The sequence below is a fragment of the Nicotiana attenuata genome, unplaced genomic scaffold, assembly GCF_001879085.1.
Source record: "Nicotiana attenuata strain UT unplaced genomic scaffold, NIATTr2, whole genome shotgun sequence".
Taxonomy (NCBI): Eukaryota; Viridiplantae; Streptophyta; class Magnoliopsida; order Solanales; family Solanaceae; genus Nicotiana; species Nicotiana attenuata.
Genome location: NW_017671405.1, coordinates 209,777 through 271,947, shown reverse-complemented (window position 1 = coordinate 271,947; position 62,171 = coordinate 209,777). Strand labels below are relative to the sequence as shown.

General features: G+C 39.7%; 2 protein-coding genes and 1 pseudogene across 2 annotated transcripts; 2 read left to right on the top strand and 1 right to left on the bottom strand.

Annotated features, from left to right (window-relative positions):
* The first annotated feature begins 4,963 nt into the window (after positions 1-4,963).
* On the top strand, positions 4,964-9,483 carry LOC109208087. The gene is made up of 7 exons (XM_019371109.1): positions 4,964-5,080; positions 5,313-5,442; positions 5,548-5,687; positions 5,739-5,902; positions 6,735-6,783; positions 8,707-8,838; positions 8,908-9,483. Exons 1-7 carry the CDS (start codon positions 4,964-4,966, stop codon positions 9,481-9,483), a joined length of 1,308 nt encoding a protein of 435 aa, XP_019226654.1.
* Positions 9,484-24,864: 15,381 nt separating this feature from the next.
* LOC109208086 (pumilio homolog 5-like) lies at positions 24,865-28,947 on the bottom strand. Its single transcript, XM_019371108.1, has 5 exons — positions 28,830-28,947; positions 28,518-28,573; positions 26,433-26,543; positions 25,300-25,319; positions 24,865-25,240 (listed from the first exon to the last, which is right to left on the bottom strand). The coding sequence occupies exons 1-5, from the start codon at positions 28,945-28,947 to the stop codon at positions 24,865-24,867; spliced, it is 681 nt and encodes a 226-aa protein (XP_019226653.1).
* Positions 28,948-49,360: 20,413 nt separating this feature from the next.
* Positions 49,361-50,755, top strand: LOC109208085 (annotated as a pseudogene).
* Positions 50,756-62,171: the final 11,416 nt, after the last annotated feature.

The window sequence follows — 62,171 nt, the reverse complement described above, 5'->3', positions numbered from 1 at the left end:
GGCGGGGTACGGTTTAGTTCGGGATTTGGAAGAGTTTTGAGTGATATGTGCTCATTTGATTCCTTAGAAATTTCTTAAAAGACTAAGTTTGTCTTTGGTCAATATTTTGAGCAAACGGACCCAGATTCGTGATTTAACGGTCCCGGAGGGTCCGTAGGAAAATATGGAACCTGGGCGTATGCCCGGAATCAAATTCCGAGGTCTCTAGCCCGAGTAATGAATTTTTATAAGAAATTGTTAATTTGAACTTTTAAGGATTTAAAGAAACTAAGTAATCATTGATTTCATGGGTATCGGGCTCGTATGCTGGTTCCGAAGCACGAAATATCATTTAGCACTTGTCCGTAAAATTTGGTGTCAATCCGAGTAGTTTAGAGGCGTTTTGGCCCGTTAGAGGAAAAATTAAGAACATGAAGTTCAAAGGTTTGATTCAATTGGTTTTAGGGGGTGATTCTTAGATTTATCGTTGTTTCGGGCATTCCGAAGGTTCGAGTAAGTCCGTTTCGTGATTTCAGACTTCCCGGTATGTTCGGACGGGTCTCGGGAGCCCCGAGCGTCAATCGAATGAGGCTTGAGTAAAGTGGAAAATTTTGAGAAGGGCTGAAGGTTGCTGCTTCTGTCATAACCAAATCTGCGGTTCTTGGACCGCAGGTGCGAGACCGCAGATGCGGTCCTCCCATCGCAGAAGCGGCCCAACCGCAGATGCGGCTCCCAAGCCGCAGAAGCGGCTCCGTAGATGCGGCCTGGAGACCGCAGATGCCGTCCCACCTCTTTGGCCCATTTTTCGCAGATGCGGCCCTTTCCTCGCAGATGCGGGACCGCAGATGCGGTCCCCTGACCGCAGATGAGGAAATCGCTGGGCAGTGAGGTTCATTTATTACGGGTTCTAAGTCATTTTTATCACATTTCCACTCCTCCTTTGGGCGATTTTGGAGCTTTTGAGAGAAGGACTTCACCTAGCATCTTGAGGTAAGTGTGTGTTACCTATTTCTAGTTCAATATCATTATCTTAGGTAGATTAAACACTAGCATTAAGGTGAAATCATGGGGTTAGAGCAAAAAACGTAGGGTTTTAATAAAACGTAGATTTAACCACAAAATTCATTATGGAATTAATTAGAAATCATATATTATTGATCTTTAGGTTGTAGAGAACAACTTCCTTCAAAAATTTCGGAATCTGGGCGCGTGGGCTTGGGGTCGGATTTTAGGAAACTTGCGTTAATGGTTGAAAAATTTCTTAAATAGCCAGAATTCAATCTTGTGAGTCTATATTGACTAGTTCTTACTTCGTTTAACTAGTTTGGGATCGTTCGGCTCCGAATTGAGGGCTTGGACTTGTTCTTGGTATTGGAAGTGCACTTTGGAGCGAGGTGAGTCTCCTTTCTAACCTTGTAAGAGAGAATTATCCCCATAGGTACAATAATTGAATTAATTGCCATTATATGCGGGGGCTACGTACGTACTAGGTGACGATAGTTCGTGCGTAGCGACTACTATGTTAAGTCCGGGTAGTCTAGGACCCATAAGCATGCTCTACGTGATATTCTCGTAACGTGATGATAAATTCGGATTCGTATGAACTATTTTGATTAAGAAGAATGAGACTAGTGAATGAACTTTATCCTGTTTGGCCTTTTAAAAGAGAATATATGGTATTTCTGCGTATAACTACTCCTCAAATATATATTATCGTTGCTTGTTGATGAGCTTATTTATATGTGACCGCGTCGCACGGGTGATTCACGAGCGGGGTAATAGATGCATCTATGGTTCGAGCAGTTCGACCCTCGGCAGTGCATAATTTACTTTTATGTTGGATCGGGCCGTACGTCCAACGGTGTTACTTGTGCATGTTTTTCTTAGCAAATTTCTCTGAGGACTGAATTTCATATCTGCTTGAACTATATGTGAATATCCATGAAAATACTTGGGAAAGAACCGTTATTCCATGATTATTAAATGTTAATAACATGTGAAATCCATGCTTATTATGAACTCTTATCACATTATTTGACCCTATTAGGTATCAAGTCGACCTCTTGTCTCTACTTCTTCGAGATTAGACGGTATACTTACTGGGTACATATTGTTTATGTACTCATACTACACTTCTGTACTTAATTGTACAGGGTCTGAGGCAGATACATCTGGCTATCGGTCTGGTGTGCATCTCTGAGCAGATTCGAGACTTCTACGGTGAGTTGCTTCCCTTCTGTGCCGTTCAGTAGCTTGAAGAAGTCTTTCTTATGTATTTATACTGTCTATTCTGTTTCAGACAGTAGGATAGTGTGCTTTTGTTGTATATTCTACTAGTTGCCCACTGCTTGTGACACCAGGTCTTGGCACACACATTAGTAGACAGTATTATTTTGGGGTTGTATGATTATCATGATTTTATTCATCGTTTTTGAGTTATTTCCAACTTAAAGAATTATTTCAACTATTTTGGGGTAAAGGTGCTGAAAGTTTAGTTAATATTTTCCGCGTTGGCTTGCCCAGTTATGGCGTTGGGTGCCATCATGACCTGTTATGGAATTGGGTCGTGACAGTCGCTGATTTCGGTTGTTAGAAGAAGAAGGAGCAGCGCTGGAAGGGTGGTCTTCTGAGGTTTTTGGGTCTCGTTTTGGAGTAGGGAGATGGAGTGGCGATAGAGGTGAGGAATCTGATCGCTCGTGTTGTGTGTGTTGTTGGAGGCTGATGGTGGTTGATCTTGGTAGTGTGGCTGGTTGTTGTTTTGAGATAAGGTGGTTGGAGGGTCTGTTCTAGCGGGTTTGGGTGGAAATGTTGCTGCTTGAGGAAGAAGAACGGGTAGGGGGGTGCCAATTATGTATTACGGATTTCTTGGTAGGGATCTAGGTTTTAGGCATTAGCTCCTTAGGCGTTAGGTCTTGTCCCTCTATAGGTCTCTAGGGTTGTCCTTTTTAAGTCTCTTTTTAGGATTTTAGGGGTATTGGGCTTGGGTTATTATTGTCTAGGTCCGAAAATTAGGCTTAAAAATGGGTTGTTTGAGCCCAAATTTTATTCTTTCTCCGTGAACAAGGCTAAAAATACGATCTCATTTACCAATTATTCCTACTTAAGTAAAATAAGTATTAAAATAAGACTAATCGTTAAAACAAACCTTTTTTTTTTGGTATTTTCAAATATCATATTAAAATAAAAATAAGGTACTATTTTTTTGTATTTTTTAGTTTTACGAAAAGTAATAAACTAAAAGCAACTAAAAAGATAAAATATTTTTGTAATTTTTTGATAAAATAAAGTAAAAGAGTCAAAACTAATTGAAAAAGCGATATTAGGCCTAAACTAAACATTTACATGCTAAAATATAAAAAATCTTGGGGAGGGTCAAAAATCACATGTCTACAATCCTGGCGTGGCACTTCAATTCCTTTCACTTTCTGTGGGATGAGGTGGCACTATCATCTATTAACTTTTGCATCCCACACCGGAACAACATCCCAAGGATGAACATTCTTGGATCGTTGTTTGTGCATAGAGCAACCTTTTTGGTTTTTCTTTTGATAGAAGGCGAAGCTACGTCTTCATCTCTTCCAGTCTGGTCTTTTTCTTTTGCTGCTCTTTTTTAACAGATAATGGCCCAAAATCTCAACAGAATGCTCAATCCCCACTGCTGGAAATATAGTTACATTCATCAAGGGCTCTCTGCTCTATATCTCTTCGGGAACGTAGACATTCCCGAGGATCGAAATGGGGCCCCTGGGAAGGAGGCTCCCGAAGATGACGCTCTCGAGGACGTGGCCTTAAAAGTAGATTAGGTTGTTTTTTGCTTCTTTTTTCCCGTGTAAGTACCCTTCGTGGGTGTTATAGTTATATTTTGTAACCATCTCTTGGAAATAAAAAGGATCCCTTTGTTTCCCCTTTGGCTCGTGTAGAATTTTATTCTATCTTCACTTGTAAAACTTAATTGTATAACTTTAATGGCTAGTCCAAATACCGGATAAACCCTTAGGTTTTTAATCGATCAATATAGTAACTCTTAGGTCTCGAATTTGAAATAAAGTTAGCCCTTAGGCCTTTTTGTAGTCCCCGAATGAGAAATTTCTCAAACTCGGGTAGCCCTTTGGCTTAGTAGTCGAGCGAGCATTTGCTCGAACTTATAATAAAGTTAGCCCTTAGTCTTTTTTGTAGTTCCCGAGTGGGAAATTTCTCGGACTCGGGTAGCCCTTGGGCTCAGCAATCGAGTGGATACTCTGCTCGAACTCGATTTATAGGCTGCCCGTTATAATCTTCGATGAATTAGTATTTGACGCCTTGATCCTGATGCCACTATCGTGCCATCAATGGCTGAAGTGACTGAAAGGTTGCCTTTTGTGCGATTCCCAAAGTCATTAATTGGAGGCGGCTAATGGTCGGCCTTTTGGCTTCCCTAGCACACTTAAATGACCTCTATAAATAGATAAACTTCACCACCTTACAAATTTTATTCTCATATTGTTCTCAAAGTCTCATTAGCCGTTTCAATTTATCTGAATTTTCCCTTCTCTTCTATTAGCTCTTACTTCACTATCAACACTCTCCATTTTCTTGAATTTTCGCATCACGATGGCTAAAACCTCTAAACCGGTTCCCCAAAAAGAAAAAGCTTCTTCATCTTCTCGACCGACCAAGAGCAAAACGGTGATACCCCCTCGTATTGAGGAGTGCATCCCTCCGCCATGTGAAATAACATTTGATTTCAAAATTGAGAAACCTGTGTCGACACCAGGCCGATGCAAGCCCATGTCTCGATATGTTTGTTTGATAACCAAGGCCGAACTTTGGGCAAGTAAAGGAGGACTGGAAGTGGGATAATAAAGAAGTAGTGATTCCTTCCTCCGATGAGGACATCACTACATATTAAGCGGGGGTACTTAAGCGTATATACCAACCTATTCACGATGGGCCCTGTAATTCCGGCTCAGGGTCCAATAGATCCAGTTATCCTCGAGTTTTGTCAATGATACCGAGTGACGTTTTGCCAGATTTACCCCTCATATTGGCGAATCGTTTACCTGATCAGGTTCTTTTCGAGCCAGGTCGAGGGGATGTCTTTTACCCTCGACCATATGATCAGGTTGTATAGCCCTCGACTTTATCGCGGCGGCTTTCTAAAATTACAACACCGATCCCTAAAATCTCTCTTCTGTAGCATCGACGAGGACAAAGACCGAGGGTGGATGAGTCGTTTTGTCTGAATCAGGACCTCTTACGTTATTCCTGTTGATTGGATGTCGTTTCCCGAGGAGTAGAACATGAAACGTAAGTACATAGCAGGTTTATATCCTGTTTCCTTTTCTTTTTCTCAGCTTCATCCTTTTTCTTGGTCTGACCCCTTTCCGATGGTGCAACCACTGCTTGGTTTCCTGGTTGAGTCTCGGATCTCGAAGGCTGGGTCCGAAAGCTGGCTTCCGCTTCCTCTTACTCGGAGCGTTGCTGGCGAGATTTGGCCAAGGGTCGATGTGAGGCAAAAACTCATGGTGAGCTCCCTTGTTTGTTTTCTTGTACTTCTCTTTATGGTATATCTACTTCGGTTTTGTATAGGTCTTGGAGACGCTGTTGCCATGCGTCCAGCTCCGGATGATGAAGAAGAAGTTCCGACGTCTCCTAAAGAAAGAAAGAGAAAAAGAGAGTCGCCTGCAAATCTCCCTAAGCCTAAGAAAAACGTGGCTCGAAGGTCCAAGGTCGATACGGCGGTCTAATCTACGGAAAAGGCCCAACGCATTCGGGATCAGGAGGAAGAAGAAGATGACGACTGCCTATTGGTAGCCCGTCAAAGAAACAATGCCGGTGCTTCGAAGTCTGTTGAGCCGGTGAAGGTCGGCGTGGCTCATTCCGGAGTCGAAGAAATCTCCGAGGGGAGTTCAAAAGGCACATCGCCTAGGAGGCCATTTGTAGGGTGAGGCCAAACGGTCCAACCCCGAGCCTTGTCAAAACAAAGAGAACTCCCCAAGTGTATCATTTGGGGTAATCAATGTAGATGATTCACCTCCTGGCCCCTAGTTCTCCGATGGGCAAATCCGAGACGCTCAGAATATGAGGTCATCTAGAGTGGAAGCAAGCCATGAAGGACATGACATCTTTCGAGAATGCCTTATGCTTAATACCTTTAATTTGATCGGTATCTATCTTAATTCGACCCTTTTTTCGAGTAGTTTTTTCTTCGGCAAATTGCCCGAGGCCTATGCTTTTTTGAATCCAATCGTAGATATTATGCAGTCATACCTCTGGTTTTTTTTCTCTTAGCCTTTGTTTGGCAAGCTGCTGTAAGTTTTCGATGAGATCCTTAATAATATCCTAGAAAATTCATGATTTATTCGAGAAAAATTCTAAAATACATAAAATCAGATAAGCTTTACCGTTTGAAACCTCGATTCAATTATTGAAATTCTTGGATAGTCACGAGAAATCCGGCTTAACTTATTTCCTTATTTTTTGACGCTTTCCTTTCCAGTGAAAGACCTTATTAGGCTCCTCACAATACCTAATTGTGTATATAAAAAAGTTTTGGTTAATGACAAACTCTTAGTAGAAAAGTATTTATGAAATTTCTTTTAGAGAAAGAGCTTAATTGCTTGGTGTCAAACCAGGATATGCGGTAGAAAAATGGATGATCTATTCTCTTTTTTTCAAAAAAATTATCTTGAATCCGGACGTAATCCTGGACGTGAAGAATAAAATTCAAAGGGGTTTTCCTTGCTTGATTTTCAAATTTTGAATTGATTTGATAGTTCAGATATTGTTATTCATGATATTGATCCGATTCAAGATCATCGAGAGGTAATATTCATTCATTGAATTTACAGGCCAAAGATTTATCATCTCTATGGGATTAAATCCCGAGTTATTGCGAAGTAAAAAACCGATGAGATTATGGAAGTAAATATTCTTGAATTTATTGCTATTGCACTATTTATTCTAGTTCCTACCACTTTTCTACTTATCATTTACGTAAAAACAGTCAGTCAAAACGATTAATTATTAACTAATTTGAATGAAACTTGACTTCTGAGTTCTTAGCCAAAATTGACGACTTTCGAGAGTCATTTATCCCCTTGACCTCTTCTCTCAAAAAAGACGTTATGCGGGCAAGTCGATCAAAGTCAGAGCGGGGAGGGAATGTTTATTTACAGTTGTTGTGGTACGATTTTCATTTCCTGTTCGGTCTTTCAATAAGTAGTCAGCTGCGGGCGTAGTCAGACTTAACATTGATTGAAGCAGCTGTTGGAGAGAAGGCACCAGTCAGACCTGCAAGCACCGGGTAGTATGCAGCGACAGTTTTCAATCATACAATGTGTACTATTAGTCATTGATAAAAGAGGAAGCTTCTGGGTTGTACCTGTACAACTAGGGATTGGGAGACATTGAATAGTAAACTAAACGAAGATGACGCTGTCCAATTGGCCAAACGGAAGATCGACATGAGAAGCCGATGTTCTTGGTACAGAATCCCATGCAGATTTCTTAACTGTTTTGTTAGGCATTGGCATGAGCAAGAAAGCAGACAAGAGGAGATCAGAAGAACGGGGCGATTCAAAGAAAAAAAGAAGTGAAATAAGCCTTAAAAGGCCAACCCCCGGGCAGAGTTGGGCCAAGACTAACTGCGGTTTAAAGTGGTTTACTATGTATATTTCAAGGGAAAGCAGGTATAGGCATAAGCTTATGGGACTAAGGCGCGCCACCTTAAGCGGAATGGAGCAAGGAATTATCCACTAAATGATAGAAAGGCTGCCTTCTCAAGGAGGAAGACTTCTTTCACGGTACAGGATCAGTCCCTTGTTCTCAGTGCAACGTGTGAAATGACTTAGTCAAGAGATCGATCTTAGGATACCGGCAAAGGAAGAAGGTGGATACTACTTTGATTCCGATTCGGGCGGAGGAAGACTGATTTAGAGGGGTTGGCATTCCCGTCCGCCCTTACACAGGGCCCCCAAGAAAAAGAAATATGGTACAGGTTGTGATCACACGCTGGACACAAATCCGTCATTCTTATGCTTCAGCTTAAACGGGACAAAAATTAATAACCCGAACAAGTCCAATGCAGTCCCTTTACTTGGCGAAGAGACTAATCCAATCATTAGACTCATGCTGAAATAAATAAAGAAAGAGAGTCGAAAAGCTAAATGTCTTCTTATTTTCATGCATAAAAAAATAATGCTGGCCCCCGACAAGAGGACAGCTAGCTTAGCTGGTTCTCTTAAATAGAAATATTTATACATTAATATTCCTACTAATAATTGAATATTTACCAGATATAATTTGATCATTATGAACAAATCCAAAATCTTTATAGATAAATCCAATCATTAATTCCCAACCTGTCTACCTTAATGGAAGAGATATAGGAACGAAGTCCGCGTATATAACATAAAAAATGGGTGAAACATAAACTGCTGAGCTTGATGCTTTCAGTCTCAATTCAAAGTTGTCCGCTACTACGTCAGACTCTGTATATGACAACCTCTCTGACAGACCCTCTTGTTGTCTCGTACTCTCCTTTTCATAAGTTGCCATTAGGACCCAGATGCTTCTTTCATTTTTGATGAGGCCCGTAGACTCTACAAACAAGTGAGTTTTCTGTTTGTGATGCCTACGCCTACGTTTTTGCTGTTTTGAATCCATCTTTCCTCCTTTTTTTATGAAGGCTGTGGTACTACACAAAAAGCATTTTCCAAGTCTCGAACTGATCTTGCTTGATGTGAGGCTGAGCTTAAAAGGATTTCGAAAGAGAGGGACGATCTTAAAACCCTCTATGTTAAGAAAGAGGTGGAGATCAGCGATCTTCGAGTTGAATTGATGCAGGCTTGCCAAGGACGGGCCAAGTATGTTGAGAAGGTAATATAGCCATTGAGGGCCTGTTATGAACTTGCTTGTTTTGACGTCTAATACCTTTAATTTTTGCAGTTTTATCAGAAGGCCGACTTGGTGGCGCAGCTTCAGGAGGAGCTTAAAATGAAAGAGGCCGAGTCCTTGGGGTGGAGGCAAATCATGGACAATCTCGCCTCTGAGAAAGAAACTCTTCGAGAAGAGTTGGCTTCCCTCGAACGTCAGTTTCAAAGTGTGAAGGAGGAGAGCCTAGCTCGAGGCCGTGATATCGAGGAGCTTAAAGCTAAATCTACTGCTGAGTTGGCTAAGGCCAGATCTGATGCTGATGCAATTATGTCTTCGTATCGAGCCGATGCTGAAGCGGCTTATGCTCGGGCAAAGGAGATCTCTTCTGCAGCAGAAGCTAAGTTATCGAATTCACTTGATCATGCTAGGCGTCAATATTGGAGGGTAACCCTTGAGGAGGTACATGCTCGTGGCTTCGATCTCTCAAACAATATCGAAAGGGCGAAGATTTTGGAAGAAGAGGCTGCCGCTCTGCTTTCCGATGATGATGATTTTGCCAGTGGCTCTGAGAGTGGAGAGGATGAAGATGAAGTTCCTGAGGATGAGGCCCTCGAGGACGCGGCTGCCGAAGATGTGTCTCCGAAGTAGTTTTAGATTTCCTAGATTTGTTTTTGTGCAAGTGTCCTTTATTTAAGTATTCCTTGTAATCATCCTTTGGAAATATACGAGGAACTTGTTATCTCATTTTTGACTTGTGCTGGATTTCATGTTGTCTTTATTTACGGAATAATTCTTTTGCATAACCTGAATGATTGGTCCGAGAATTGGCTCGGACTTGGGAATAAATCTTTAGGTCTTTATCGATAGGTACAATAATCCTCGAGCCAAATTTGAATCGATCCGATGTGAATTTTGAGATATCATGATCCTTGCACTCGGGTAGAGTGAGAACGGAGCCTCGTATAATATGTTGAGAAATCTACGCGGTATGCCTACTAGAAACATTAGTTAACTCCATATACTTTTAAAATATTTATTTTACCCTGTATACCTACTTTATAAAAGTTTATTTCATTTTAAAATTTTAATATCATTAAATGCCATTAAACAAATTCCACCTTTCAAGGAACTAGATTATCTCTAACTGATTCTCTATCTTCTATCTTCGGTCAAACAAAATCTTGGCATGCTGAACGTCCTTAGCCCAAAACAAACATTCAGAATTTTAAAAACCAAAACATCATTAATTTTAGTCACATTCTTTAGGATTTTTCATTAAAGGAAAAAAATATATATACAATTAATACACGACATCAGCTTGAGTTCGTTGGTTATTTTTGCTTCTTGACTAGGTAAGACGATTTGACCATGACTCCATGAGTCCAGTAGTCTTTTATTGAAAGTATCGTTGATCAACTAATTGATGAAGGAGTACTTTAGAACTGAGATTTAATTGCACTAATGCAGATTTATTATGGACAAGATAATACTTCTTCGCCATTTGTTCGTCCAATGGATTCCTCCATCCTTTTTATTCTTCTCTTCCATCATGTAATAAAAAGAATAACTAAAATAAAGTGAAAATATTCTAATTTGGAATACAATATTCAAATCAAAATACAATATTAGAATATAATATTCAGACCAACATATTACAATATTTTAATAAAAGTACAATATTCAAATAAAATATATTACAATATTCTAATTTGGAATATAGTATTCAAACAAAACATACCACAATATTTTAATTTGAAATTCAATATTAAAACATGCCTAATTGCAATATTCTAATGAAGAATATAATATTCAAACCAACGTACCATGATATTTCTAATGAAGAACACAATATTCAAACTAAACATACCATAATATTCTAATTTGAAATATATTATTCAAACGAAAGATTCCATAATATTCGAATTTGGAATATCGTATTCAAACTAAACATACATTCATTTTATTGGAATATTATTATATATATTTTATTTTTTATTGGAATACTAACATACTTTAATAGTATACAATGGCTAGTTAATTATTGTATAAATTTGTATTGTATAGAAGAAAATAAAGACTAAGTTTCCATAATAAAAAGTTTTATTTAATAAATAATCTTCTCTTATGTTGTTTAATTTTGGTCCAAGTTTTAAACGAATGGAGTATGATTAGTTGTCGCTATCCCATACTCCACCATGTTGAATCATGATTGGTATATCTTTCATTATAAATGATGAAGTTTTATTGAATTACATAAAACTTGTACACTAGAAAAAAAAAAAAAAGAAATATGGTGGAGAAGAGAAATAGGTTTTGATTAGGAGAGATGTGAATCTTAATAATATTCTTTACATACACGTGCAATAATCATGGCTACATTCAAGGGATATTATCCCCTAAAATATTGATAGTTAGGATTTTGTATATTAATAAATGGGTATACGCTGTAATTATGTAAGGATTTTCTGTGTAATTTTTATATTTAGGCATAGAGAGAAAAGAGTTTCTATAGATGGGTATACAGTGATTTTTACCCTAATATGTTTTTGGCCCTTAAGCCTTTCGAAGTTGGCCTTTAGGCTCTTATGCATCGGCACTTACGATCTTTAAGTTGGTCCTTGGGCTCTTATATATCGGCCCTTAGGCTCCTAGAATAGCTATATAATTTTTTCCTTATTTAGACTAAAAGACTTTGTGAAAATTTAAGGCTAAATACATACGTAGCTCCTTAAAGTTGCACCAAATTTCACTTAGACACCTCAACTAAAACGATTACATATTAGACACTTAAAGTATATAAACAATGTTCCTATTGAATACAAATTTGACATTTTCAGACCAATACAAGTGCGTGCATCTCACTTTCTGGGGACTCTTTCGACATGGCATGTCAAACCAATTAAAAAAATTACAAATCGGCAAAAAATAAGAGACATGTCAGAAATTAAAAAAAAAAAAAAAAAGGCCAACAAAAAAAAGATTTTTCCATAATTCTTCTTAGTCATCCTCTTCCTTAGGATACATACGGCATTCTCGTCAAACTCTTCTCTCCGATCGAAGACATCAAATTTATTTATTTTTGGTGTTAGCATTTTCTTAGAGAAACACTAAAATCCTTTAGAAAATAAAAATTATCGTTTTTCCCTTTTATTATCCCTTCTTCCCTGCATTTTTTGGATTGACTTGAAATTTTCTTCTCCATCTTTTATGGCAATTCAAGCTTCGTGTAGAACTTTGTCAATCTTTAGGTCTACTGTTATAATATTTCTGAACCAGAACCTCCTTCCCCTCCTCATATTCTTAAAGGGAAATTTAATATCTTTCGATCAAATTCCAGCAAAACTCGAAAATCAAATGAATCACAACTACAATAGTACCTCAACTACATTTTAAACAAATTAGTAAGAAATATTTTCCACCAAGAAGATCTGAAGCCAAACCCAAATACGGCTCGTCCTACCATGAATCCAACTGGTGTCTCCTGGCGAAGCTAGGTGGTGGGGACAACGAAAGGATACATTTTGAGTTTTAGATCAATGCCGAAAAAATATTTTAATAGCTTTGTTATTTTCATCCCAAAATAAGGTAGAAGGATTCATGATCATTGGCCATAATAAAAAGAGCTAGAGGAATCAAATTGCTCTTCTCCATTTTCTTGGACACTGTAATGGTTATATTGAAAATCAAGGAAGCACCTTTCTAATCTTTTCTTTCTTCAAGCAAGAGACAACTCTTCTTTCTGTAGGGAAATAACACCGAAAAACTAATAATAATAATAATACTGCAATAATACTATTTGTGAACGGATACAGAACTGGCTTGAGTCGTGCTAGGCACTGTCCTAAGAAACTATTTCAGCAATGTGAAATGTTTCCCCAGGATTAAACAAGCCTACCTCTATTAAGGAGGATACAGGAATCAGCAAAATAGTAAATTACAAACCAAGCTATTTTAAAAGAGGGAACAAAACAAAGTAGACAATATATGTTTTAAGGAGGAAGAAAAGAAACGAAAGAAGCAAAGTGAAGAATGTGCTGCTCCATGATGTCTACTTGTAGGCCTATTTATAGGCTAATTGAGGGGCTTAGGTCATGCCAAGTGTATGACACTTGTTTGTAACTTTGCATGCAATTTGCCACATGGTTAAATACTTGACACTTGTTTATGACTTTCCAGGCAAGTTGCCACATGGTTAAACACTTGTCCATTTTTTGGAAAATATTACAATAGTTCCCCCAAATATTTTCAAAAAATTCATACAAAGAAGAGTAAGATTTGCTGGATTTGTATGGTCCAAATGCAATAGGTTTGGTGTCTTTTGGACTATGAACCAAACTTAGATCAGTAAACTTTAACTCACAGAATTACTGGTGAAATATAATATTTCTACGAACCAATAGTTCTTATTGTAAGTCAGAGATTATATCAATCACATTTCGACCCCGGTAATTTTGCTGTTCAACGCGGTTTTGCGCCCAATAGGCCATGCGCGTGCCTGGTTATTCACGAGAGCTCTAGAGACTAGGCCAAAATCTCATAGGAGCGGCCCACTCCACTCTCATATAGGTGAATTCATCAAGTGTATACTGCTTTTAAGTACACCATCCATAAGGACTATGAATTTCATTAAGAGTTATAACTCAGCCTCTCAATTAGTAGCAGTTAAGCACTCTCTTTTAGTACTTCAGTGCCAATATCGACTTGTTATTATCTATTGAACCTACTTCATGGGATCTCCAATCACATAGGTTGGGTTACCATCTTTATTGACAACATGTCGGCCTTAACCCCATCTTTTTTGAGGTTTGAAGAATTAATTTTCTTCCCACGGGTTTAGTCAGAGGATCGGCCAAATTTATCTCTGACTTCACATAGTCAATGAAAATTATTCCATCTCTCAACAACTGTTTTATGACATCATGTCTCAATTTTATGTGTCTACTTTTACAATTATAAGATTTATTCTTTGCTATAGCTATTGCCGCTTGGCAATCACAGTGTATAGACACAGGAGGCAATACGTCCTTTATTGAAGGGATATTAGCTATGAAGTTTCTTAGCCACTCAGCCTCAGAACCAGCTAACTCCAGAGCTACAACTCTGATTCCATAGTCGATCTAGCAATGGATCGTTGTAGCTATTCCACGATATTCGACACCACCACCAAGGATGAATACATAACCACTAGTGAATTTTATCTCATCTGAATCAGAGATCCAGTTTGCATCACTGTGCCCTTCTAAATTAGAGGAAATTTCACTATAAACGGATACCATAATTCATGGTTCCTCTCAATTATTTCATTAGTCTATCTAATGCAGACCAATGCTCTCTGTTGGGATTATGAGTATATCTACTCAGTATACACACAGCATAGGCTATATCAGGCCTTGTAAAATTCATTAAATGCATCAGACTCCCAATAATTTGAGCATATTTAGACTGAGCAACTGGGTCGCCATTATTCTTTTTCAACTGAGAGTTAGCATCAAAAGGAGTGCTCACAGATGTGACATTAAAAAAAATTCAAACTTCTTAAGGAGTTTCTCAACATAATGTTCTTGAGACAACATTAGTCCATCTTCACTCCTTATAACTTTAACTCCCAATATTGCATTTACTTCACCCAGATCTTTCATATCAAAATTAGAAGACAAAAATAATTTAGTACTTTGCACAATATTTAAACTTGTACCAAATATAAGCATGTCATCAACATATAGACATATTATCACATAATCATTGTCTACCACTTTAGTATAAACACATTTATCCACCTCAACTGAAGAAAACTCGTCTCTCAGTAAGACTTGTTCAAATTTCTCATATCACTGCTTAGGAGTTTGTTTAAGGCCATAAAGAGATTTAATTAATTTACAAACTTTATTTTCTTGTACAGGAATGACACAGCCTTCAGGTTGAACCATATAAATTTCTTCTTCTAAATCACCATTCAAAAAAGCAGTTTTGACATCCATTTGGTGGATAAAAAGCTTACGGATTGAAGCTAAGGCAATTAAAACTCGAATAGAAGAAATTCTAGTCACTGGTCCAAATGTATCAAAATAATCTATATTTTNTTTTTGAGAAAATCCTTTTGCTACTAATCGAGCTTTATATTTATCTAAAGATCCATCTGGATTAAATTTTCTTTTGAAAATCCAGTTACAACCAATAGATTTTGCACCAGGAGGTAAGTCAGTTAAAATCCATGTATTATTTTTCATAATAGAATTAATTTCAACTTTTATTGCCTCTTTCCAATGTTTAGTATTTGAAGAAGATATAGCTTCAAAATAATTTGATGGTTTATTATCGACAAGAAAAGTTTGAAAATCATTTCCATATGAAAAATATTCTTTCCTAGGCCTTTTACTCCTTCTCAATTCCTCATTAGAGGTAATTTCACTATTTATTTTAACAGGTGTATGAGAAATTTTATCAGATAGTGGAAAAATATGTTCAAAGAATTCAGCATTCTTTGTCTCGATTATAGTATTGCAATCAAGCACATCTCTTTTTAAAACAAGAAATCTATATACAGCACTATGTTCTGCATATCCAATTAGCATGCAATTAGCAGTTTTAGAACCTATTTTTCTCTTTGTAGGTTCAAGCAAAAGAACTTTAGCAAGGCACCCCCACACTTTTAAATATTTCAAATTAGGTTTATAACCCTTTCACAATTCATATGGAGTTTTTCCAGTTCTTCTATGTGGTATTCTATTTTGTAAGTGACATGCAGATAAAATAGCTTCACCCCACAAATTATTAGGAGCATTATAACTAACTAACATAGAGTTCATCATCTCTTTCAATATTCTATTTTTTCTTTCAGCTACCCCATTTGGCTCAGGTGAATAAGGCGGAGTTACTTCATGAATAATTCCATTATTTTCACAAAAATCATTTAAAGATAAATATTCTCCACCTCTATCTGATTTAATTCTCTTGATTTTTCTACTAAGTTGATTTTCAACCTCAGTTTTATAAGAAACAAAAGCATTAAATGCATCATCTTTATTTCTAAGCAAATACAACTTAGTATATCTAGAAAAATCATCAATAAAAGTTACATAATATCTTTTACCACCTCTAGTCATAGTCTGCTTCAAGTCGCCTAAATCAGTGTGAATTAAAGATAACAATTCAGTTTCTCTATTTACGGAAAAACAGGTCTTTCTAGTACTTTTAGCTTCAGCACATATTTTACACTTGTTAATATTATTTGAGTCTAAACCAAATATTAATCCTAGCGACTGCATTTTCTTTATATACGCGACATTAACATGTCCTAGTCTAGCATGCCACAAAGAAATTGACTCAACCATATAAGAAGAAGAAGATTCATTTTCATTGCTAATATCAGAAATATTAAGCACAAATAAACCATAGTTACAATATCCATTGCCCACAAAAATATTATTTTTGGTCAATACGACCTCATTATTTTCAAATGAAACCTTCACTCCAGCTTTTTCTAATAACCCCACAGAAACCAAATTGGTTTGCATATTAGGAACATGCAATACATCACTCAATGCTAGAGTTTTACCAGATGTGAGTTTGAGAAGAATTTTTCCTTTCCCAAGAACACGAGTTGTTCTTGAGTCACCAAGATAAATAGTTTCTTCTCCTTCCTCAACTTGGGTGTAAGACAAAAATTCATTTTTGTTTGCACAAATGTGCCTAGTAGCACCAGAGTCTATCACCCAATCTCTCATACTGGTCACATTATTTATTTGGGAGATGACCGCAACAATTATATTATCCGCTTTAGTCTAATTAATGTTGACTTAGCGAGATTGTCATTTATCCCAACTCTACTATTGCATTGAGGTCCATTTTTTTAAGGTTTTAATATTAGCATTGGATATGTAACCATGTCTGTTCACATACCTGTGTTTGGACATTAGTGTAACGACCCGACCCGTCGTTACGGGAGTTACCGCCCCGTTTTCCCCGTTTTATGCTTCTATATGTTTCATTATATGTGTTTGGAGAATTTGAAGTAATTCGGATAGAGTTCGGTTGGAATTGAGACAATAAGTCTCTTTATGAGAAGGTTAGTTTGGAAAAGTCAACCGAATGTTGACTTATGAGTTAGAAGGCTCGGAATGGATTTCCGATGATTCGACTAGTTTCGAGGGATGATTTGTGACTTAGGAGCGCAATCGGAATTGAATTTGGAGGTCCGGTGTAGAATTAGGCTTGAATTGGCTAAGGTTGGATTTTGGCAAATTCCGGATGGTAGGTGAGATTTTGATCTGAGGGTTGGAATGGAATTCCGAAAGTTGCAGTAGCTCCGTTAGGTGATTTTGGATATGCGTGCAAAGTTTCAGATCATTCGGAGGTGTTTAGGTCGGGTTTTAGATCAAATGCAAGTTTCGGAAGTTTTAGTTTAACTTAGGCTTGAATCCGTGGTAATTCGATGATTTTGGTGTTTATGATAGTGTTTTTATGTTACGAGCAAGTTTGAATGAAGTAATAGAACATATCTGTGCATTTGGTTGAGGTCCCGAGGGCCTCGGGGTGAATTCGGGTGGTTAAACGAGAGTTTTGAGGTGTAATTGCAGGTCTGATTTTGCTGTCATCTGGAGTTTCCGCTTCTGCGGAAATGGACCGCAGAAGCGGTACCGCAGAAGCGGGTACTTGGTCGCAGAAGCGGTCGTTGGCCGGCTAGGGAAATTCCGCAGAAGCGGAAGGTGGCTCGCACCAGCGGGTCCGCATAAGCGGACAAGGTGCCGCAGAAGCGGTCTTTGGAGGAACCGCAGAAGCGGACTTCGCGTCGCATAAGCGAAGTCCGGGCTTCTAAGTGAAAATCGCTTAAGCGGAAATGTGGCCATAGAAGCGGTCCCGCATAAGCGAAAGCGGGACCGCAGAAGCGAAAATTGCTGGGCTACAGAAGGGTTTTAAAATAATATTTCATCCGCGACCCTTTCTTATTTTTCCTCCATTGTTGACGTTCTTAAGAGCTTTGAACAAGGAAATTCGAGGGTTTTGACTGAGAATCACTTGGAGGTAAGTTCTTTGGCCTAAATATTCGAATTTATGGTAGAAATTACATGTAAACTGTAGAAAATTCATCAAAAACGGGTCAAGCTAGGGCTTGGAAAGCTGTGATGTAAAAATGGAATTTGGAGGGTCAAACGAGCTCCGATTTTGGTAAACTTTATATGCACGGACTCGTGGAGAGAAGAGGAATCTGTTGGTGTGATTTTCGGAATTTTTGGCTATTCCGGGTATTTCAAGGATCGAGTGGCGTGGCGTGACTGACTATGTACCCGACAGGGTGATTTCCTTCCTAAAAGCCCAACGGATGGTTTGTCGTACTTGGCTTTCGTTAGAGATGATGGAGCTGAGACTCCTAGTCTTGATTCGGTTCCCGTTGTGAGGGATTTCCCTGATGTGTTTCCAGCGGACCTGCCGGGCATGCCGCCGGACAGGGACATTGATTTCGGTATTGATCTGGTGCTGGGCACTCAGCCTATCTCTATCCCTCCCTATCGTATGGCACCAACGGAGTTAAAAGAGTTGAAGGAACAACTTCAGGAACTCCTAGATAAAGGGTTCATTCGCCCGAGTGTGTCACCTTGGGGTGCACCAGTGTTATTTGTAAAGAAGAAGGATGGCACAATGAGAATGTGCATTGATTACAGACAGCTAAACAAGGTGACAGTGAAGAACAAGTACCCACTACCCCGTATTGAGGATTTGTTTGATCAGCTTCAGGGAGCAAGGGTATTCTCTAAGGTTGACCTTCGATCGGGCTATCACCAGCTGAAGATTAGGGATTCAGACATTATGAAAACGGCTTTTAGGACGAGATATGGGCACTACGAATTTCTAGTGATGTCCTTCGGGCTGACTAATGCCCCAGCCGCATTCATGCACTTGATGAATTGTGTATTTCGGCCGTATCTGGATTCTTTTGTGATCGTGTTTACTGACGATATTCTGGTATACTCGCGTAGCCAGGAGGAGCACGCGCAGCACCTGAGGGTGGTATTACAGAGATTGAGAGAGGAGAAGCTTTATGCGAAGTTCTCTAAGTGTGAGTTCTGGCTTAGTACTGTGACTTTTCTAGGACACGTGGTGTCCAGTGATGGTATTCAGGTTGACCCAAAGAAGATCGAGGCGGTGCGGAGTTGGCCCAGACCGTCCTCAGCTACTGAGATCCGGAGTTTCCTCGGTTTGGCGGGTTATTACCGCAGGTTCGTTCAGGGCTTTTCATCTATTGCTTCGCCTTTGACGAAGTTGACACAGAAGAATGCTCCATTTGTGTGGTCGGCTGAATGCGAGGAGAGCTTCCAGAAGCTCAAGTCGGCCTTGACCACAGCTCCGGTACTGGTATTGCCATCAGCTTCAGGTTCTTACACGGTGTATTGTGATGCTTCGAGAGTTGGGATCGGTTGTGTATTGATACAGGAGGGTAGAGTTATTGCGTATGCTTCTCGTCAGTTAAAGCCCCATGAAAAGAACTACCCTGTTCATGACTTAGAGTTGGCTGCTATCGTTCATGCCTTGAAGATTTGGAGGCATTATCTATATGGCGTATCTTGTGAGGTATATACGGACCATCGCAGTCTTCAGCACTTGTTTAAGCAGAAGGATATTAATTTGAGGCAGCGGAGATGGCTTGAGTTACTCAAGGATTATGATATTACCATCCTGTATCATCCCGGGAAGGCCAATGTAGTGGCCGATGCTTTAAGCCGGAAGTCCATTAGTATGGGTAGTTTGGCGTATATTCCAGTTGGGGAGAGGCCCCTTGCACTTGATGTTCAGGCTTTGGCCAATCAGATGGTGAGGTTAGATATTTCCGAGCCCAGTCGGGTGTTGGCTTGTATGGTTTCCCGATCTTCTTTGTACGATCGCATCAGAGAGCGCCAGTATGATGACCCGCATTTGCTTGTCCTGAAGGACAGGGTCCAGCATGATGATGCCAGAGATGTGACCATTGGAGATGATGGTGTGTTGCGGATGCAGGGCCGGATTTGCGTGCCCAATGTGGATGGGCTCCGGGAGTTGATATTAGAGGAGGCCCACAGCTCGCGGTATTCGATTCATCCGGGTGCCGCGAAGATGTACCAGGATTTGAGACAGCATTACTGGTGGAGAAGGATGAAAAAGGATATTGTGAATTATGTGGCTCGATGTCTCAACTGTCAGCAGGTCAAATATGAACACCAGAGACCCGGCGGTGTACTCCAGCGGATGGATATTCCGGAGTGGAAATGGGAGAATATTACTATGGATTTTGTGAGTGGTCTTCCTCGTACCTCGAAGAAGTTTGATTCGATTTGGGTGATTGTGGATAGGCTGACCAAGTCCGCACACTTCATTCCTGTATGCACTACCTATTCTTCGGAGCGGTTAGCAGAGATTTTCATCCGAGAGATTGTGCGGTTGCATGGGGTCCCAGTTTCTATTATATCAGATAGAGGTACCCAGTTTACTTCTCAGTTCTGGAGAACATTTCAGCGAGAGTTGGGTTCACAGGTAGAGTTGAGCACAGCATTTCATCCTCAGACGGACGGACAGTCCGAGCGTACTATCCAGATATTGGAGGACATGTTGCGTGCCTGTGTTATTGATTTTGGAGGTTCTTGGGCTGAATTCTTGCCACTTGCAGAGTTTGCTTATAACAACATCTATCAATCCAGCATTCAGATGGCGCCGTATGAAGCCCTATATGGGAGACGGTGTAGATCTCCGGTTGGTTGGTTTGAGCCCAGCGAGGCTAGATTATTGGGGACAGAGTTAGTGCAGGATGCCTTAGAGAAGGTAAAAGTGATCCAGGAGAGACTTCGTACAGCTCAGTCGCGCCAGAAGAGCTATGCGGACCGGAAGGTTCGAGATGTATCTTATGCAGTAGGCGAGAAGGTCTTGTTGAAGGTTTCGCCTATGAAAGGCGTTATGAGGTTTGGAAAGAAAGGGAAGCTGAGTCCAGGGTTCATTGGACCTTTTGAGATACTTAGGAGGATTGGGGAGGTGGCCTATATGCTTGCTTTGCCACCTAGCTTGTCGGGAGTTCATCCGGTGTTCCATGTTTCTATGCTCCGGAAGTATGTTGGGGACCCATCTCATGTATTAGACTTCAGCACGATCCAGTTGGATGAGGACTTGACCTATGATGTGGAGCCGGTGGCTATTTTGGGTCGTCAGGTTTGAAAGTTGAGATCTAAGGACATAGCTTCGGTGAAGGTGCAGTGGAGAGGTCGGCCTGTGGAGGAATCCACTTGGGAGACCGAGCAGGAGATGCGGAGCAGATATACTCACTTGTTTGAGACTCCAGGTATGTTTCTTGACCCGCTCGAGGACGAGCGTTTGTTTAAGTTGGGGAGGATGTAACGATCCGACCCGTCGTTACGGGAGTTACCGCCCCGTTTTCCCCATTTTATGATTCTATATGTTTCATTATATGTGTTTGGAGAATTTGAAGTAATTCGGATAGAGTTCGGTTGGAAATGAGACAATAAGTCTCTTTATGAGAAGTTAGTTTGGAAAAGTCAACCGAATGTTGACTTATGAGTTAGAAGGCTCGGAATGGATTTCCGATGATTCGACTAGTTTCGGGGGATAATTTGTGACTTAGGAGCGCAATCAGAATTGAATTTGAAGGTCCGGTGTAGAATCAGGCTTGAATTGGCTAAGGTTGGATTTTGGCAAATTCCGGATGGTAGGTGAGATTTTGATCCGAGGGTCGGAATGGAATTCCGAAAGTTGCAGTAGCTCCGTTAGGTGATTTTGGATATACGTGCAAAGTTTCAGATCATTCGGAGGTGTTTAGGTCGGGTTTTAGATCAAATGCAAGTTCGGAAGTTTTAGTTTAACTTAGGCTTGAATCCGTGGTAATTCGATGATTTTGGTGTTTATGATAGTGTTTTTATGTTACGAGCAAGTTTGAATGAAGTAATAGAACATATCTGTGCATTTGGTTGAGGTCCCGAGGGCCTCGGGGTGAATTCGGGTGGTTAAACGAGAGTTTTGAGGTGTAATTGCAGGTCTGATTTTGCTGTCATCTGGAGTTTCCGCTTCTGCGGAAATGGACCGCAGAAGCGGTACCGCAGAAGCGGGTACTTGGTCGCAGAAGCGGTCGTTGTCCGGCTAGGGAAATTCCGCAGAAGCGGAAGGTGGCTCGCACCAGCGGGTCCGCATAAGCGGACAAGGTGCCGCAGAAGCGGTCTTTGGAGGAACCGCAGAAGCGGACTTCGCGTCGCATAAGCAAAGCCCGGGCTTCTAAGTGAAAACCGCTTAAGCGGAAATGTGGCCGCAGAAGCGGTCCCGCATAAGCGAAAGCGGGACCGCAGAAGCGAAAATTGCTGGGCGACAGAAGGGTTTTAAAATAATATTTCATCCGCGACCCTTTCATATTTTTCCTCCATTGTTGACGTTCTTAAGAGCTTTGAACAAGGAAATTCGAGGGTTTTGACTGAGAATCACTTGGAGGTAAGTTCTTTGGCCTAAATATTCGAATTTATGGTAGAAATTACATGTAAACTGTAGAAAATTCATCAAAAACGGGTCAAGCTAGGGCTTGGAAAGCTGTGATGTAAAAATGGAATTTGGAGGGTCAAACGAGCTCCGATTTTGGTAAACTTTATATGCACGGACTCGTGGCGAGACGAGGAATCTGTTGGTGTGATTTTCGAAATTTTTCGAGAAGTGGGCTCGGGGCTCGGGTTTTACCAACTTCGTGAATTTTAGTACTTTTCGAGTATTTTTGATTGGGTGATGTTTCTTTAACCCATATTTATGTATTCGTTGTGATTTTGACTAGATTAGACGCGCGAGGAGGTCGATACGAAAGGAAAAGGCATTGCGGACCATTCTACGGCCGGTTAGAGGTGAGTAGTTGGTGTATACGATGGCCTGAGGGTTTGAAACCCCGGCTTATCACATTGTGACGCTATTGTAGGGCGTGACTCGCACCCCATGGCAGGTGCGGGATTAGTTATGACTGGGGATTGAGACTTAGTCCATCCCGAACAAGAATATTTCTATATTGGCGACTAATACGCACCCTGTATTGAATATATCTTGGCTTATTGCCGTGTTTGGGGCCTTGTGCCGATCTGTAGCATCCTTAGAGGATAATTGTTATTGTGATAGCATGCTTTGCATAATCATTGATCTCAGTCCTGTGTTAATCATTGTTATGAAACGCTAAGTCACTTTTCTTGAAGTTAAATATCTAAAGTATATTCTCCTTAATAAATTGGAAATTGGGAAAATAATTGAATCTGTTACGTGACTCATATGCATATTGTGGACTGAGTATGGATCGGGCTGCACGCCGCAGCGAATGATATGATTATATTGCGCTTGGACTGAAGGAGCCCCTCCGGAGTCTATACACACCCCCAGTGAGCGCCGTCGACGTTAAATGGATCGGGCTACGCGCCGTAGCGGTCATGTGCATTGTATTGCATCTTTACATTATACTTGACTGATATATTTGGAGTTGTTTTGCTGTTAGTTCGTAGTTAGGTGTTGGACTGTTAGTTATAGCTTTACTTTGTGGCATTTCGTGGATTTCTTATCTTCAGACATTTTATATGCTTATTACTCACTGAGTTGGTAGTACTCACCCCTACTCCCTGCACCTTGTGTGCAGATTCAGGTACACCGGAGGCTTAGCTGAGCAGTCCTTGTTTCCCAAAGCTTATCAGAGTTGTTGAGGTAGCTGCTTGACGTTCGCAGGACCTGACTACTCTTCCTATTTCAGTTTTATTTATATATACATTTCCAGATTTGAGCATTTCCGTTCAAATATTGTTATTCAGATTGTTTTAGAGGCTCTAGACTCGTGACCCCAAGTCTTTGGGAGTGTTTTATCAGTTTTCGTGTTTTTCTCAGTATTATTCTATTATAAATATTGGATTATTATTCCAAAACCATTATAATCTCTTTAGATTGTCGGTTTGAGGTTTACGGTTGATTTGAGAACGATTGTGGTCAGGCTTGCCTAGCAATATTATTGGGCGCCATCACGACCGGGTTTTTGGGGTCGTGACAATTAGTGTCTGCCAAAGTTGTGGATGCAATAACGTATTTGCAACACCATGGATATCTGGCAGGACAGCTGGAACAGTAGCAGTAGAGACAACACCAAAATTGGTAGCACCATCAAAAAGTTCCGTAGTAGTATTACTTGCCATAGTTTCTTAGATTGTAGGGAAATGACACCGAAAAGCTAATAATAATAATACTGCAATAATATTATTTGTGAACGGATACACGGACTGGCTTGAGTCGTGCTAGGCACTGTCCTAAGAAACTATTTCAGCAATGTGAAATGTTTCCCCAGGATTAAACAAGCCTACCTCTATTAAGGAGGATACAGGAATCAGCAAAATAGTAAATTACAAACTCAGCTATTTTAAAAGAGGGAACAAAATAAAGTAGACTATAAATGTTTTAAGGAGGAAGAAAAGAAACGAAAGAAGCAAAGTGAAGAATGTGCTACTCCATGATGTCTACTTGTAGGCCGATTTAAAGGCTAATTGAGGGGCTTAGGTCATGCCAAGTGTATGACACTTGTTTGTAACTTTGCATGCAATTTGCCACATGGTTAAACACTTGATACTTGTTTATGACTTTCCATGCAAGTTGCCACATGGTTAAACACTTGTTCATTTTTTGGAAAATATTACAACACTTTCTCTATTATTTCTATTCGTTGTCTATTTCTCTATTAGTTCTCTCTGAAGTAGTAGAGTGGTCATGAAAGGAAGAAGATGATAGCTGGGTTTTGTTGAAGAATAACTAGGAGAAGAGAGAAAAAGATTCAGTGATTCACGCGCCTAGATCAAAGTGAGAATCATTCCTTGTGTCACATATGCATGAGGTGTTCAATAGCAACATTGTTTATATTTTTTTTTTTTTTTTGGGTAGAATGTGCAAACATGTATTCATAGATCAGAACACTAAAATTCTTCAAAACATGTCATAGATAATCAAACACAACAGCTGCATCAAATAATAACAACTTGCAACTGTGCAAATAAAGCAGACACTTAAACTCTACACACCTTCATCAGAGAGCTGTTCAAATCGAGCCACTATGTGTTTTCCGTAGGTGTATTTCTTCAAAGCACGAAGATGAACTCTGATTCGACTGAGCAGAATGTCCCGATGCTTATCGTTGCTAATCTCAAGAATCTTCTGGACCACATAATTCGCAAATTGGTCCTTCATCATCGACAGCAAATTGTCATTTGCTTCTGAATCTGCAAGTATCTCCTCAATCAAAAGCTCCCTCTCAGCAGAATCACCATATTCCAGACATTTTTCAACAACATTTGAGGCATATTTGTGTTGACTTAATTGTACAACATTTACTGTCAACTTTTCAATAATTCGACTTCTTTCATGCGGTTTTCCCCTCTCCAAACACATGCTGCAACGACAAATTGAGTTTCACACAACAATTGCACAAAATTCTTATGATAATACTACATGCTCCCCTCAGTCCATCCCTGTCCCAAAAACAAATTATTTCTAGCACATCGTTTAGAGTCATTTATTTTTCGGTCTTCCCTTTTTTTTAGGTAGGGGGGAAGGAGGGGACAATTGGGTCATGGGTGCATGCACACAACAATAGTAGGCAACAATAGTAGCACAGACACCCAAGAAAACCAAGGGGAAGGATGATTTTATATTTTAGTTCTTATCAAATGACATTGATGTCTAATTGATAGGAACATGTTAGTCAATAAAATCAATGGCCCAAAGCCAAAATTCTAAAAGATATTACAAACATTTAATAGAATTTATGTATATTTTTATTTATAGTTTACTCTTCAAACTTTTTGAGAAATAGAAACGGTTCATTCAAATATATTGAGTTAAATTTGAAAAATGAGATTGCAATAATGAGAAAAAAGAGAATAGATTGAATGCACGCGAAGAAGGAAAAACTAGAACCAACAAGGTAGGCATTAATCGACTTTTCTACCCTACAATTTTAATTACAATTAATTATCAACAAACTTCAGTATTTTTTTGTATTCATTATTTGATCATTTTATTTAATACAAAATTATTTGCCACAAGAAAACTCCATCTTTGTTTAAAGGTCACAATTAAATGCTAACAATTTCATTATTTTCTTGTGTTCATTAATTGACCTTTTCAATTAAACAAAATGACTTCATTATTTCATTGCATTATCATGATATTACGATGTAACAAATATACTTTGCAAGAATTAAGTTATTATTTCAATTTTTCAAGTTTCCAACTATAGAAGTTTGTGTAATATTTTAGAATTTTGAATTAACTATTAAAATCTCCATATTTGTCAATAATGTTTTTGATAACAAGAACTAAGGTAGTGTATTGATACAAATGACTTTAGTGATCTCTCCTTTTAGCCAGCCATAAATAGAAAAGAATTTACAAAACACCTTAAATAAGCCAGTATAAGATGATAATGCCCTTAGTCACAACATGCAAATTAACCTTTCTTTTGGTTTCTGTGCTTTTTGTTAGGGTTGGAAAATAAATAGTTGCATATAAAGAACATGAAGTTACGGAACTTGAGGATGAGAAAAAAAATTATTGCATATCACCTGGAAAAAGATACAAACCTGGGTGACATAGTTCCCATTCTGATCTTGAGCAAGAGCATAAGCAGAATCAAAGATTTCATGCACTATACACTGACTTTGAGGATTTTCTGAATAACGTTCCAATACTCTCTGGATTACACAGCAACCATAGGGATGAGTAGACAATATAGCTACTTGGCTTTGGAATGAGGAGATAATAAGACTAATTTTTTCGGTAGGTATGCACTCAATGCATTTTTGGATTACATGGTTCCATTTTGATCTCGCACACACCTCAGTACATGCCCATTGAGTTCATGGACAAGTTCTATTTTCTTATTAAGATCGATAACTTCTAGGGCCTTTTGAATAACACGACAGCCATACATTTGCAAACTTAAAGGCAACATATGTCCTTTTAATTGACATGCCAACATCTTTCATTGCTCAACTTCCATGCTCAAAGAACTTTTGAAGGACATAATTCCTAAACACATCTGTCATTAGTTTTGAAGCATGTGGAAGAATTTCTTTGAAAACAGATGCCTTCTCTTCAATACTACAATTTTCCAATTTCTGCAGTATAAACCGACTCCCATGCTGATCAACACTGAATTCAATTACACGACCTTTAAGTGTCTAATAGGTAACAATTCTAATTGAAGTGTCTAAGTAAAATTTCCTAACAACTTTAAGGGGCTACGTATGTATTTGGCCAAAATTTAATTATGCCTTAGCATGTGTTTTTTGTACCCGTAGGTTTTTTCGAAGGTTAGATATCAGAACCTTATTGGTAATATATTTGTGTAAACATAATTGAATACCTCTTGAGGTATTTCCGAAGGCCGATGTTATCAAAGCCCTTGGATTTTTTGAGGGCTAAATTTATCGAGGTCCTTAGATTTTTCGGGGGCTGAATTTATCGAAGCCCTTCATATTTTGATTTTACCGAGGATAGCCTGATTTAACCGATTTTTTGATTTTTGAAGGCCTAAAATTTATAGCGGAAGTCGGACATCTCTGAGCTGCATTATTTTGGCCGTAGCCTTTATATGACAGTAGTTTTTAGTATGACCATAGCCTTCGGGTATGTCATTTGGACTTGTTTCCCGATAACTTTCCGAACTTGTTCGAAAAGTTAGCCCCCGGGTACATTGACCTTGGCCTTTATTTCGAGGGGGTGCCTCTTTGAGGTCTCATAAGTCCGAGTTTTCGATGATTCGGATATACTGACTGTCGATGACAGTCCTCGAGTGTTCGAGGGTGCTTTTATGCTTTGGATCTTGAGCCGTTGTCCGTAGGACTATGAGTGTATAGTTCATGTAACAGTGGACTTCTTTGAGGCACAAAGTGTTTATGATATTAACAGAACGCTTCTTCAAATAATTGATACATGCGTATATGCTTTGCTTGTCGGGGCTTGATTGCTATATGGACACGGTTCATCTGACCGTTTGGCCCATTACAAAGTTTTCCTATCGAGGTCCTCTTAGGCGTGAAGTATTTTCCTTGAAAATATAATCTCCGAGTGTGATGCCCCCCAGTATTCGAGGTTGATTAAAAAGAAACTTTGGATACTATTGAGTTCTCCTTAGGTAGCACATAGTTGTTGGTTCGTTAAAAACCTTGCTGGTAAAACCCATTTGGACAAAATCTTAGCCAAGGGAAAAAGAATGCAACAAATGCTTTAAAACCTAAGGTCTTCGTGTAAAAAGGGTGTCTTCGAGATCGCGCGCCTTTGAGAGCTTCAATTGTGCCGAGCTTGTAAGATCCTCTACCAACAACTCAGGGCTCGATACGGTCTTATCTTGTGATCGTGATATCTTTGAAGCCTCGACATGATCGGGGATGATTTTGATACTCCGATTCGACACCATGAGGTAGAGAAACTTACCCGAGCCGACTTCGAAGGCACATTTTTCTGGGTTGAGCTTCGTGTCGCATTGCTTCAAAACGTTGACTGTTTCCTGCAAATGAATAAAAATGGTCCTCTACGCACAGGGACTTAACAAGTCATATCATTAACATCGGTTTTTGTTGTTTTACCTATTTGTTCTTCGAACATCCTGTCAGCTGGACGTTGGTACATAGCTTTTTGGTCTGAAGCCTCCTTTTTTGCATTACTGGTTTAAACCTGGGATCGATGCTCAGCTTGTGTGTGGTGATTTCCGGCGGAATCCCTGTCATATCCAAATGGGACCGAGCAATGCAATTCATATTGTCAATAAGAAACTAAATGAGTTTTTCCCTGAGTTCGGGAATTAATCCCGATCCCAGGTGTACCTTTCTCTTGATCGGTTGACTTAATAGCATCGAACTCCAAGGGAACAATGAAGGTTCGGAGAGCAAAGAAGTTTCTTTCTTCGCCTTCGGTTACCTGTTACTCCGCTTTCGTCGAGGCTTGGAGCTGTGATTGCTACTTGGCCGCCTGTTTACCTTTGGAGCTCGATTTATCCGAGGCCAAGGGCTCTGGTATCGACATTACTTCCTCGGTTGCAAACATTTCTTTTGCAGCATGTTGTTCTCTGTGAACCGTTTTCACCTCTTCCTCCATCAGGAATTTCATCATCTGGTGGAGAGTTGAAGGCACTGCCCTTATGTTGTGAATCCATGGTCTCCCGAGGAGTGCGTTATACCTCATGTCACCTTCGATGATATGGAACCTGGTGTCTTGTATGGTTCTGACTACGTTTATTGGCAAGACAATCTCTCCTTTGGTTGTTTCGCTTGCCATGTTGAAGCCATTCAGAACTTGGGTTGCAGGTACGATATGATCTTGCAGGCCAAGTTGTTCCACGACCCTCGATCTGATTATGTTCGCCGAGCTACCTGGATCCACTAAAACACGCTTAACTTAAATTTTATTTAAAAGGATAGAGATTACCAGGGCATCGTTATGAGGCTGGGATACGTCCTCTTCTTTCTCGTCGCAGAATGATAGGGCATCCTCAAGCGCATAGCTCCGAGTCCGTTTCTCTCTTGTGATTGATATTTTGGTGAGCTTGAATATAGGTCGTTGAGGGACATCGACTCCGACAATGATCATGTGGATTACGTGTTGTGGTTCTTCTTTCTCATTTTTCCTTGCGTCTCTCTCCCTGAAGTGATTCTTAGCTCGATCACTTAGAAATTCTCGAAGGTGGCCTTCTTTGAACAATCGATCCACCTCTTCCCTTAGTTGCCGGCAATCGTCTGTTCTATGGCCATGTGTACCATGATATTTGCACATCAGGCTCGGGTTTCTTTAGGAAGGATCGGTTTGCATGGGCTTGGTCCACTTGGTGTATTTGATTTTTCCAATAGCCAACACAATTCCTGATGCATCCACGCTAAAGTTGTACTCCGATAACCGTGGTGACTCTGTGGGATCGGCATGCTTATCGAACTCGTTTTTGCCCATGAGTCCCCCAGAGCTTCGGCCACGATCATTTCTCCGATCGTTCTAGGGAGTATTTCGACCTGAACCTTGGTTCCTTCGATCGATATATGGTTGATACCTTTCCTTGTTCGATCTTGATTCCCTGTTCGTATCCCTCGGGGGCTTGGCCATAAACCTGTTAGGATGAACCGAACCCGATGGGGCTCCTATTTGGTCGTCCTCAACCTTGATTTTTGATTGGTAATGGTTATGCACATCCGACCATGTCACAGCTGGATATTCGATCAAGTTCTGCTTTAGTTGGCGAGAAGTAATCGAGCTTCGCTCGTTCAAACCTAGCATAAAGGCTTGTACTGCCAAGTCGTCGGAGACCGGTGGTAGTTCCATTCTTTCAATCTGAAACCTTGACATGAACTCCCTTAGCATTTCGTCGTTCCTTTGTTTTATTTTGAAGACATCTGATTTCCTCGTGTCCACCTTTATGGCCCCGGCGTGGGCTTTAACAAAGGCATATTCTAACTTAGCAAATGAATCAATAGAGTTAGGAGCTAGGTTGTGGTACCAAATCATTGCTCCTTTTGAGAGTGTTTCCCCGAACTTTTTCAACAGCACTGACTCGATTTCATCATCATTCAGATCATTCCCTTTGATTCCACAAGTGTACGAAGTGATATGCTCGTTGGGGTCGGTTGTCCCGTTATACTTGGGTATGTCGGGCATGCGAAATTTCTTTGGGATGGGCATCGGTGCGGCGCTTTGAGGGAACTGTTTTTGTATGAACTTCTTAGCATCTAGACCTTTCAAAACAGGAGGTGCCCCCGGTATCTGGTCTACATGGAAGTTATAAGTCTCCACCTTCTTATCATTGTCTTCAATTTTCTTTTCTCCGGACTCGATCCTCTTAGTGAGCTCTTCGAGCACTTCCATAATTGTGGGGTCAGTCCCCGATCCATTTTCATTAGACCTTTCTGGCGTCGGCTCAGCACACCGATTGTTTTCATGTTCAGCTATGCTCGGGGTTTTATTTTGACTTTGGAGTTGAGCGATCGCAATTTGTTGAGCCTGCAGCATCTCGAATATTACTTGGAGACTCACTCCCCCATATCCTACTCCTGGCTTTCCTTGGTCCCCTGGCCGGGCTTCGCTGCGTGCATTTCCTACGGGGTCTGTACCTGCATCCGTGTTTAGAGCATTATGCGAACTGATATCAACTGGCTCTATATTCGGCACTCCCTCAAGGTTTTTGGGTGGTACACCGACCCCTATACCTCTATTTTCTCCAAGACCCTCACTGTCATGAGCAGGTGCATTTTGTGTGCTAGACATGTTCAAGCGTGAGAATCAAAAAATCTTGACAAGAAAAAGTGTAAAGATAACGTGTGTAACGAGAATCAGTAAAGAAATAATCACTATTATCTTTAGTCCCACGGTGGGCGCCAAACTGTTCACTCGAAAATATGAGTAACAATTAAACTTGATTTGTGGTTTTAAAGATATGTGATTTAGTTCAATACCAATTAATAATCAGAAAATATGAAGTCAAAATGAAAGATAAAAGTGAATCAAATCAATGTGAATTAGCAGTAGTAACCTCGAGAAGGTGGCCTAGAGGTGGCTTAAGGCAATGAGAACAATAAAAATTGAAGATCAAAGTAGGAACAATTAAGCTAAGGGACAATTCTGATAAACAACATGCAAAAAGTAGAGAGTATATTCTTTGTTCAGTGAAAAAGATGCATTACAAATGATTGGGATCCCTCCTTATATAATGGGGGAACCCTAAATAAGGAATATTTCTATTTACAGTAAGGAATATTCTTCGTACAACTATCCAATCGTCTAGTACGGAATTGTACAATCTTATTCCGTGATTTGCACCATGACTTTGGGGACGTTGCAAGAATCTAGCTAGCTTTGGTACAAATCCATAACGGTACTATTTCAAGGTTGAGAACACTTGACGTCGGTATTCCTCGAACTCCTGTTTCCGTGCATTGCACTTCGTCTTCGAGTGTGAGTCTCGTCCACCGGTTTCGAACTTTCCTTCTCCGGGACTCGGGCCTAAGGCGGAACCTCGAGCTTCTACATCGGGGTCATATGATTTTGACCGTATACATATAGTTTTGTACCAGTCAGAATTAAATATATACTACTATTTTGTTATAGATACCTTGGCTATAGGAATATATTGCACTGTATGCTGAAGCTTTGTCCGTTTTATACAATGGGGGAGTCATAATGAGTTCAAATATTAATTTAAAATTATGGAGTCGCTATACAGATCATGAATTAGACTTTCTCATAACAAAAAGGCCAGATTTGCCTCAATGCTAATATAATAAGAGTTCTTACAGCATTTTCAAACTCGTCTACAACCAGGGGTCGATTCAGATTGAATCTTCGACCCCCATCCCATTTGACAGTCTCATCACCAACTCTAAGGGCTGCTTCAGCCGCTACCTGTGCAACTAATTCTCTCTATTATGCTACTTCTCTTGCAGCTAAGTCCACCGCCTCATCTTCGTGGTGCACCATCTTTTCTTGAGTCGGAGTCTGCACCAAGAATGATCCGCTCGATTCTTTATCCTTTCTTAATTGCCACAGGTGCTTATCCAATTCTGGATCGTATGGCACCAATTCCTTGGAGGTGGATCGAGTCATACACTGCCGAATTTAACTTGTTGCTTGCACACATATGAGAAAATATGAATACAAAAAATTAAAAATAAAATTGGTTCCTGAATTAGCACCAAAAATTATTTTGAATACTATTGATTGCCAATTCCCAGCAACGGCGCCAAAATTTGACGAGCGCAAAACACACAAGAAAATTTATGCTCGCTAGTCAAAGATACTATAGTAAAATTATTGTCTTCACGGGGATTTGATTTAAACAATGTTCTTGTAATTTCTAGATTAAACTCTATTCAGGATGATTAATATTTTGATTGGAATAATTACTGAACTCAAATAAAATATTAAAACTAAAGCACATAATAATTGACACGGAAAGGCAATAGTTGAGCAACCTAGAAATAATCAATGGGAGAAATAAGGTCACGACATGATAGGTGCAAGATAGCTATTCGGGATCTAACTCTAGTTAAATTCACTGCTAATGTAATGATTCTCACGAATTCACTCGATGATTAGTTCAATCGTATAGTCAACTCTCATCTCTCGATTAAATCCGAACTCTACAAGGTAAACGAACATAAAGCACTGTGAAGGTATGCAAGAACACGTTAATGGACTGGTCTTTAGGAAAATGTCTCTCGAATATTATCCTAACTTAGTTTAGTCAACCATTCGAAAAGCTCTTTTGATTACTTAGAAGAATTCCTAAAGTAAACAGAACAAAATAGTGCAAAGATAATCACCCAAAATATTCCTCTTTCAATTAAATAATCCGGTGAACAAGATTGCAATCAATTCAAAGTTCTCTAAATGAATTCATGCAAATAACTAGAGTTAAAATCCACAAATATCAATTAAAGCACCATATCCATCAAACCCTAAAGTAAACTACTCCATAATCATGGAAAAAGTCATCACAAATAAAGTTGAATAAGAAAATATGAATTCAATCCAAACTCGGTTATTGAGTTGAGGAAAGAATGATGAATCCTTGTGCCTTAGAGTCTCCAATGTTCTTCCAATTTTCAGTAGGTCAAAAGTTCTCTAAAAATCATATTTTTGGTGTATTTATACCATATAAAAATGGGCCCGGATGAAACTACCATTTCCAAGTCGAAGTGGAAAAATTGGACAGCAAATATACACTGGCGCGTCGTGCCCTGCGGTACGGTAGTGTAATTTTCTCAGAGTTTCGGATTTTATCACTTTTTAACATCCCAAATTGGTTCTCGACCCCTGAACATGATCCCGGTTTAATTCCTTGGGCTTCTACTCAGACTTCAAAGCTCCAAATCATTCAATTTAGCTCCAAAATATCTTCTTAACTCGGAATCATCTCCGACAAGGCATAAAATACGTAATAAGTAAAAAGTACTAGCAATTAGACTCAAATACAATCAAAGTACAGTAGTTAGAGTGCAAAATATAGTTTAAAACGTGAATTCCTAGCCTACCATCTAAATTTTTGCTCGGATTTGACCTAGGGCTAATAAGGAGGTATGTGGACTTAGTGATGAATTTTTCATAGAAAGTTAAAGGGCCATATTAGGGTATCTGTACAATTGGTATTCATAAATTTATTTGTACGTCTAAATTTATATATTATAGTATTCAAAACTCATGCCTTGAAGTCATTTGGATGTTATATATAATTATGTGATTGAAGGACTTATAGTTGGTGCATCTTGCAACCATTACAAAATGATTGTATTGTTACTTATCAGATATTCTGTTATTGAACTATGTCAAATGGATGAATTGTTTTGTTGGTATTACTGTTTATGCAACATAAAGACTTTTTCCCGTCAAACAATGGGAATTAGAACAAACAAAGAGAATTAGTTAGATAAATTGTTTAGGTTTTCAGCCATTTAATTTGGTCGAATTACAGTTTTGTTTACCAAGCTTAATCCTCTTTCAAACTATTCTAATGCCAAAGAGTTCATTAATTATATAAATAAATTTGTGATGTGTCATTTGAAAATTTTCGAGTAGTTTTTTTTTGTTTGTTCTCTCATATTGTTTTGAACACCTTTAAGGCTATATCAGCAGCAAAAGAAACCTCCTCGTCCGATCGACTATCATTTTTGAAGTACAAATCTTGTACGATTTTAACTACGCGACTGATATCTGCCATTTTTGAAGTACAAATCTTATATGCTTCTACGCCTGAGCCCATCGCGATAGCGACGGGGAGATATGCAATCGTCCACCCTAGGGTGGCGGAGCATGCACATATTTTCGTCTCAAAGGAATACAAGATCTGCGAGGGTGCCATCAGATTTCTCTTTGGTGAAAATACGCCAAAGATATTCGCCCAATTGACAAAGAAAAGGGAAAAACAATAGCATAGTTGTATAATTGCAACTGCATATATCGCTAGCGCTAAAGCAATTTATGGTTACATGTGACAGTAGCAGCTCGCTGAGGTTAAAGCTGAAATGGCAAAGGAGAGTTTCCTGACGACCGAACAAATAAACACAACTGTCTCCCCGACCCAGTAGGAGTTGCTTGCTTTGAAGGCAGAAAGGAAAAAGTATTTAGAGTCCTCAGGAATTTTTAAACCTTCAAATTGTCAACTTCGGTAAAACAAGCCAACTCAACCTAAGGACCTTCGAATTCAATTCTAGGCATACGCCCAAGTCCAAAATCACAATACGGATCTACCGGAGTCATCACTATACCATTCCGGGGTTGTTTTTACAAAATCAAACCTCGGTCAATATTTTCAACTTAAGCTTCTAAAATAATAATCATTCTTCCAAATCAATCCCGAAACACTCGAAACCGAAACCGACCATACCCACACGTCATAATAGACACTATGAAGGCACCCCAAGACCTCGAACCATTTGATGATGTTAGTATACTATATTTGTAATATAATTCTGGAAATATAAATGATTATAAACAGAAATGAACATAAACAGAAATGACAGAAAACCAATTCGAGCCCACTGAATTCACAGTGTTTCCTTAAGGAATTTAATCCCCTCCTAGTACCCAAGGTTATGGATTATTTCCTCCCAGGATAGAACGAAATTACACACTGGTGTAGTGGTACTTCAAACCCCAGTGTTTCAGCGAACACAAAGTTCGGTAGCAAATCACACTTATCCTTTACTTTGTTTGATGCTAAAAGTATGCAGAAGAAGGAGAGAAAACTCAGAAAATCGTAGTGAAATTCTGAGCAGAATAGTGTTGTATTTATAGCCAAAGTTGGGCTGAAATCTGAAGAGGTGCAACTCTTTAGAATGGCTGTTTATGCAAAACGCGCACATCATAAATGCCATTACATAATGGCCATTTACTCAACAATAAAGAGGAAAAATAAAGAGGGAAAATTGAAGAGGGTAGTTACTTTTCTGTTACCAAAACAGAAAAACGGATTGAATTTAATATTAATATTTAATATTAATATTCTGTTATTAAAACAAATATTTAATAATATTTCTGTTAATATTTTACTATTAACAAATAAATTTGGTCCAAAAAGTTAATCAATCAATCGATCATTTGACCAAATCCGAATCCGAAGCCGAAGCCGAAGCCGAAGCCGAAGCCGAGCCGAGCGAGCGACGACGACGACGGCGCGAGGCTTGCCTTCTTCTCAACTCTTTAAGAGCTAGAAGAAGAGCAATTGCTTATATACCCATAAAAAACCTCTTCCTCTTCCAATATGGGACAATGCCCATTTGCCAAGGGGGGAAACTTAAAATTTTCACTCAAAAATTTCATTTCCCTCCATTTCCCATTCACCCTCTTTTAAGTATTTAATATATTAATTAAATACATCCAAAACCCAACAATCCCCCACATGAATGGGGAATGGCTATATCACGGAAGTATGCATGAAAAACTGTGTGATTCGCAAGTAAGGATTAATTGCATCTGGATAAGTAGGTTTCCCTTTGAACTTTCCGTAGTGAACTTATGTCGGATATACTCAATCAATCGGTAGATTTGATATCTTTGAACTGTCGAACTTTAGTGTATACCTAGACAACCACAAGTCACACAACCAACCCTTAACCGTCTTTGGTTCTCATTGTTGTGTTCGTTTCAGCCATGAACACCGCCTGGTTTCATAAGTGCGTAGAGAACTGGCCTTAAAATGTTCTCTTTGAAGCGGCTAACACTTCACACTTACATAGGTGATTCCTAAACGTGTCATCCCGTAGATACACTATTTGATATACCTCGTATCAAATTTAAAAATCATTAAAAAGACTTAATGCTTTATCCTTGGTACTGAACATTGTCTCATCACGAGAATGGACCAATAAGTTTAGTTGACAATGTTGAACCGTCAGAAATGACTTTGTTTGATCTCCTTGAACCTAGATCTTGGGATCTCCAGTCTTCTAGGTAGAGTTACCGCCACTATGACTTGTTCTCGGCCATAGTCCCATTCCCCTTGATGACTTCTCAACTACCTCTCTAGTTAGGCCTTTTCTAAGTGGATCCGACACATTATCACTTGACTTTACATAGTCAATCGTGATAATTCCTCTAGAGAGTAATTGTCTAACGGTTTTATGTCTTCGTCATAAATGCTTCCAGCCCTTCCAATTGCTGCTTGACTATCACAATGTATGCATATTGGTGCCAACGGTTTGGGCCAAAATGGAATATCTTCCAAGAAATTCCGGAGCCATTCAACTTCTTCACCGACTTTATCCAAGGCTATGAACTCAGCCTCCATTGTAGAGCGGGCAATACAAGTTTGTTTGGATGACTTCCAAGATACCGCTCCTCCACCAATAGTGAATACATATCCACTTGTGGACTTGGAATCAGTTGATCCGGTGATCCAATTTGCATCACAGTATCCCTCAATGACCGCAAGATATTTATTGTAGTGCAAAGCAAAGTCCTGGGTATGTACTAAATACCCCAAAACTCGTTTCATGGCCATCCAATGAGATTGGCCTGGATTGCTCGTATATCGACTCAATTTACTTATAGCACAAGCTATATCTGGTCGTGTACAATTCATGATGTACATTAAGCAACCCAACACACGAGCATAATCCAATTGTGATATGCTCTGGCCTTTGTTCTTTGCTAATGCAAGATTCACATCAATTGGAGTCTTTGCAACTTTAAAGCCCAAGTGCTTGAATTTTTCAAGTACTGTCTTAATATAATGAGATTGTGACAATGCTAGACCTTGAGAAGTCTTATGGATCTTAATTCCCAGAATTAAATCAGCAACTCCCAAGTCTTTCATATCAAACTTGCTAGTTAGCATACGCTTAGTAGCATTTATGTTGGCAATGTCATTACTCATTATGAGCATATCATCCACATATAAGCAAACAATGACTATGTGATTTGGAACATTTTTAATGTACACACATTTATCACATTCATTTATCTTAAATCCATTTGACAACATTGTTTGGTCAAATTTAGCATGCCATTGTTTGGGTGCTTGTTTTAATCCGTAAAGGGACTTAACAAGTCTACAGACCTTCTTTTCTTTACCTGGAACCACAAACCCTTCAGGTTGTTCCATGTAGATTTATTCCTCCAACTCTCCATTTAAGAAGGCCGTCTTAACATCCATTTGATGAATTTCAAGACCATAAACTGCAGCTAACGCTACTAACGTTCGTATGGATGTAATTCTTGTAACTGGAGAGTATGTATCAAAATAGTCAAGACCTTCTCGTTGTCTATACCCTTTGACCACAAGTCTTGCCTTATACTTGTCAATAGTGCCATCATCTTTCATTTTCCTCTTAAAGATCCATTTAGAACCCAACGGTTTATTTCCAGGAGGAAGATCAACCAATTCCCATGTATGGTTGTTCAGTATGGATTCTATTTCACTATTGACCGCCTCTTTCCATAACAATGATTCCGAAGAAGACATAGCTTCTTTAAATGTTTGAGGCTCATTTTCCAATAAGAAAGTCACAAAATCTGGTCCAAATGAAGTAGACGTTCTTTGACGCTTACTACGTCTTGGATCCTCCTGGTTAAGTGTACTTTCTTTTGTTTCTTCCCGAGGTCGTTTAGATCCTTCACCAAGCGACTCACATTCCTTTTTATACGGATATATATTTTCAAAGAACTCAGCATTATCTGATTCTATAACCGTATTATTATGAATGTCGGGATTTTCTGATTTATGAATCAGAAATCGATATGCTTTACTATTAGTCGCATATCCTATGAAAACACAATCAACGGTTTTCGGTCCTATTTTTACCCTTTTGGGTTTAGGAACTTGCACTTTTGCCAAACACCCCCACACTTTAAAATAATTCAAGTTGGGCTTCCTTCCTTTCCATTTTTCATATGGAATGGATTGTGTTTTGCTATGGGGTACTCGATTTAGTATCCGGCCAGCCGTAAGAACGGCTTCCCCCCACAAATTCTGTGGCAAACCAGAACTTATCAATAATGCGTTCATCATTTCCTTTAATGAACGATTCTTTCTTTCTGCAATCCCATTAGATTGGGGCGTGAAAGGGGCCGTTGTTTGATGAATAATTCCATATTCTAAACATATTTGTTCAAAAGGTGATTCATAGTCACCACCCCTATCACTTCTTATCATTTTGATTTTCTTATTAAGTTGCGTTTCAACTTCATTTTTGTATTGCTTGAATGCGTCTATTGCTTCATCTTTACTATTAAGTAAGTAAACATAGCAATATCGAGTACTATCGTCAATAAAAATTATGGAATACTTTTTTCCACCGCGAGATGGTATTGACTTCATGTCACAAATATCTGTGTGAATTAAGTCTAAAGGATTTGAATTCCTTTCAACCGACTTATAAGGATGTTTAACATACTTAGATTCCACACATACTTGACATTTTGATTTCTCACATTCAAACTTGGGCAATACTTCCAAATTAATCATTTTCCGTAAGGTTTTATAATTGACATGACCCAAACGTATATGCCATAATTCATTTGACTCAAGTAAGTAAGACGAAGCTGAAATTTTATTATTATTTTCAACAACCATTACATTCAGCTTGAAAATGCCCTCAGTGAGGTAACCTTTTCCTACAAACATTTCATTCTTACTTATTACAATCTTATCGGAAACAAAAACATATTTAAAACCTTTCTTAACAAGAAGTCCAGTAGAGACTAAATTCTTCCTAATCTCGGGAACATGAAGGACGTTGTTCAAAGTCACCACTTTGCCGGAAGTCATTTTGAGAAATATCTTCCCACATCCTTCAATCTTCGCCTTTGAAGCATTTCCCATAGAAATCGTCTCATCGGGTCCAACAGGAGCATAAGAAGCAAAAGCTTCTCTAACAACACAAACATGGCGAGTGGCTCCAGAATCAATCCACCACTCTTTAGGATTGCCCACCAAGTTGCATTCGGAAAGCATGGCACATAAATCATCAACATCATCATGCTTTTCAACCATGTTTGCTTGACGCTTCTTCTTGTCTTTCTTCGGAGCACGACACTCCGTAGATTTGTGTCCGGTTTTTCCACAGTTGTAGCAGTTTCCACTGAACCGCTTCTTACTTGGGTTGTATTTTGGTCCAGAAGCCTTCTTCCTCTTTTTGTTCTCTTCAACAATATTTGCTCCCATTATTGTTGAGTTTCCACGGCCTCTCTTTTCAGCAGCTTTGTTGTCCTCTTCGATTCTCAACCGAACAATGAGATCTTCAAGGGACATCTCCTTGCGTTTGTGTTTCAAGTAGTTTTTGAAGTCCATCCACAAAGAAGGCAACTTCTCAATCATTGCTGCTACCTGAAATGCTTCATTGATGACAAGACCTTCAATGAAATTTCTGTTAGTAAAAATACTAAGATTATTACTTTCAACATCAATATTAATTTGATTTATACCTTCAGCAAGGAGATCGTGAATAATCACTTGCAATTCCTGGACTTGGGTAATAACAGACTTGCTATCTACCATTTTGTAGTCCAAAAACTTTGCAGCAACAAACTTTTTCAACCCGGCATCTTCGGTTTTGTATTTCTCTTCAAGCGCAGTCACAGTTCCTTTGACGTTTCCACGCCACTGTAGACGTTATACAAAGCATCCTCCAGCCCGCTTAGAATATAATTCTTGCACAAAAAATCTGAATGCTTCCACGCCTCAATCACGAGAAAGCGTTCAGTTTCTGGAGTTTCATCGGACAGCACAGGAACATCTTCCTTGATGAACTTTTGGAGACTTAGATTAGTCAAATAGAAGAACATCTTTTGCTGTCAGCGCTTGAAATCAATCCCGGAAAATTTTCGGGTTTTTCCGCCGGTGCCAATGCTGCCGGTGTCGTTCGGCTTGTTGAGGCATTAGCAGTCACCATTGGAACAACTTGGTTCTCATTCTCATTAGTCATTTCTGTAAAAGAATGACACAAACGTTAAAATCACGTAGATTTTAATAGAGTACAAAACCACAAAGGTTTTACTCTTCCAGAAACAGTAAGTACAAATACAGAAAATATATTGAATTCCTTAAGCTTGTTAGTATACTATATTTGTAATATAATTCTAGAAATATAAATGAATATAAACAGAAATGACAGAAAACCAATTCGAGCCCACTGAATTCATAGTGTTTCCTTAAGGAATTTAATCCCCTCCTAGTACCCAAGGTTATGGATTATTTCCTCCCAGGATAGAACGAAATTACACACTGGTGTAGTGGTACTTCAAACCCCAGTGTTTCAGCGAACACAAAGTTCGGTAGCAAATCACACTTACTTTTTACTTTGTTTGATGCTAAAAGTATGCAGAAGAATGAGAGAAAACTCAAAAAATCGTAGTGAAATTCTGAGCAGAATAGTGTTGTATTTATAGCCAAAGTTGGGCTGAAATATGAAGAGGTGCAACTCTTCAGAATGGTTGTTTATGCAAAACGCCCACAGCATAAATGCCATTACATAAATGGCCATTTACTCAACAATAAAGAGGGAAAATAAAGAGGGAAAATTGAAGAGGGTAGTTACTTTTCTGTTACCAAAACAGAAAAACGGATTGGATTTAATATTAATATTTTGTTATTAAAATAAATATTTAATAATATTTCTGTTAATATTTTACTATTAACAAATAAATTTGGTCCAAAAAGTTAATCAATCGAATCGATCCGAAGCCAAAGCCGAGCCGAGCGAGCGACGACGACGACGGCGCGAGGCTTGCCTTCTTCTCAACTCTTTAAGAGCTAGAAGAAGAGCAATTGCTTATATACCCATAAAAAACCTCTTCCTCTTCCAATATGGGACAATGCCTATTTGCCGAGGGGGGAAACTTAAAATTTTCACTCAAAAATTTTATTTCCCTCAATTTCCCGTTCACCCACTTTTAAGTATTTAATATATTAATTAAATACATCCAAAACCCAACAGATGAAATGCTAAAACTCAAAACAACCGGTCGGATCGTTACACTAAATCTGGGCCTTATAATAAATTAGAAACAAAAAAGATTTTTAAATAATATTATCTCTTATTATATATTATAGTAGAATAATCATATTATGAATTTATCATAAAATCTACCATTATTTTTATAATACTATTATTTTAATATTATGTATAGTAAGTATGCATATAATATATGTATGTATGTGTGTGCATATGAGATTTTAAGTTTTACTTTTTCTTTCATTTCCCTTTGTACATATATATTTTTGAGTTTTGATTGTTATTAATATAAGTTTTTTTAATTTTAATATAAATTTCAGGTAAAGTTTAAATAGATAAATTTTAAAAATTTGTTATAAATACCCTTTTTTATTATCTACATTACATAATTTATAAAAAATTTACTCTCTTTTATTCTCAATTTTTATAAATAAATTGAGTTGTGATTGTAATTAATAAGATTATTGGTACAAACAAGTTATTTATTATTGTTTACTATTTTTCTCATTCATTTCATAACTAAACGTCATTAAGTGATGCTTGATTACTACTCTTACTCTTCTTTGTTTCAAAAATAATTTTTATTTATCTATATGTAAGTTCATAACATCATCAAAATAAAGAAAAAAATAATTATATTAAAGAAATAAAAAAGAGATAAAGGTTGTAGAGGATAAAATAGACATTTTAAAAAGTCAACTTTGATTTGAGAAAGAAAATGAAGATAATTGTTCAAAAATTGGAGAATTAATTTGATTTTACAGCAAACTTGAGGGATATAAATAATTTCATCCATAATTAAGATATAATTTTTTTATAAAATTATTTTCTTCTATTTATGTTGTAACTGGTAGGAAATTCTCTTTCATTTATACAACTACATATGCCTACAACGAGAATATTGTATACAACCTGAATGTCACAAAATTCCCATAACGCATGCATAAACTCTTACCTATGTGAACAAAATCTCAACAGCAATAAAGGAATGGGAAACAACTCAACAAGGAAAGATATTTCAACTACTAACAACTTCAACTTCATTGTTTTGATAGCTTTTACAACTACGATTTCAATAACTCAATAATAAAGATATTTTCACGAAATGGCACCTTCCAATTCAAATACATGACATAAGCTAATAATGAAAGAAATAACAACTAATCAAAATGAATGAGAATAGCACAATAAGAGAAGGAATGACATGTAACATTAGATTAATGAGAATAGTACAATAAGGGAAGGAATGACATGTAAGAACTACTACGAGTAAATATTCATAAGAGTAACTTGACGATGGAAACTAATATATGTAATGACAATTCCAATTTTAAAGCACGTGAGAATAAATTACCAACGAAAGATAAAACGAATAACAATAACTTCAATTAAGTGCTTATAAATAACCTAAGAGTCTAAACCTGTCAAATATCTTATAATAGTCCGTATACACACTCATCACCTCATGTACACGTCTTCCACATAATTCAAATAATACAAACAACCCAAACCCTAAGGAGTAGTTCCCCCGCACAAAATTAGATAAGATACCTACCTCATACAAGCTAAATCAATCTACTAATAATCCCTTCCTGCGTAAATTTAACTCTAAACCGCTCGAATCTAGCCAAAATAACTTAATATCATAAATAAAAGCCAAAAGAAAACAATTTCGGATAATAAATATTCGATCTTTAATGAAAATAAAAAAGTCAACTCAAAAAGTCAACCCCGGATCGACATTCAAATCCTCATTTAATTAGTGATTTGAATTGGAGAAACTCTACTTGCACAACCAGTTGCAGAAGTGTAGCAGGTACATTTGGTGGTCATCTCTGCGCATAGGTGATCGGCTCCAACCCTGCACCGCTATATAATGGCGAGGAGTGGTCGATGTAGCTTTTACCCGAAAGGTTGGGATCGATTTCCATAGGGAGTTAATATTGGTTGGGAGTTGGGTTTCTATCTAATCTAGCTATGCGTGTTGCTTTTAATTGCACTTCTAACCATGCTTGGATTTGTTTCTATTCTACTTTTAATGCTATTGATTGCTAAAAATAATCTAAGTACAATGTTTTTATAAGAGTTTTCTCAATTGATAAAAAGCACTAGGGAAGTGACTTACACCTAGGTGAGTATCTAATGGGATCTAAAATTTAGGACAAGCTTGTTATATTTGGGGTTGTGATATAACCTTTAACCATAATTACTCACTCTATACCTCTCGGTAGTTTGAGTGACTTTTTCCTAATTGGCTTTCTCAAGCCTAATTGGGTGTTCAAACAATACAAGTAAAATTGGCTCAAGTCGGATATTACTATCTCTAGGTTTAACCCTTTAATTGGGGCTATCAATATCTTGAATGCACCCCAATTCCTTGTTAGCCTAACTTTCCTTGACTTAGTCCCTCTCTCTCAAGAAGAGTCTAAGTCATAAAGGCACGAGTCAGTGTTTGCAACTACCAATTTCACAATTAAAGCATGAATCAAGCTAAATATCACTAACCCATAAACAATTAAGCCCTAAAATTGAAGACCCAATAAATACTCATACTAGAATTGGGTCACAGCCCTAGCTAATGAGTTTAGCTACTCATAATCAAGGTAGAAATCAAAGATGGAGATAAAATATAAGCCATAAAAGTTGATTACAAGAATAAAATATAAGATTATAAGCTAATCTGCTCTAAAATTACTCTAAATGGTAAAGTACGGCTGTTCACGAGCTCCCTGATACAAAAGATAACCTAAAAATGTGAAAAAGATCTATTTATACATAGATGAAATTACTGGACAAAAATACCCTACGGAGGTTCCGTTGTCAGCGAAATACTGGGCGCCTAAGTGCATGGACTTTCGCGGCGCGCAAAAGCAGGCGCGGACCACATTTCTTCTCTTTTATGCTTGTTCTGGACTTGATTTCGCAGGGAGCGTAAAAGTTACCGCCTCAGCGTTAGCATCAACCGCGGCCGCGCAATTTGGACGCGGACCGCGCTCCTCATTCAGGCTAACTTTGCAAGGTCTCTGAACTTTGATCGACGCTTTCAGCAGAAATACAACTGCGCCACGTCAGGTATTCCGCGGCCGCACTTTTTCATCGCGGTCAGCGGTCTCTGTTGCACCCAAAACACCTTCTCTGAATCTCAATTCCGTGGATCGCGTAATTGTGGCAGCTTCGGCGGTGGACCTTCCGCGGCCGTTCTTTTCCTACGTGGTCAGCGCTTTTATCTCAACTTTGAAGTTGTGCAAATTTAACTCCTTCATGAGTTGGTTATGGCTTTCTTGCCTCATTTTGACCAAACCCTGCAGAAAAGCACAATCAGTCAGTTTTCGAGAATACTTTTACACATTTTTTATCCAAAACCTAAGCAAAAGAGAGTATAAGATAGGCTAGAATTCATAGTTATCAACTCCCCCAAACTTAAGCTTTTGCTTGTCCTCAAGCAAACAAAGTAATTCCCACCTCCACAAGATAAAAGAAAGGAAAATTTCGGTTGTTATAAGGTCACTTAATCAAGCATCAAGTGGGACTAACAATTACCCTCAACACAAATGTATTATTGACAACACACAACATTTTTAGCACCATAGCTCTAATGCGATACAAGAGCATCAAGAGTTGACTTAACTCATCAAGAAAGCTCGCTCTACTACGTAGGTCGTTGTGGAACTCAAACTCTTTCTCCTCCACTCTCCATAAGCAAATCTCACTTAAGAATTGAAGCACTCAAAACAAGGATTGTGAAGAAGCACACTCGTCTAAAGGTAGTGTTGGGTGCTATCACGACCAATTGTGGGATTTGGGTCATGACAGCATTAGATCTGAGGTAGGGTCGAAAATCGGAGTCACTCTCGAGGTTCAAGTTTGAGGTTAGTGTCGAAGGTCAGGATATAGGTCGAAGGTTGGGGTCGAGGTGAGGTTTGGTGTTAGGTTAGGGTATGGGTCGAGCTTAGATCCGGCTGCAAACCCCGACCCTAACTCCAAACCAAGCCTGAAACACCAACCCCTATCCTAAACCCAAGCAGAATCCCCACCCCTACCCCAAATCATGATATCAAACCCGAACCTCGATACCAACACCAACATCCATCCCTGGCCTCGAACCCAATCCCCTATCCCAACCCAGACACACGACCCCGAACCCTACACGTAACTTAAACCCAAACCACAAACCCCGACCTTAACTTAAACCCAAACCACAAACCCCGACCTTAACTCTAAAGCCCGACCTTGACACTCGATCACAATCCCTACACCTGATCCCGGCTCTGAACCCCGTCCCCAACCGGAACCCAAATTCTCTAATCCCTACCATTGACCTCAAACCTTGACCCTGACTCTAAACCCTGATACCCAACTCCGACCCTGACCCCGACCTTTACACCTGACGATGACACCCCACCTCGACCCTGAACTCAACCTTGAACCCATACCCTAAACCCAAACCACGAACCTCAATCACGACACCCATCCATGATCCCGAATCTGAACCCTAATCCCAACCCCAATTTTGACCCAAACCTTTGACCCATATCCTAACCCTCGACCTTGTCCTCCATACCTGACCCCGACCCTGAACTTTGAACCTTGACTGTGATCCTGACCCGAACCTCAACCCTAAACCTTGACCTTGAGAGAGAAGTGGGTGTTGCACCAAGGGACGAGGGGTTAGAGGGTGGGAGGGAGGAAGGAGTTGTGATGACATGGTGGGTGTAGGTCCGAGATGGTTAGCGTGAGGTCGGGAGTCTTGTGGCAGTGATAGCGATGGTGGATTGTGGGGTGAGGATGGGGTTAGGGAAGGATGAAGGAGAATTTTAAAATTTATATTTATACTTTTTCTAGGAAAGTCAGTTTTCTCTAATGAGAGTAACATTAGCTGCTAAGAAAATTATTTTTGAAAATATCTATGCTAACTAAATATGAAAAAGTAGAAAAAATACAACAAAAATATTTTCGTTCATACCAAACATGCCCTATGAATTTTCTAATTTTTTATATTATGATTAGCATACACCTCTATCATGTTAAAAACATGCTTGATCACTTGTTATGGATACTAATTTATTTTCTATAATATAGTTTCTCTTAGATTGATTATTTTATCTTTTAGAGTCCTTGGTCCAAAATTATTAATGGATTCTTCTTGCAGACACAATTTGATATTGTGACTCGGCTCTCCAAGTGGTGGGATTTCACTTTATCATAAGTTAAGCTATTTGAAGACCATTTTCTTCATTCATAGATTTCTTTAAGAGTATATAATGGTTTGTACTCATGTATCAAGTACATTGTCAGAGTTGATTGTGTTGGTATTAAGGCACTCAACATGGTTAAAAAAAAATAAAGCTTAGAATTAAATATGAATCCAGCATGGGACACGCAAAAATTGCCGAAAAGGCATGGGACACACCGAAAAATTCTTGCATGAATATTGGTACTCCAAGCCCAACTTACTTATTATATAAAGAAGAAAATCAAAGTCTATCCTCGTCAACACTTGCAAGAAAAGTAAGCTTATATTTATCCCAAGTCCTAAGAGAGTTAAAAGAATTAATTGCGACTTTCAGTGCAACCTTCATCCTCGTATAACAACTCTGAATCCCACACAACTGCATTCTACTTGTCATTCTTTGTCTTTGCCTTTCCACGGACAAAGCACAACATCTTCACTTGCACTTCATTCACCCATCTCAAGGTCTTCGTCACGACCCAAAATCCTAACCTATCGTGATGGCGCCTAATGTGGTACTAGGCAAGCCGACATTTTCAAGATATTCTCAACATTTAACGAATAATGTAACAAAGTAGTTTAAATAAAACAATTCTCAGAAACGGGGTAAAAATCCAAAACACAAATGCGAAAAACTCCCAAATTGGGGTGTCACTGAGTACATGAGCATCTAAAGTCACAAGTCGGAATTACATTGTCTAAGACAGTCTGAAACAAGATACAATAACATGAAAAGATAGGGAAGGAGAAACAAGGACTGTGAACGCCGGGCAGCTACCTCGAAGTCTCTAAAGGTCGACTGTGCACGTATCTACACCCACCATGCCCGAAAATACCTGGATTTACACACAAAGTGTAGGATGTAGCGTTAGTACAACTAACTCGATAAGTAACAAGACTAAATAAAGAACTGAAGATAGTGACGAGCTACACAGTTATAGTTCAATTTCAGTAATCTTAGCAAAGAAGTAGGCATGCTTCAAAATCCGGCAATTTAAGTCAAATCAGTTTTTACATGTCAAGTTCAAGTAGAACTGGATATAGTTTCTCTCAGAAATTTCAAAACAGTGATATATGTCAGCAAAGTGCAATAACAATAAAATCAAATGCAGCCACTCAGAGCAACAGTCACTCACTCATTCTCAATAGCTCAACACTTGACACTCAACACTCGCACCCAGTGGGTATCTGTGCTCACTAGGGGTGTGTACAGACTACGGAGGGGCTCCTACAGCTCAAGCGCTATAATCCGCACGGACAACTCACGTGCTATAGTATCATATCAGGATCCGCACGAACAACTCACGTGCTATGGTATCAATATCTCACAATCAGGTCATCGACCTCACTCAGTCATCAACCTCTCTAGTCTCCCGGGCTCTCAGTAATCATAGAAGTCGGCCCAAAACAGAAATGACATGATATATCAACAAGGAACAATAGAGACTGAGGCATGATATGCAGATAAAACTGTGACTGAGTACAAGTAGCAATTAGCAGGTAATTTAACAGGCATCGCGACCTCTGTGGGTCCCAACAGTACCAACACATAGCTTAAGCATGATTTCTAAACATGATTTACATTCAAATTTCTATAACACAAGGAGAACATATAACTAACATTAAGTTATTCAACTTTACAGTTTCATGGAATGGACCAAGTCACAATTCCTACTTTGCACGCTCACACGCCGTCACCTAGCATGTGTGTCACCTCCAAACCAATCACATAACTCAAAATCCGGGGTTTCATACTCTAAGAACTAGATTTAGAACCGTTACTACCTCAATCCGAGCCAAAACTCTACTCTAATACGCCTTTGCCTCTCAAATCAGCCTCAAAATGTCCCGAATCTAGATAGGAGTAGTACAATACAATCAATATGGGCTAAACTAATCAATTCTACAAGAAATCACGAAGTTATAACTCGAAAATCTGAAATCAGCTCAAAGCCGGCCCCCGGGCCCACATCTCGAAATCCGACAAAATTCATAAAATCCAGAAGCCCATTCAACCACGAGTCTAACCATACCGATTTATCAAAATCTGATATCAAATCCCCCAAAATCAACTCTCGAAATCCCAAGCATTAAACCCCCAAATTTCACCTCAAAATAACACAATCTGGGTAGGAAAATCAATGGAAAAGCAAGATTATTGAATAAAAATGAACACAAGGAGCTTACCTCAAGAATCTCCTCGAAAATCCTCTCAAAAATCTCAAAAATCCGAGCTCAAAATATAGAAATAGTAAAAATCTTGAAACCCTCGCTTATATAGGTTCTGCCTAGGCATTCCCGCACCTGCAGAGTCTGGGCTAGCACCTGCGCATCCGCTTTGGCGGGAAAAATGGCGCTTTTGAGAAAGCCACTAATCCCAACTGCCTCTGCTTCTATGACCCCCACCAGCACCTGCGTAATTGCAGGTACGAAAAACATATCGCACCCGTGACCTCTGTCGGCTCCCTTCAACTCCGCACCTGCGCTCTACCTGCGGCATCGCACCTGTGGCTAAGACCCTCGCAGGTGCGATCACACCAGCAGACACCAAACTTCAGCATCTTCTCAAATTCAATTCCAAGTCTGTTAACCACCCGAAATCAACCCGAGGCCCCCGGAACCTCAACCAAACATACCAACAAGTCCTAAAATACGATACGAACTAAGTTGAGCCTTCAAATCACCTCAAACAACATCAAAAATACGAATCACACCCCAATTCAAGGCTAATGAACTTTGAAATTTCCAAATTCTACAAACGACGTCGAAACCTATCAAATCACGTCCGATGACCTCAAATTTTGCACACAAGTCAAAAATCACACCACGAACCTACTCCAACTTTCGAAAATCCAATCCGACCCCGATATCAAAAAAGTCCACTCCTGGTTAAACTTCCCAAAATTTCAACTTTCGCCATCTCAAGCCTAATTCTACTACAGACCTCCAAATCATAATCCGGACACGCTCCTAAGTCCAAAATGACACAACGGAGCTAAAGGAACCATCAAAACTCAAATCCGTGATCATTTACATATAAGTCCACATCCGGTCAATATTTCTAACTTAAGCTTTTTAATTATGAGACTAAGTGTCTTAATTCACTCCTAAATCTCTTCGTACCCGAACCAACTAATCCAGTAAGTCATATAATAACTGTAAAGCATAAAAGGAGTAATAAATAGAAGAACGGGGCTACAACTCTCAAAACGACTGTCAGGTCATTATAGTCTCGATCTAGTATACAATTGAGAGACGTTGCGACTAGAAGAATTTGTTTCAACCATATATTGTTCGTCAGTTGAATGGTCCTATTACCTTTGTCAAAGGACATCTCTTTGCTTTTGTTGTTGCACGTTTCAATGATCTTATCACCAATAAACTTTTGGAGGGAGCTTTACATACTTTCAAGAATTAACTCAAAAGATGTTGATGTTATGTGGGTTCTTGACTATTTTTTTATCATGGTTGCACACCAGTTTGGAAAGTCATAGAAATATCAAGCAGTACTCGGTATTGGAGCTGTGATCAGAGGTGATATGTCTCACTATGATGTTGTCACATCTCGAGTACATTCAGCAGATCTAAATTATGGTACTCCTTGCATATTTGGTGTTTTGACATGTGATATTTTGGAGCAAGCTTTCAATCGCGTCAGTGAAGAATCTGGGAATAAAAGTGTGACGAAGCAATATTGACAGCTAGCGATATAATGTCTTTGTTTGAGCACCATCTGAAACCTTAAGAGGTGGAGAAGCCCTTCTTACGAGCTCACTGTTTATTGCAAGAATATTGTTGTAATTCTTACCTTTGAAAAGAATCTTGTTCGCATTACCATCTGAAGTAGCTGCTCAGACTAGTAAGGTTTGACATTTGGTTTGATTGAACCGAGCCATTTTGCAGAAAAATAAAGAAAAAAAGATCCCTCCTCTACTTCTCGGCTTCCTTCCTCCCCTACTCTTTGCCTCTAGCTGTAATCCTTTTAAAAGTGTTTGGAGAAAATATTCTTAGACAAAGTTATACTTGTTTCAAAATTTATATTTTTGGACAATAGTATTATTTCTTGTGCTGAATTTATAGACGTCAAATTGGTTCAATGCAAATTGGGACTTCGAAAAAAATAATGGTGTATACGGTAAAATCGGAGAGTCCGATTCTCCATCGTTGCGACACATCGAAGGTTCAAAACCGCGGTCGAGTTTCGTCCCTCGAGGGCCATCAATGCTCGACCTCGGAGCAGGGCGGACCGATGGTTACAGGAAGAAAGTGGGAAGTTCCCTAGGCACACAACTGAGGCTGACGAAGCCTAGAGGTCTAGCCCTGACCCGTATCTGGGCAGTAGGTGGCTATACCTGCCCCATATCTTTGTAATTAATGCTTTTGTACTATATTGGGATTTCACCCTCATATATAAAGGGGATCCTTGTCAATTTGTAGAGATCTGTGGCTTCATACTAAAATATACAAGAACACTCTCTCTCTCTCTCTCTCTCTCTAACACACTCTCTTGAGTTCATTACTTCATTTATTGCTTGCATTCATCGTGTTCTATTTATTGTTCATCATTTATTGCTTATTATTGGCCATAAAGAGCCGTCATTGATCTTATTCAAACTGTTACTCGCTCATCGATTGCCTCCGATAGCTCCCAGCCGAGCACCCGACTGACCCCGAGGTCCTCGAATAAGCAAGCTCGAGGCCCCGATTATTAACCATCCAGTTCGGTTATCACTTCGCACTCAAGCTCTAATCTTGTTTCTAAGTCTTTCACATAGCATCAATTGCTTAACAACCAGCATAAAAATAGATCACGTATTTTTAGAACCCCATAATCAAATTTAATTGTTATTACCATTTTCACGGTAAACAGTTTGGTGCCCACCATAGGGCTAAACATAATAGTGATTATTTTCTTGCTGGTTTAACCACGTAACGCAAGTTATCTTTCACACTTGTTCTTGTCCATGATCTTTGATTTCAGGTCAATTGTCTAACTCAATAAACGCACGTGAAAACATCAGCCTTGAAGACCACAGAGAAAATGGTGTTGACGTCCCAAGTCTTGGTGTACCACTATGAAACCCTGAGAACGCACCGAAACTGATTCCCGTGGGCGCGGTTTCATGCGATACTCAACACGTCGAAATAAGCTCCCACGCCAACAGTAGCATACACCAAGGAGACCAATAAGAAACCCAGAAAACCCCAGCTCGGGAAGAATGGGAGGTTAGCCTTCACGTTATTTTTGAAATGTTGCAGGCACAACAGCTGGCTATTGCTCAGCTGCAAAGTCACCAGAAAACTCCTAAAACGGAAGCACCGGGGATGGCTTCCCCGGCCGAGAAGGTACTGGAGAGATCAAGCAACAATAGGTCGGCAGAGGACCCCGCCATCATAAAGATGGTCGAGGACCTCACTAGGAGGATTGAATCGGGCGAGAAAAAGATAGAGGTCAGCGACAAAAAGGTCGAGACCTACAATTCCAGGGTCGATCAGATCCCGGGAGCACCACCGATCCTGAAAGGTGTGGATTCGAAGAAGTTCATGCAAAAACCGTTCCCACAGGAAGTGGCTCCGAAACCCATTCCGAAGAAGTTCAGAATGCCCGACCTTCCAAAGTATAATGGAACGTCGGATCCCAACGAGCACGTCACTGCCTACACTTGTGCAGTAAAAGGCAACGACATAAGCGACGATGAGATCGAGTACGTCCTGCTGAAGAAGTTTGGGGAAACACTTTCTAAAGGGGAAATGATGTGGTATCACAACCTGGCCCCAAACTAAATAGATTCATTTGCCATGCGGGCGGATTCTTTCATAAAGGCACATGCTGGTGCCATCAAGGTAGCAACAAGGAAATCTGACGTTTTCAAGATTAAGGAGAGGGATAATGAGATGCTGCGAGAGTTCATATCTCGCTTTCAAATGGAACGAATAGAACTACCACCAGTCTCCGATGACTGGGCGGTACATGCCGTCACTCAAGGTCTAAATGAACGAAGCTCGGTGGCTTCGAAACAGCTGAAACAGAACCTAATCGAGTACCCGACCGTGACTTGGTCGGATGTTCATAACCGATACCAGTCAAAAATCAGGGTCGAGGACGACCAGCTAGGGGGCCCCTCAGGCTCGATATACCCAAGCAGGCTTCTGGTAAAGGAGCCAAAACCAAACAAAGAAAGGTACCAGTCATACATCGAAGACAGAAGGAACACCCCGAGGCGCAACATACCCTGCAATGATCGAAGGATGGACCGAGGACAGAATTCTCGGGGACTCGTCAACAGAGCCGGATTTGATAGGCACACAGGGCCAATAGAGGCACCTCACTTGTCAGAATACAACTTCAACGTCGATATGTCAGACATCCTGTTCGCCATCAGTAAAATCAGAGATGCCAGATGGCCTAGGCCCGTACAATCAAACCCCTAGCAAAGGAACCATAACTTAGTGTGTGAATTTCACAACACGCACGAGCACAGGACCAAGGATTGCCACCAGCTCCGAGAAGAAGTAGCCAGACTACTCAACAAAGGTTACCTCCGAGAATTCCTAAGCGACCGGGCCAAAATCAGCTCCAGGAAAGAGAGGCGGCTAAGAAGAACGAAACGAATGAGCCGCAGCATGTCATCCACATGATCTTGGGAGGCATTGATGCCCCACAGGAGCCTATGATGAGAAGAACAAAAATATCCATCACCAGAGAAAAGTGAACGCGGGGCTACATACCCGAGGATGCCCTCACATTTGGCGACGAGGACATCAAGACCTTGTCTCAACCTCACAACGACGCATTGGTAATCTCCTTCCTTGTAAATTCATTTCAAATTAAACGTGTACTTGTGGATCTAGGTAGCTCAGCCAATATTATCAGATCGAGGGTAGTAGAGCAGCTCGGACCGCTTGACCAAATCATGCATGCTTCTCGAGTCCTCAACGGATTCAACATGGCGAGCGAAACAGCGAAAGGAGACATCACCCTCCCAGTTAACGTGGTCAACACAACCCAAAATGCCAAATTCCATGTCATCGAGGGAGACATGAGGTACAACGCCTTGCTCGAAAGGCCATGGATACACTGCATGAGAGTGGTGCCATCCACCCTCCATTAAATGATGAAATTCCCGACAAAGGATGGGATCAAAATCGTCTACGGGGAACAGCATGCCGCGAGAGAAATGTTCGCGGTGCACGATGTGGCCCCGACACCGACTGTCGCACCCCCCTTTTTTTCCCTCCGCGGAGAGTGATCCGGGTTTCGACATTCATGGGGTGCGATAACTCATTTCCTTTTGGGAATTGGGTATTTGAAGAGTCGCCACCTAACGAGTTATGGTGCGTTAGGGTACCTAGAGAGATTAACTCTTGGATTGGTTTGCATTACCAGAGACTTAGGGTAAGGGCTCGAAATAACCTCGAGGGGAAGGTGTTCAGCACCCCTCTTGGTCCACAACTGTGGGTCCCTACCGAACTTATATTTACGAATTAGTCCAAATAAATACTTGAAACAAATAATTACGAATAAGGCATGTTTGTATAACTCAAATACTAAGACATAGGTTTTGGACAAGTTGTATTATAAAACAAAAAGGGATTTTGAAAGGGAGGAGTCCTAGGTTGATTAGCCTATAGGATCACCCCACACAATGTCCGGTAAACACTCCTCAATGAGGGGCTACACGTGACATTAGCGCGTAGTCATCATATCCCATATCTACCCTTCCCATCCCCTTAGTGGTTATTCAAAGCGAGTGTTGGTCAACGATTTCTATTGCGTGTTGTTACCCATCCCTTCTTAATGGTCCTGGAGGGATTTAGGACCTTTACTTATAGGTGGTTCTAGACAGACCCCTAAGGTTTTAAAGGTGAAAATACTAAGGCGACAAGCAAGAACAATTAGGACTTTAGCACATAAGATAAAAGGGAGCAATTAGAGGCTCAGGTTTACCTCCTCAAACAATACACATAGGCAGCACGACTCAAGCATAAATAAGGGTCTTTTGTTAAGTAGTATCCTAAGGCATGATGTCTAAGTGAAATATATAGAAGACAGGTAGTTTATTTTGTAAACTCAGAAGTAATGACCCTAGCATGTTGCCTACTGAATTTTTTTTTAAAACCTGTTAAACCAGAACAACATTAAGTCACATAAATAGTTTCAGAGTTGCAAGTTTTAAAAACGTCCTATAGGCTTGCCTATACGCGGAATACTGATGACTACATTTTATATAGTGAAACAAGGCAGGTCTTTAAGACAGACTCTTTTGATCCCTATAGGCATGCTGTCTAACAATAGATTGAGGCAGTTTTTGGAAGAACTTATTTTAGGGAAAACAGACCATTAATTAACTAGTTTCGAAGTGAGCTAATCGTTAATCGAATTGATTTATTTAAACTAAACTAGTTGAGATATGTAGGCAGAATTTCTGGTGGCATTCCTTATAGGCATGGTACCTAGTTTTAATACTGATTTCAGAAACTTTGCAGGCATGATGACAATTAAAAACATGTAAACAATTGTTATAACGAAAGCTGGATTGGGATTATATCCTATAGGCATGGCATCTACTTGTTAAATTGATTTTAAGACCTACAAACATGATTTCTATTATGGAATCACTTGAGACCTATAGGCATGACTTTTTAACATGGTAAAGCAAGCATAGCAAAAAATGTAAAGTCCTATAGGCATGGTTTTCGGCACGGTAAGGCAATCATATCGAAATGCAAAGTCCTATAGGCATGATCTCTACCCGTACTACCCCACAGACATGTAACAACCCCCCCCCCCCCTCCTTCACTAGTTGCCCCAATATTCGTTTACAAATTTTTACAGTCCATATAAATGAATTACATAAGTAGATAAGAAAATAAGAAGTTATTCTATAGGAAGCCTACAGATAGGCCCAGATTTCCAAAGCCTCAAGTGCCCAAATTCCATAGACAACGTCATAGTCTAGGTGCATCAAAGTTCCCTAAGGATCTCAAGGATCCCGGGCAGTGCTTACACCTAGACTTGGTAACCAAATTGAATAAGTGCAGCTATGCTAGAGTTTAGAGGATTCTCAAGAGGATCCTAAGGCAGTACACATACTGGAGGGGACAGAACCTATTGACTTAGGAGTAGAGTGAGAGTGCTTGACACAATTTGAAAGGTCTTAATAGGAAAATAGTATTAAAAGGAGGTTTGTTTGAAATAATTTGTGGAGTAAAAGAGGGAGCCATGCAGTAAAACAACTTTGAAAAGAGAGAGAGTTACATAATTAGACAATAGCAAATCAAACGTGGAGCCCAAAAACACATCAGCAATACTCACAGGACCAAAACAAGAGGAAAGAACCTACATACAGGGGTGATGGGGATTGGGGATACATAGAGCACATGATTGTAAACACATAACAGGCAAAGGTCTTAGGAATTGGTACGGACATGCTCAGACACAACTGATCAGCCATAGTCACAGAACCAGCAATGCTTAAGGGGGTTCAGTATAGGATCCACATGATTTAAGATCAATCTCAGAACCATACAAGTTCAGGAGTGCAGACTACTTCACAAGGAGACTCATACCATGAACTAGATAGAGCAAAATCACATGGAGATAGACTGCATAGAGGGGGGTAACATGTTCATACTGATCCTGAGAAAGGGGAGTACAAAACAAGCAAATCATGTAATCATATTAACTGCAAGTTTCACAGCAAAACCATAAGTAAAAGCAAACTAAAAACAGGATGAACTGAATCAATAAAAGAACCATATTGTTGTTGGAACATGAATTGAAAATAGAACATACCAGTAAAGAAGACAGTAAACAAAAGTGAAGGAGCAGGAGAGCACAATAGTTAGCCTTGGCTTGCAGCTGGCTAACTCAGAATAATAGCAAGTAGCACAAAAGAGAGAACAGAAAGTTTAAGTGTGAGAGAGAGCTTTTTGAACCAAAATGTTCGTGTGTATATATAGTAGTTCGAAATTAGATAAAAATAAGGTAAGAATCATAGTAGCATAGTAATTATGGAACTCAGAATCAATTAGAGCAAAATCAGGACAAGTACTCCCTAAAGTTAAGGGAATTAATTCAAACGGTAATAACAAGTAACAGATAAGGAAAGAAATCAGTGTATGACTAATAAGGAAAGATTCAAATTCAGTAAGAATAGGTCAAAAAATTAGGGCTAAGTTCAGAACACTATAATTAAGGAAATAGTCGGTAAGAATAAAGTACCACAGCAGACAAGGTAGGTGAATCAGTTAATTCGAATAGAAGAGGTAGAAATTGAGGGTTTGAAGGAAGGTATTTCAATCAAACCATAAAAATAGGGAAACTAGAATCAATCAAAGAGGAAGTCACGAATCAGTATTCAACATATAAATAGAGAAGATAAGAATAACCAGACATAGCAAACATGCAGGTTAAACAGTATCAATAGAAAGAGGCAAGTCTGAACAATCAAGATGATCATAAGCACATAGAGGTGATATAAGTTAGGCATAAGAAACTCAGTAGAAACACATTCGAAGCGAGATAGTCATAGAAACTCAAACAAGAACAGGCTAGTCACAAAATCAAACGAAGAAACCTAGAAAAATTAGGGTTTTCAACATAGGCAAGTTGAAGAGGTACTAAACTCACAGAATCGGTCGAAGTTCGCGAGAAAATAGAAGTTTAAACATAAAAATCAGTTTAAATAAAGTTTTAGAAGAAGTTCCAAAAATCCTAATTTTAGAAGAAGGTGAAAACACTTTGGAATCGATGATAGGATAGTGTAAAACATCAAAGAAACAGACTCAAATTGTTTTAAAATCGTACAGATCTAGGAGATGTAGGCAGAAATTAGGGTTTCAGAAGAAACCCAAGTAGAGATGAAAGAACCTGTCTAGAATCCCAAGGATCGTAACAAGTACAACGTGATTTTGCTCGAAATCACACTGAAGTAGCCAAGAACAGCCAAATGACAAATCCTAAATGCAAGTTGGCGTGGCCCAGGGCCCTTGAAGGCCTTAGAGAAGGCAAGCATAGCATTAAAGGAGCCATTGGAGGCTTAGGAGTTGATGGGAAATCTCTGGAGAAGATCGGAGAAAGGGAGGTCGGCGGTTGAAAGAGCTAGGGTTAGGTTGAGTGGTTGAGAGAGGAGCGGAGATGAGAGAATACAGAGGCGGCGGTCTCTGACTAATGGACTAGGGTTAGGGGTTGTTTGGAATTAAAAATGGTAAGGGATAATACGGGCCGTTGATCTCTTAGATCAACGACCAGGATTTAATTGATGTAGGGTCGGGTAGGCGGGTTCAGGGTTTGGGTCGGGTTTTGGCAGAAATATGGAGTTTAAATGAATAAATCACCCCAACAATATTGTGAGGGTAATTATTGGGGGTTTTATGAGTAAAAGGGAAGGAAATAAATCAATTTAAAATTATGGGAAAAATTATAAAAACCTTATGCATGCTTATATATGCATATATGCTATTTTGAAGGTATTTATGCATATATAAAAAAATATAGGATGATGCCTTTAGACTATGACGCCTTTGGATAGGTTGGCGATATTTCAGCCCATGATATGCATTGGTCATGATGTTATCAAGACAATGCTTAGTCTTGTGAAATGGAGGGCAGAGCTTAGCCCGATTGGAAAGAGAATAAAGAGTGCTTAGAAATGAAGCAATATTCGTGCAAAGAGGGACATTGCTCAGTCCCATGCAAATAGGGAGGCAGGGCTTAGCCTCAATGCAAGTATGGAGTTAAGGATTAGACTCATACAAATGTGGAGGCAAGGATTAGCCTCATACAAATAGGGAGTCAGGGATTAGACTCATGCAAGTAGGGAATCAAGGATTAGACTCATGCAAATTGGGAGGCAAGGAATGGCCTCATGCAATTATGGAGGCAAGAATTAGCCTCATGCTAATATGGAGGCAGGGATTAGCCTCATGGAGTCAAGGATAGACTCATGCAAATGGGGAGGCAAGGATTAGCCTCATGGAGTCAAGGATTAGACTCATGGAGTCAAGGGTTAGACTCATGCAAATGGGGAGGCAATGATTAGCCTCATGCAGGTATGGAGTCGGGATTATACTTATGCAAGTATGGAGGCAGGGATTAGCCTCATGCAAGTATTGAGGCAGGGATTAGCCTCATGCAAGTATGGAGTCAAGGATTAGACTCATGCAAGTGGGGGGGGGGGGCAGGGATTAGCCTTATGCAAGTATGGAGGCAGGGATTAGTCTCATGCAAGTAGGGAGTCAAGGATTAGACTCATGCAAATGGGGAGGCAAGATTAGCCTTATGCAAGTATGGAGGCAGGGATTAGCCTCAAGCAAGTATGGAGGCGGGGATTAGCCTCATGCAAGTAGGGAGTCAAGGATTAGACTCATGCAAATGGGGAAGCAGGGATTAGCCTCATGCAAAGATCGAGCAACAAGTAAGAGTAGTGTATGTCTTAGCTGGAGATGTATTCGATGTCTGATGGCCTGATTGATAGTGAATTATCTTACATGTTTTGCGAATGCTATCTTTACGTCGAATGTACCTGCGTTCAAAGAAAAGTTGTAAGTTTTGTAGGGGAAAGGTTGGTTCGTGCTCCTGTCGGCTAGCTTTGCTTTGCTCCGTTCTAAAAACCTTTCGAGTTCCCATGGGTGACACCTGACCATTGTGGAAATAGAATTTTCGAAAATATGCAATTATTGATAAAAATAGAGTTGTTTTGGAAACGTATTGATATACCAAATAATTTTGATGAACTAGTGATTGTAACACGCTTCGAAGGCATTGCAACTCTCTCATATTGGAATTTTGAGGGTCCTCCTAAAAATTCTGCCCCAATTTCTTAAATGATTGCTGACCGTCTGACACATGCTGGCGTTGGCTGGCCTTGCTCTAGAATTTTGAGGACCCTCCTCAAAATTCTGCCCCAGTTTCTAATCTTGGAGGAAATGAAAATTTTATTAGAATATGAACGAACCCATAAGGCTGTCTACATATCCCTCTTAAACGGGAATCAGGTCAAGCGTAGTTCAATTCTGACATTCCCATCCTTCTTCGGAACTGGCACAATGTTAGCTAACCAAGTTGGGTACTCAACCACCCTAAGAACCTGGGCTTTGATCTGCTTGGTAACTTCCTCCTTGATTTTTAAACTCATATCTGGTTTGAACTTTCTGAGTTTCTGCTTGACTGGTGGACACATGGGATTAGTAGGTAGCTTGTGAGCCACTATGGAAGTGCTCAAATCGGTCATGTCATCATATGACCATGCGAAAATGTCCTCATACTCTTTTAGGAAACGAATGTACTCTTCCTTCTCTATTGGTGATAAGTGAATGCTGATGCGGATCTGCTTGATGGTCTCGGCGTCTCCCAAATTTACTGCTTCTGTTTCGTCCGGGTCTTAGGCTTATTCTCAAAATTTTCAACCTCCCTGACAATTTTCCTCGGGTATCTTGTCTTCTCCCACTGAATAACTATCCTCATGTTGCGTTGCCTCATTACATGTCACAGTCACTAGTTCATCAGGAAAAGTAATAACATTACTGTAGAAGGGAAAAGCAGAAAAAAATAGTAATGAATAATGATAAAGGACAAATGCATTTGATTAAAACTGAGAAAATTGTTCAGACAAAGCTTGGCTCGATGGATCGAGCATTTATTTTGAAATGAGTGAGACTTAAAACAAAATTACTGGAAATCTTAAATGCCTAGAACGGCTATAGAAGTAAAATCTGCCAGGCTACCCAAGGACTCGGCGGGCTCGGGATAGTGTGGCGGTCCAGTTCCTGAGAACAGCTCCCTTCTCCACAGTCTGAATGGTGAGGCCTTCTTCTTCCTCCTCCTCAATTATGGCACTGCAGTCCATGTCCTCATCTTCCAAGAACAAATTCTTCAACCCAGCTAGTGCTTCTTCCTCGGCAGTTCCCCATATTATGTCAGCTTGATGAAAAGACTGTTCCAAACGTGGCACTGGCTGCTCAAGAGGGTAATATGGTCCACGCCATGGAGGCGACCAATTCCTGTACTCTTGCCATGTGTACTCGTATCCCAGCCCAAAAGTGGTACCATGAATTTTCAGCTGTATTGGTTTGGTGATGCCTTGGAGGTTCTTTTCCAACCCTTTGGGTTCATATCTGGAACATGCTAGTATGCTTTCTATTTTGTTACTCCACCACTTATCCTTCTCGACGGCATTGACCCGTTCGATTTGATGATAGGTTTCCCCTCCTAGCCTCCTTCTATGTCCAATGGCCGGGATGGTTTGACTAGTGTAGATGGGGTTACTCCCATCTCCGTGGATGATTAGCTCCTGACGGTTCCGTTCGAATTTCATGGCTTGATGTAGTGTGGAAGCCACGGCTCCAACAGCATAGATCCATGGTCGGCCCAACAAAAGATTATACGAGGTTGGTACGTCAAGCACTTAGAATTCAACGTCGAACCAAGTCGGCCCCATCTGTAAGCAAAGGTTGATTTCCCCGATCGTGGCCCTATGGGATCCGTCTAAAGCCTTCACATTCATGCTTCCTACCCGTATTTCGTGGAAACCTTTGTCCAACCTCTTTAGAGTGTCTAATGGACAAATATTTAGGCTCGAACCTCCATCAACCAGGACCCTGGCAATGAACTTGTCTTCAAATTGCACTGTGATATGCAGTGCTCGATTGTGATTCAAACCCTCGGGCGGTAGCTCATCTTCATGGAAGATATTCTTATGGCTTTCCAGCACTTGCCCAACCATGTTGAGCTTTTCTCCACCAGTGATGTTATTGGGTACATAAGCCTCGCTCAGTACTTTCATCAGAGCGTTCTTGTGTGCCTCTGAATTATGCAGTAGTGATAGGATAGATATCTGAGCAGGGACTTTGTTCAGATGGTCAACAACAGAATATTCCTTTGCTTGTACTTTCCTCCACAGGTCGTCTGGCCCGGTCTCAATGATAGGCTGCCTAGTAGTGGCCTCCCTACTTGAACCTCCCAGGTGTTCCGGTGTATAGACTCTTCCAGTTCTAGTCATTCCTTGTGCAGCATCAGATTCCTCTATCTTGGCCTTACCTTTTCGCCAAGCTTCGGCAATGTAATCCTAGGGTATTGCTTTTGAGTTGAATGGGGGTATGGTTGATACCGTCACAGTAAAATGCGTGACCACTTCTACTTGGAATGGAGTGGAGGTGGC

What these genes read in the sequence shown, in the direction of transcription:
- LOC109208086 (XM_019371108.1), bottom strand. Translation starts at nt 28,947, where the DNA reads ATGGAGGAAGAGGTGAAAACGGTTCACAGAGAACAACATGCTGCAAAA. An exon ending in GGATAAATCGAGCTCCAAAG is followed by an intron (nt 28,574 to 28,829) that starts GTAAACAGGCGG and finishes TGGATATGACAG; the next exon opens with GGATTCCGCCGGAAATCACC. An exon ending in ATGGGAACTATGTCACCCAG is followed by an intron (nt 25,320 to 26,432) that starts GTTTGTATCTTT and finishes TTTTTGGGACAG; the next exon opens with GGATGGACTGAGGGGAGCAT.
- LOC109208087 (XM_019371109.1), top strand. Translation starts at nt 4,964, where the DNA reads ATGATACCGAGTGACGTTTTGCCAGATTTACCCCTCATATTGGCGAAT. An exon ending in ACCCTCGACCATATGATCAG is followed by an intron (nt 5,081 to 5,312) that starts GTTGTATAGCCC and finishes TCTTTTTCTCAG; the next exon opens with CTTCATCCTTTTTCTTGGTC. An exon ending in TCTTACTCGGAGCGTTGCTG is followed by an intron (nt 5,443 to 5,547) that starts GCGAGATTTGGC and finishes GGTTTTGTATAG; the next exon opens with GTCTTGGAGACGCTGTTGCC.